Genomic DNA, 72089 nt, shown 5'->3' with positions numbered 1-72089 from the left:
AAATAATTTACAGGCTTCTGATTCGAATACGATCAGTAAACCGTTCCAAAGGGGTTAAGCTAAGATTCGGATACGATCATATAGCCCCCAGTGGCTTGGCGATGCCGACCAAATGGGTATCGACAGCTATGTTCTCTTTGGTTCGAATACGACCTATGTTTGAACAGGAAGCCCCCAAGTGACCATAAGATTTGTTTAATGACGCTGATTCGTATACGATCCACGTCAGACCCAAAGGGATGAAGCTATGATTCAAATATGATCAAGAAGCCCCCAAGTGAGTTTGGCAGTATGTCGATCAAGCGGGTATCGACATGTATGTTCTCTTTGGTTCGGATACGACCTATGTTTGAACAGGAAGCCCCCAAGTGATCATGGCTAGATCCAGATATGATCGTAAGCCGGACCAAAGGTAAAGCCGGATTCAGATATGATCCGCTCCTTGTTAGTTGTTTCCACCATCTGACAAAAGGACATATAAACTCTTGAGGGTGAAAAAAGGACAGAGGTCCTGCTTTATTACTTTATATAATATATACATTGTCAAAAAATATATACATCTCAAGAGCCGATGGCTTAAGTGTAGTAAGGCCGAAGATGGGCTATATTCCACGGCCGGCGGGTCTCCTCCTCCGACTTACATGAGTCTTTGTGCTCTCGAATATCAATGAGGTAGTATGAACCGTTGTTCAGATTCTTGCTGACCACAAAGGGTCCTTCCCAAGGAGGGGATAGCTTGTGCATGTTGGACTGATCCTGGATGAGCCGGAGCACTAAGTCGCCTTCCTGAAATGTTCTGCTTCTGACCCGGCGGTTGTGATAGCGACGAAGGTCTTGCTGCTAAATCGCTGAGCGGGCTATTGCCAAGTCTCGCTCCTCATCCAACAAGTCAAGTGCCTCCTGGCGAGCCTTTTCATTATCAGCCTCAACGTAAGCCGCCACACGGGGCGAATCATGCCGGATATCACTTGGCAGAACTGCCTCTGCTCCATAAACCATGAAAAAAGGTGTATAACCCGTGGATCTATTAGGCGTAGTGTTGATGCTCCACAACACAGAGGGTAACTCTTCCACCCGACAACACGGAGTCCGCTGTAAGGGGACCAAGAGCCGTGGTTTGATACCCCTTAAGATCTCCTGATTAGCTCTTTCGGCTTGACCATTGGATTGAGGATGAGCAACAGCCGAAACGTCAAGCCGGATATGCTCTCGTTGACAGAACTCTTCCATTGCACCCTTGGAGAGATTAGTGCCATTATCAATTATGATGCTATGTGGAAAACCAAAACGAAAGATCACCTTTTTGATGAACTGAACCGTTGTGGCTGCATCACACTGACTGACCGGCTCTGCCTCAATCCACTTTGTAAATTTATCCACTGCCACCAGGAGGTGTGTCTTTTTGTCCTTAGACCTCTTGAAGGGTCCCACCATGTCAAGCCCCCAGACTGTGAACGGCCAAGTAATTGGAATCATCCTCAATTCTTGAGCCGGCACATGAGCTCGTCGTGAAAATTTTTGACATCCGTCACATTTGCTAACAAGATCCTCCGCATCAGCATGAGCCGTCAGCCAATAAAAACCATGACGGAAGGCCTTGGCCACCAGAGATTTTGAGCTGGCATGGTGACCACAATCTCCTTCATGGATCTCTCGAAGTATCTCTTGACCCTCTGCAGGTGACACACAACGCTGGAACGCCCCTGTGACACTGAGGTGATGTAACTCGCCATTAACAATTGTCATGGATTTGGACCGCCTGACAATTTGTCTTGCCAAGATCTCATCCTCAGGCAGCTCTCCCCGGGTCATATAAGCCAAGTATGGCAATGTCCAATCTTGGATGACGTGAAGTGCAGCCACCAACTATGCCTCCGGGTCTGGCACTGCAAGCTCTTCCTCTGTAGGCACCTTGACAGAAGGATTATGCAGAACGTCAAGAAAGGTGTTAGGCGGCACCGGCTTACATTGAGAACCCAACCGGCTTAACGCATCAGCCGCCTCATTCTTCCTTCTATCAATGTGCTCCACCTGATGCCCTTTGAAGTACCCAGCTACAGCATCTACTTCATGACGATAAGCCGCCATAAGGGGATCCTTAGAATCCCACGTGCCTGAGACCTGTTGAGCCACGAGGCCTGAGTCGCCCAAGCACCTTACCCGGCTTAAATTCATCTCCTTAGCCATCCGTAGACCATGGAGCAAGGCCTCGTATTCAGCTGCATTGTTAGTACAGGGAAACATGAGCCGGAGCACAAACGAAATTTGTCACCTCGAGGGGAAGTTAAAACAACCCCAGCCCCTGATCCTTCTAACTGCCTGGACCCATCAAAGTGAATAGTCCAATACATACTGTCCGGCTTCTCCTCAGGTGCTGCAACTCTGTCCAATCATTGATAAAGTCCACCAAGGCCTGAGATTTGATGGCAGTACGAGGCATATACTTCAAATCATAAGGCCCAAGCTCAATAGCCCACTTGGCGATTCGTCCTGTGGCCTCCCTGTTCTGAATGATGTCTCCCAAAGGAGCTGAACTTACCACCGTTATAGGATGACTTTGGAAGTACTGCTTCAGCTTCCGGTTTGCCATGAACACACCATAAACAAGCTTCTGCCAATGTGTATACCTTTGTTTAGACTCAATGAGCACCTCGCTGATGTAGTAAACCGGCCGTTGAACCGGATGCTCCTTGCCTGCCTCCTTACGCTCCACCACGATGGCAACACTGACGGCTCGCGAGTTAGCAGCCACATATAACAATAGCGGCTCTCTATCAATGGGAGCCGCAAGAACCGGTGGCTCAGACAACTGTCTCTTTAAATCTTCAAAGGCAGTGTTAGCAACATCGCTCCAGACAAAAGTGTCTGTCTTCTTCATCATCTGATATAGCAGTAAGGCCTTCTCCCCTAACCGGCTTATGAACCAGCTTAAAGCAGCAACACGTCCCGCCAGGCGCTGAACATCATTGATACACGCCGGTTTAGCCAGAGAGGTAATCGCCGTGATCTTCTCCGGATTAGCTTCAATGCCTCTGTTCGACACCAGAAAACCCAAGAGCTTGCCTGCAGGTACACCAAACACACACTTGGCCGGGTTAAGCATCATCTTGTAAACCCGGAGATTGTCAAAGGTCTCTCTCAAGTCGGATATCAAGGTTTCCTTTTATATGGACTTCACCATGATGTCATCCACATAAGCATGAACATTACGCCCAATTTGATCGTGCAAACAGTTCTGCACACATCGCTGATAAGTCGCCTGGGCACTCTTGAGTCCAAACGGCATAGATACATAACAGAAGGCCCCAAACGGAGTGATGAAAGTTGTCTTCTCCTGGTCCTTAACTGCCATCTTGGTCTGATGATAACCAGAGTAAGCATCCAAGAAGCTCAAACATTCACAACCCGCCGTAGCATCAATGATTTGATCAATACGGGGGAGAGCAAAGGGATCAGCCGGACAGGCCTTGTTTAAGTCCGTGTAATCCACACACATCCGCCAAGTGCCATTCTTCTTGAGCACCAACACCGGGTTAGCCAACAACTCCAAATGAAAAACTTCAACAATAAACCCGGCCGCTAAGAGCCGGGCAACCTCTTCTCCAATAGCTTTCTGTCTCTCTTCATTGAACCATCGGAGAAACTGCCTGACCGGCTTATACTTTGGATCAATATTGAGAGTGTGCTCAGCGAGTTCCCTCGATACACCCGACATGTCAGAAGGTTTCCATGCAAAGATGTCTCGGTTCTCATGGATGAACTCGATGAGCGCGCTTTCCTATTTAGGATCCAAATTTGGCACTGATACTGAACTGCTTAGAGGCGTCTCCCGGGGTAAAGTCGACAAGCTTTGTCTCAGCGTAAGCCGCGTCACCTTCTTCACATTCCAAGGCCACCTTTTGACTCCCATGCACAGTGATGGTGCCCTTGTAACCCGGCATCTTGAGCTGTAAGTAAACGTAACATGGCCGTGCCATGAACTTAGCATAAGTCGGTCGCCCAAACAGAGCGTGATATGGACTCCTGATTTTGACCACTTCAAACGTCAACTTCTCAGCCCAGGAGTCATACTCATCTCCAAAGGCCACCTCCAATTCAATCTTACCAACTGGGTAAGCCGACTTGCCTGGAACCACCCCGTGGAAAACAGTGTTGGATGTTCTCAGATTCTTCTCAGTCAACCCCATGCGCTGGAAAGTATCGTAAGAGAGGATATTGATGCTGCTACCTCCGTCCATGAGTACCTTAGTGAATTTATATCCACCAACCTGGGGTGCTACCACCAAGGCTAACTGACCTGGATTATCGACTCGTGGGGGGTGATCCTCTCTACTCCATATGATGGGTTGCTCTGACCATCTCAAATAACGAGGAACTGCCGGCTCAACCGAATTTACAGCCCTCTTATGAACCTTCTGGTCACGTTTGCATAAGCTAGTGGTAAACACATGGTACTGCCCACCACTCAACTGTTTTGGCTGACTCTGATAACCCGACTGTTGCTGCTGTTGTCCCTCTTGACCAGATTGCTGCTGATTATTTCCACCCGGCTGTCCCTGAAAACCGGAATTTGAACCGCCGCTCGGGCCATGAAAGCCGCCAACCCCTGAACTACCGCCAGATCCATGACTACCATCAAAGGTATTGGAATTTTTAAACGCCTTCATGATCACGCAATCTTTCCATAGGTGTGTAGCGGGGTGCTCCCGGGTGCCGTGTTTCGGGCAGGGCTCATTGAGTAGTTGTTCAAGAGATGGACCTGACCCGCCGGATCGAGGCCACTTACCCTTACGTCTCTGATTATTACCCTGCGTATTAGCGTTGGCTACAAGCTCCGGGTTACCGTCCGCCTTACGCTTATTGCCGCTTTGATTCACCGGGTTGTGTTGTTGACCCTTTCCATTGCCGTTCCTTTTTCCCTTCCCTGTCTTCTCATCGTCAGACGCGGGATCCTTGGTACTATCAGAATCGGCATATTTGACTAAAGCCGCCATCAGTGTACCCATATCTCTGCAGTCACGCTTAAGGCGCCCCAGTTTCTGCCTCAGCGGCTCGAAGCTGCAATTTTACTCCAACATGAGGACTGCAGAGCCGGCATCCATCTTATCAGATGAATGAATGATCTCCTTGACCCGACGTACCCAATGGGTGGTGGATTCGCCCTCCCCCTGCTTACAATTCGTCAAGTCCACGATTGACATAGATTGCTTACAGGTGTCCTTGAAGTTCTGGATAAAACGGGCTTTTAACTCCTCCCACGAACCAATGGAATTGGGCGGTAAACTTTTTAACCAAGACCGGGATGTTCCATCTAACATCATGGTGAAATATTTAGCCATTGTCGCATCACTGACTTCCAACAGCTCCATGGCCATCTCATAACTCTCAATCCAGACTCCAGGCTGTAAGTCGGCCATGTAATTCGGCACCTTTCGAGGTCCTTTGAAGTCCTTGGGCAGGCGCATGTTGCGCAAAGCCGGTATCAAACAAGGAACACCACCGGTTCTGGTGGTTACTCCCATCTCAGTAGAAGTCATTGGATACTCTAGAATATCCTGATGTGCCGCCTGTTGAGCCGCCAGCTGAGCCGCCCGCTCGCTCTCCTGACGTACTCGGTCTTGCACCGGGTTATAGCCACCATTGTTGGTCACGGTGTTGGGCGTTGCTTGACAAAGCTTCAGGTTCCATGTGCCTGCTGTAACTCGGGCTCCGGTTCTGATGAGGCGGTGCTAACCAAGGCGGAGGAGTTGAATGGATCCTATCCCGACTATAAGAATAGGTCTCTTGCTGAGCCAGGGCCGTCTGAACAAGTTCCCTGATCCTCCAGGTCTCCACCGCTGTCGGATCATCACCGTCCACTGGAAGAGCCGCCAGTCGCGCTGATGCTGCGATTAAATTCTCCATGGGGTTGGAAAAGTGACCCTCCGGTATCGGCATATAACATGGTGGTGCCATGCTCACACGAGGAGGTGGCATCTCTCGACGCTGAGCCGGTCCTCCTGCTCCGGATGTCATAAACTGATTGGCGTCTGGCGGGTTACTTGGGCCGGCTCTGGGTGTAGCGAAAAGAACCCGAGGGTCGTAATTCGGAGGTAACCGGGATTGGGTCTTCTGGTGTCTCCTCCTCATTACCTCATTGGACGCGTTTAAGCTCATCGTGAGCTGGTAAGCCTCTGACTGCAATCGCTGTGCTCGGGCATCGAGAGCCGCCCGCTCCGTAGCTAGTCTAGTATCCTTAGCTGCCAAGGCCTCCTTGGCCTGAGCTATCTCCTCACGTACCCGTGCCACCTCCACGTCATGCTCATCTTTGTTCGCAGGGATAACCCTGGCGGTTAACAGGGCCATAAGCTTGTCCATGAGGTCTATCAGCACTTGAGCCGGCGGGCGCACAGGGCCTCCTGCCCCGGCCGCTCCTATCCCGGACGTAATTGCAGTAGCGGCTGTAGAGTTTTGACCGGGTTGAGTCCCAGCCATGAAGACTCCTACCCAATTCGGCGACTCCAGGGGTCCGGAATACTGAAGCCATCGAAACAGCCCCCGAGCACACCATCTTGAACTTGATACAAAGAATCTGTTGAACCGAAGGACGAATCACCATCAGAGTGGACAGTCGTTTCACCACCATCTTCAGGTCCTTCAGAAAGCTCTTCTCCATGGACGCAGCCCACAAAAACACGCTTCATGCCGGGTTGAGCTCGACCGGGTTTCGCACGCTGAGCCGTCTCGACGAGGTTGGTGCAGTTGTCCGGCTCAGGCCCCGGCTCACCAATCCGGCCGATGAAGACGTGGATCCCTCCGAAGGGGACCTGGTACCCATACTCAATTGAGTCGGCGTCAGGGCCCCAACCTTCGTCGTCGATGTAGATCTTGCCGCGACGACTCTTGGTCATCCGGCCCACTACGTATCCCTTGAGTCCTTCGAAGTTGCCCTTCAAGAACTCAAATCCACCGTGCGCTAGCCCCACGGTGGGGGCCAACTGTCGTGGAATTGTCACGTCAGATGTCCTCGTGAAAGGACTTAGTTGTGGAGCCAACGCAACTAGGAAGCTTGAAGGGGTTAATCGGGACAAAGGACGCGAGAGGGTTTATACTAGTTCGGCCCCTTACGGTGAAGGTAAGGCCTACGTCTAGTTGGGTTGGTATTGATGTTTCGATGACCAGGGAGCGAGACATGCTATGCCCGGTTCTCGATGAATTGTTTCTTGCCCTAAGCCGCCAGCAGGTCGTCCCCTTATATACATGGGTTGACGCCCTGCAGCTCACAAAGTCCCGGCCGGTTTATAAACAGTGTCCGGCTCGGTGACTAGTTAAGTCTACCTTATGATACAAGTTATACTACTATGGTGGTTTATTACAACGGGCCTTAAGTCGCTTGCAGGCCTTAAGCCCTCTATGAGCCGCCATCTTCACCTTTGGTCTTGGGCTTCTCTCTGGTAAGTCTTCTTTGGGTAACCCGGCCCCTCCTGGGCGGCTTACACAAATAGTTATATCCCCAACAGAAACCGAGCACATCACATAAAGTTTTCGGAATAGTGGAAACACTAGCACTGGTACGCGTCGGTGCTATACAAATGGTTCTAAACCCCTTTCCCTGACGGTATTTGGAACCATCGCCAAGTGAGTGTGGGCGATAGGGGTCCTTCCCACGCAACCTAGAAACCGTCGGGGATAGGCCCTCCTGGCACACAAGATGGCTCGTGTGTGATCGGGCGAGGCATGGAAACCCAATTGTTTCCTTTCGTATGTACATCTCACACGGTGAATCCCAGAAAAACATTTCCGTTCATACCTATATCACACACTATCAATCCAAGGAGTACGTTTCCGTTCTTATGTACAACCTAAACAATTAGGCCGCTATAGTCGTGTGAAAAAGGTGGACATCAACATTTAATCTTCCGATATGTTTGTGATAGGTACATTATCGCACACGGTTCAAGAATGTAAAATGTGTGTGGTGCCTCTACTAACGCCAACGTGTACATTTTCGTAACTGTGTGCGATTGGTATTCCTATCACACACGCATACTCGTTTGAAATGTTTGCCATATTACCATGAATCGCACAGGCATATGAGACGAAACCGTGTGTGAGTCCGAAGGGCATCACAAACGTTTCACATCAAAGAACCGTTTGTTTTCTTTTTTCATTGCACACGTTGTTTTCTTTCTAACCATGTGCACATTATTTTATTTGCTCCTGTACAATTTTTTGGCTGTAATTTATTATTCGAATTGGAATTTTTGAAATATGAAACATGCAATTCAAATTCTCAGCACAATGGTTCAGCAACGAATCCATAAATAAAATTGTCAGTACAACATGTTCGGTAATTATAGGATTAGACAGCAATTAACTATGATGAACCACAATATTACAGGCGGTAAAGGTGAAGAGACAAGTGTAAATCATTTTGACTGCCGATGTTGTTGAAGAAGCGGAATGCCCATGATGTGCCTTCCTGCATGCCATAGGGACGAACAACTTTTGTCCAACCCCTTGTGACGATCACCCGCTCATCCTTCATCGTCTTCAGGAAGACTTCTAGAGCATTATCATGGTAGCATGAATTATATACTTTAACCTTAGTTGCCTCCACTCCAATCATGTAATTTGCAAGGTAACCATCAGTAAATAGCTTGGGAAACCACTGAAAAGAGAAAAATATCAGATCATGAGGTCTAATAGAGTAACTTGTTGTGGGCAGGGGGAAAAGGCAACAGATTACTTACCATCCTAAAGTTCACTTATGTCTTGGACAAACTATAAATAAAGAGCTTAATTTCCATCACCAGTTTCTTTCGCCTAACAATCTTTCTTAGTTTCCGCACTTGACGCTTGTTCATGAATATCTCATTGCCCCATACGCAAAAGGGATCGAAGCATGGATCAGTACCGCTCATATACATACGTACAAGCAACCAGTAAATGTTAGAAGCTAAATGAGCTTGCACAAATGATGTAAAATACAACTACCTGCATTCCTAAGTACAAGTATTTTTAGAGATTTCAATATGAACTACATACGGATGTATATAGAATTATAGATACAGTTTAGATTAGAATCTAGATTCACTCATTTTGCTCCTTATGTATTCTATATTGGAATCTCTAAAAGTACTTAAATTTAGGAATATATGGTGTATAAGACATGGGATGCAGCTAACCTCGACGGCAAACAACAGCATCCCCCATTGTAGCCCTGTGTAAGTACATGGAAAGCCAATGTTAACTACAACAGGGTTAACATCCACCAAAAATAGCAAATGATAATAAAACGGCAGCATCTGTAGTGATATCTTCATTGTGAAAGAGTAGCACAGTAGCAAAGGGATGGGTTAAAAAATGGATACAACTGTTAATTGCAACAAGTTTAACAACATCCTAATTCATGTTTTGTAAGTTTATAGCCATTGAAATATAACAATTTAAAATTGGATACAACTGTTAATTGCAACAAGCTTAATGGCCATTGAAATCGGTACTGATAAAAATGCAATTGGCAGAGTTAAACATCACAAGGATGGTGCTACTAGAGCAGATAATGGCATAGTTGTCTATAAAAAGGTAGGGGAAATAGCTAAAACATGTTAGGCATGTTTACTACAAGATGCTTAAGACATCGAGCGTATAAAACATAGCCATTAATTGCAACTGGTATTGGTAAGATTGAACTGGTGAGTTCATACTTGGTAAGTCCTGAGAGGTAGTTGCTGGGGCACTTCATCTTGTCTAGAGCCCGCCCAAAGTCAGCGGCGGCGGAGGCAAGCTCTTCCTCTGGGTCGAAGCGTGGATCAGTGCCCCCGACATGTGTACCTACAAGAAGCAAGTAAATGTTAGAAGCCAAACTGCAATTGCAAATGATGTAAGATACTGTAAGATATGGGATGCAGCTAACCTCGACGGCAAACAACAACATCGCCCGTTATGGCCCTGCGTAAGTACATGGATAGGCATGTTAAGTACAACAGGGTTAGCATCCGCCAAAAATAGCAAATGGGCAGCATCTCTAATATATCTTCATTGCGGGGAGTAGCATGGTAGCAAAGTTTATTGCTGGTATTGGTGAAATTGAATTGAACAGTTAATACTTAAACATCACACAGTGTGTAGTACTAAAATAAACAAGGCACAAACATGCTCAATACATCAACCGTGCAAAACATAGCCATTGCAAGTGGTATTGGTAAGATTTAGCTGGTCAGATCATACATGTTAAGTCCTGGGGGGTAGTCATCGGGGCACTTCTTCTGGGCTAGAGCCTGCACCATGTTGGGGCGACGGAGGCGAGGTGTTCCTCCGGGTCAACACGCACAGCAGCCATCGCGCCATGGAATGCCATCAACTCCTCGACCTCCACATGATATGTGGTTGGGCTTGCGTAGCGATGCTCTGGAGGTAGAGACGGTGGGGATTTGGAGGAATGAGGATGTTTCGCAGGCGCCATTTAAGCAATGAGGCCGGGGCCGTGATAGAGATCGGTGGGTTACCTGACTGGATCCGAGCAGAACATAGATGTGGTTGAAGCTGTGGTTGCGGTGGCGGCGGTTTGAGCTACCGGTAGGGGAAGGCGCACGGGGTGGAGGGAGGGGGAGGTGGGGGGAGATACCGAGGAAATTTGATGGGTGGGGATGTGGTTGGAGGACTAAATTCTGAAATCGCATGCCTAACAAAAATTTCGCTGCAAAACTTGAAACTTGGGCGGGGGAAACACACAACACAAACGAAGCACGTAAAATACTCATGTGCGAGAAAACAAAAAATTGGCAGTTCCCGTCTCCAAAAAATGTACACATGTAGTCGTTTTTTCGGTCAATGGTACGCATGGTTTATTAGGAACCATCGCACAGGTAACAGACTTATGGATCATTAAGGCAAAAAAACACACACGGGTACGGCATAGAAACCATGTGTTTTGTGATCTTCTAATGATTAATGAAAAAAAGCGCACACGGTCACACATGCTAATCAACACTCAAAGCCCTCAAAGGATGCTCATTGTACATTAATACTACAAACTTAAAGTACTACTGGTAATTTGCTCTAATACTACAAACTTAAACTACTTCTCACATGCTGCCATCGGGGCATGCTGGCCAGATGACGGTGTTCTCCTTCCCAGCCTTGTAGGCGACAGCCAACCGTGCTTCGATCTCCGCCAAGCTCTCCTCATCACGGCGTGCGACCTCTTCTTTCTTGCGGCGGCGGGACTCTATTTTCTTGACTGCTTTCTGCCTTTTCTGATCCTCATGTGTGGCTTTGGCCGCCTCTAGATCCATCGCCCATTCGGCCATGGTAGCCTCAAAGTCCGCCCACGTAACTGTGTGGATGCCGGCGGCGATGAACTCGGCGCGGCGAGATGTCGTCGCTTCCTTACCATGTGTGCGGTCACGGGCAGTGAGGAACGCGACGCCGTGGGATACCATCGCTTCCTTACCAGTTAATGTGCGTCACAGTGCCATGAACGACGCTTGGAGAGAGCTCTGGGACGGAGGGGCCAGGCAGCCGTATAGTGCGGTGGTTTTTAAGAGCTCAACGACAAACGACAAAGGAAATTTGGCTTCCCTTACAATTTTGCTCATTCATTACTGCACATGGTTCATTTCGGTCGCTTCCGGAAACAGTGTGCGCTGAGGCTATTGTGTGTTGCGTTATGATTGGCCGGAACCCCAGTCACGCGGATCGCGCATGTGCATCGTAGGATGCGCCACGATCGAATGGCAATCCACGTCCCTCACATCACATCCGTGCAACTGTAGCTGGATTAGATTTATATGCGCCAAATGCCTAGAAAATGTACATAATCCCTTCAATATGGTAAATGAGCCCGAAAAAATGCCAAATTTGAACATGGTGATTTGCAACGTGTATGTTCTTCGTAGAAAAAAACTCCAGGGCAAAAAACAAGGAAGATTTGGATTCCCCTTCAATCTTGGTGATTTCCCTCTCGAAAGCATGGAACTTCCCCGGCGATGGTTCAATTTATGAAGGGCGTGCATGACGACATAAGCCAAACCTTCTCAATTTTTCACCAGGGCATGGTGAGGGCATACCATGGCACCATGCCAGGCGTCATGTTTTTCAATCATTTATTTCATTTTTTCTATATTTGAAAACCCAATAAAAAAACATTTGTGGTTGACTATTGCCACACATTTCATCGAAATATCTGTCTATTCCTTGTAAAAGGCATGAGAATTTACTAAATGGCACGAGCATCATTTTCCAAACTATTCTTGTGCACCCTTTTATACACCGATTGTTTGAACTTGAATTATGTGCATTAATGCCTAGAAAACGCACTTAATCCCCTAAATATGGTAAATGAACCCAGAAAAGTGACAAATTTGAACATGGTGATTTGCAGGGTGTACGTACATCTTAGAAAAAAACTCATGGACAAAGGACAAAGGAAATTTGGATCTCCCTTCATTGTTGGTGATTTCCCTCTTGAAACCATGAAACTTCCTCGGTGATGGTTCGATTTATGAAAGGCGTGCATGATGACATAAGGATAACATTCTTAAATTTTTACTAGGGCATGGTGAGGCCATACCATGGCACCACGCCAGGCATCATGTTTTTCAAGCATTTATTTCATTTTTATATAGTTGTTAGCGAGTACACGACGCGTTTATGGTTTACTATTACCACACATTTCCTCGAAATATCTGTCCATTCCTTGTAAAAGGCATGAGAATTTACTAAATGACATGACGATGGTTTTCCAGACCATTCTTGTGCACCTTTTCATGCACCGATTGTTCAAATTTGAATTATGTGCATTAATGCCTAGAGAATGCAAATAATCCCCTAAATATGGTAAATGAACACAGAAAAGTCTCAAGTTTGAACATGGTGATTTGCAGGGTGTATGTTCATCGTAGAAAAAAACTCATGGACAAAGGACAAAGGAAATTTGGATCCCCCTTCAATCTTGGTGATTTCCCCCTCATAGCCATGGAACTTCCTCGGTGATGGTTCGATTTATGAAAGGCGTGCATGACGACATAAGAAAAACATTCTCAAATTTTTACCAGGGCACGGTGAGGCCAAACCATGGCACCATGCCAGGCGTCATGTTTTCCAAGCATATATTTCATTTTTGTATACATTAATTCCGAGTTCGCTTGGCCTTTTTTATACATTATTTGAATTTCTGGGCATTTAATGTGCATAATTCAAATTTAAACTACAAGCACATGCTCCAATGCACCAAAGTTGGTTGAAAACTCACATGTCTGTCCTTGGGTGAATTTCTAGGTCCAGTGCAAGAAATGAGAATGAAATTCAAACATCTGGGCGTCGTGGCTCGGCCAGAAAGATTGAGAAACTTGGTTTTTTAATTCATGTAAATCAAAAACACGCCTGAAAATCATGAAACTTGGCATGGTGTCATGACATGGCACCAACATGCTGCAGTAATTTTTTTGGCCGAATTGGGACAAGCTTTGGTATAAGCTGCTTGCAAACCGGAGCTTCTCTCAAGAAGGCTCGTGGTTCCGAGAGCGAACGTGTCACCTTCGTGTGCGAAACGACATACGTATAGTGCCTTCTCCCACCTTAACTTGTTTACACAGGCAGATTAGACCAAATAGAAGTATCATGCTAAATTTTGGAATTATTCCGGGTTCGTTTGGCCATTTTTGTACATTAATTGAATTTTTGGGCATTTAATATGCATAACTCAAATTTGAACTACAAGCACATGCTCCAGTGCACTAAAGTTGGTTGAAAAATCACAGGTGTGTCCTTGGGTGAATTTCTAGGTCACGTGCAAGAAATGAGAATGAAATTCAAACATCTAGGCATCGTGGCTCGGCCAAAAAGATTGAGAAACTTTGTTTTTTAATTCCTGTAAATCCAAAACACGCCTGAAAATCATGAAACTTGGCATGGTGTCATGACATTGGCACCAACATGTTGTGGTAATTTTTCTGTCCAATTTGCGAAGGCGCACACATTAAAAATCAACAAAGTCATTTTGGAACAAGTGTTGTCATGTTGCAAATCGGAAGCACAACTATTATTGAAACCATGGGCATTCTACTTACCAATTACGTGCCGCCACGTGTCCCTTTTTTATTGGCTAGGATGTGTCGTGTGGGGTAGCTATTTGAGTACACGAGGCGTGCGATTAGACCCCTACGCGTGCTCATTGGGAGGAGAGCCCTTTGACCTCTATCCGCCGCTCACCTCCCTCCCAATGTCTCCATTAATGGCGCCCGAGCCCCTGTTTCATGGCCTGGCTATGTCTCACTAGACCGAGATTTAAGAGAGAAAAGTGAAAATCTGAAAAGATAGTTTTGCACGGATCTTGATGTAAGATCCGATGAACCTATATAGCATCGACTGCGACTTATAGCAAGCCTGATGAATATAAGGACAATGGCAGTGGATAATAATTGTCTTACATATCTAGGAAGATAACTAAAATAGCCACATGCGGCTATGCCCGAAATACACAAGGGCAAAAGAAGAAGGAAGACGCATACAATGATCTGGCTCGCTGATCTCTACTTTCTTGATGTGCTGCAGGTCACGGAGACTAGTTCTCGCCGCGAGTGGTGATGATCTCTTTCATCAGTTTCATGTCCTTAATACGCTACTTGGAAGCAACTGCGGATTCCTCCACCACCCTTTCGCGCTTGATGCAGAGCATGGCATTCTCGTCCATAAGTTTTTTGACGATGACGCCCGTCCTCTTCAACAAGGCAGCGGTCTCCTCCGCCTACTCCGCCCTTTCGACAATCTTCGCCCACAGCAGGTCACGGTCGGCCCAGAGTTATTCAAACGAGGCATTCAACTTGTCCTGCAGCTTCATCTAGCCGGAGATCTTATCCATCTGGCTATGGACGTTCGCATGCATGCGCCTGTAAGAGTCCTCACCTGCCCCTGAGAGATTTTCCCAGGCCACCGCGGCGCGGGAGTGAAGGAAATATGCCCTAGAGGCAATAATAAAGTTATTATTTATTTCCTTATTTCATGATAAATTTTTATTATTCATGCTAGAATTTTATCAACCGGAAACATGATACATGTGTGAATACATAGACAAACTGAGTGTCACTAGTATGCCTCTACTTGACTAGCTCATTAATCAAAGATGGTTATGTTTCCTAGCCATGGACAAAAGAGTTGTCATTCGATTAACGGGATCACATCATTAGGAGAATGATGTGATTGACTTGACCCATTCTGTTAGCTTAGCACTTGATCGTTTAGTATGTTGCTATTGCTTTCTTCATGACTTATACATGTTCCTATGACTATGAGATTATGCAACTCCCGTTTACCGGAGGAACACTTTGTGTGCTACCAAACGTCACAACGTAGTTGGGTGATTATAAAGGTGCTCTACAGGTGTCTCCGAAGGTACTTGTTGGGTCGGCGTATTTCGAGATTAGGATTTGTCACTCCGATTGTCGGAGAGGTATCTCTGGGCCCACTCGGTAATGCACATCACTATAAGCCTTGCAAGCATTGTAACTAATGAGTTAGTTGCAGGATGATGTATTACGGAACGAGTAAAGAGACTTGCCAGTAACGAGATTGAACTAGGTATTGAGATACCGACGATCTAATCTCGGGCAAGTAACATACCGATGACAAAGGGAACAACGTATGTTGTTATGCGGTTTGACCGATAAAGATCCTCGTAGAATATGTGGGAGCCAATATGAGCATCTAGGTTCCGCTATTGGTTATTGACCGGAGACGTGTTTCGGTCATGTCTACATTGTTCTCGAACCCGTAGGGTCCGCACGCTTAAGGTTTCGATGACAGTTATATTATGAGTTTATGAGTTTTGATGTACCGAAGGAGTTCGGAGTCCCGGATGAGATCGGGGACATGACGAGGAGTCTCGAAATGGTCGAGACGTAAGGATCGATATATTGGACGACTATATTCAGACTTCGGAAAGGTTCCGAGTGATTCGGGTATTTTTCGGAGTACCGAAGAGTTACGGCAATTCGTCGGGGAGTATATGGGCCTTATTGGGCCATACGGGAATAGAGGAGAGAGGCCGAAATGAAGGAGGCGCGCAGCCCCCCTCTGGTCCGAATTGGACAAGGGGTGCAGCCCCCTTTTCCTTCATCCTCTCCCCCTCTTTCCTTCTATCCTACTCCAACAAGGAAGGGGGAGTCCTACTCCCGGTGGGAGAAGGACTCCTCCTGGCGCGCCCCTCCTGGCCGGCCGACCCCCTCCCCCTGGCTCCTTTATATACGGGGGCAGGGGAGCACCTCTAGGCACAACAACAATTGATCCCTTGGATCACTTAGCCGTGTGTGGTGCCCCCTTCACCATAGTCCTCCTCGATAATATTGTAGCAGTGCTTAGGCGAAGCCCTGCGACGGTAGAACATCAAGATCATCACCACGCCGTCGTAATGACGTAACTCTCCCGCGACACTCGGCTGGATCGGAGTTCGAGGGACATCATCGAGCTGAACGTGTGCTAGAACTCGGAGGTGCCGTAGTTTCGGTGCTTGATCGGTCGGGCCGTGAAGACGTACGACTACATCAACCGCGTTGTGCTAACGCTTCCGCTTTCGGTCTACGAGGGTACGTGGACAACACTCTTCCCTCTCGTTGCTATGCATCACCATGATCTTGCGTGTGCGTAGGAAATTTTTGAAATTACTATGTTCCCCAACAGTGGCATCCGAGCCTGGTTTTGTGCGTAGATGTCATATGCACGAGTAGAACACAAGTGAGTTGTGGGCGATATAAGTCATACTGCTTACCAGCATGTCATACTTTGGTTCAGCGGTATTGTGAGATGAAGCGGCCCGGACCGACATTACGCATACGCTTACGCGAGACTGGTTTCACCGCCACGAGCACTAGTTGCTTAAAGGTGACCGGCGGGTGTCTGTCTCTCTCACTTTAGTTGAACCGAGTGTGGCTACGCCCGGTCCTTGCGAAGGTTAAAATAGCACTAACTTGACAAACTATCGTTGTGGTTTTGATGCGTAGGTAAGAACGCTTTAGTTGAACCGAGTGTGGCTACGCCCAATCCTTGCGAAGGTTAAAACAGCACCAACTTGACAAACTATCATTGTGGTTTTGATGCGTAGGTAAGAACAGTTCTTGCTAAGCCCGTAGCAGCCACGTAAAATTTGCAACAACAAAGTAGAGGACGTCTAACTTGTTTTTGCAGGGCATGTTGTGATGTGATATGGTCAAGACGTGATGCTATATTTTATTGTATGAGATGATCATGTTTTGTAACCGAAGTTATCGGCAACTGGCAGGAGCCATATGGTTGTCGCTTTATTGTATGAATTGCAAACGCCCTGTAATTGCTTTACTTTATCACTAAGCGGTAGCGATAGTCGTAGAAGCAATAGATGGCGTAACGACAACGATGCTACGATGGAGATCAAGGTGTCACACCGGTGACGATGGTGATCACGACGGTGCTATGGAGATGGAGATCACAAGCATAAGATGATGATGGCCATATCATATCACTTATATTGATTGCATGTGATGTTTATCCTTTATGCATCTTATCTTGCTTTGATTGATGGTAGCATTTTAAGATGATCTCTCACTAAATTATCAAGAAGTGTTCTCCTTGAGTATGCATCATTGCGAAAGTTCTTCGTGCTGAGACACCATGTGATGATCGAGTGTGATAGGCTCTACGTTCAAATACAACGTGTGCAAAACAGTTGCACACGCGGAATACTCAGGTTAAACTTGACGAGCCTAGCATATACAGATATGGCCTCGAAACACGGAGACCGAAAGGTCGAACGTGAATCATATAGTAGATATGATCAACATAGTGATGTTCACCATTGAAAACTACTCCATCTCACGTGATGATAGGACATGGTTTAGTTGATTTGGATCACGTGATCACTTAGATGATTCGAGGGATGTCTATCTAAGTGGGAGTTCTTAAGTAATATGATTAATTGAACTTTAATTTATCATGAACTTAGTCCTGGTAGTATTTTGCAAATTATGTTGTAGATCAATAGCTCGCGTTGTTGCTTCCCTATGTTTTTTTCTTCCCTATGTTTTTATATGTGTTCCTAGAGAAAACTAAGTTGAAAAATGTTAGTAGCAATGATGCGGACTTGGTCCGTGATCTGAGGTTTATCCTCATTGCTGCACAGAAGAATTATGTCCTTGATGCACCGCTAGGTGACAGACCTATTGCAGGAGCAGATGCAGACGTTATGAATGTTTGGGTAGCTCAATATGATGACTACTTGATAGTTTTGTGGACCATGCTTTGTGTCTTAGAACCGGGACTACAAAAAACGTTTTTGAAACATCACAGAACATATAAGATGTTTCAAGAGATGAAATTGGTATTTCAGACTCATGCCCGTGTCAAGAGGTATGAGACCTCTGACAAATACTTCTCCTAAAAGATGGAGGAGAATTGCTCAACTAGTGAGCAAGTACTTAGATTGTTTGAGTACTACAATCGCTTGAATCAAGTGGGAGTTAATCTTCCAGATAAGATAGTGATTGGCAGAGTTCTCTAGTCACCATCACCAAGTTACTGGAACTTCGTGATGAACTATAATGCAAGGGATGACGAAAACGATTCCCGAGCTCTTCGTGATGCTGAAATCAACGAAGGTAGAAATCAAGAAAAGAGCATCAAGTGTTGATGATTGACAAGACCACTAGTTTCAAGAAAAGGGCAAAGGAAAATAAAGGGAACTTCAAGTAGAATGGAAAGCAAGTTGTCACTCCCGCGAAGAAGCCCAAAGCTGGACCAAAGCCTGAAATTGAGTTCTTACACTGCAAAGGAAATGGTCACTAGAAGCGAAAATGCCCTGGATATTTGGTGGATAATAAGGATGGCAAAGTGAACAAGGGTATATTTGATATACAGGTTATTGATGTGTACCTTACTAGTGTTTATAGTAGCCCCTGAGTATTTGATACTTGTTCGGTTGCTAAAAATTAGTAACTCGAAACAGGAGTTACAGAATAAACAGAGACTAGTTAAGGGTGAAGTGATGATGTATGTTGGAAGTGGTTCCAAGATTGATATGATCATCATCACACACTCGCTATACTTTCGGGATTAGTGTTAAACCTAAATAAATGTTATTTGGCGTTTGCGTTGAGCATGAATATGATTTGATCATGTTTATTGCAATACGGTTATTCATTTAAAGTCAGAGAATAATTGTTGTTCTGTTTACATGAATAAAACCTTCGATGGTCATACACCCAATGAAAATAGTTTATTGGATCTCAATCATAGTGATACATATATTCATAATATTGATGCCAAAAAGATGCAAAGTTTATAATGATAGTGCAACAATTTGTGGAACTGCCATTTGGGTCATATCGGTGTAAAGCGCATGAAGAAAGTCCATAAATATGGATTTTTTTGAATCATTTGATTATGAATCATTTGATGCTTTCGAACCGTGCCTTATGGGCAAGATGACTAAAACTCCGTTCTCCGGAACAATGGAACGAGCTACTGCCTTGTTGGAAATAATACATACCGATGTATGCGGTCCAATGAGTGTTGATGCTCATGGCGGGTATCGTTATTTTCTGACCTTCACAAGATGATTTAAGCAGATATGAGTATATCTACTTAATAAAACACATGTGTGAAACATTTGAAATGTTCAAAGAAATTCAGAGTGAAGTGAAGAATCATCATAACAAGAAAATAAAGTTTCTACGATCTGATCGTGGAGAAGAATATTTGAGTTACGAGTTTGGCCTTCATATAAAACAATGTGAAATAGTTTCACAGCTCATGCCACATGGAACACCACAGCATTATGGTGTGTCCGAACGTCGTAACCGCACTTTATTGGATATGGTGTGATCTATGATGTCTCTTATCGATTTACCACTATCATTATGGGGTTATGCATTAGAGACAGCTGCATTCACTTTAAATAGGGCACCATCAAAAAATCCGTTGAGACGACGCCTTATTAACTGTGGTTTGGCAAGAAACCAAAGTTGTCGTTTCTTAAATTTTGGGGTTGCGATGCTTATGTGAAAAAGTTTTAACCTGATAAGCTCGAACCCAAACCGGAGAAGTGCGTCTTCATAGAATACCCAAAGGTAACTATTGGGTACACCTTCTATCACAGATCCGAAGGCAAGTTATTCGTTGCTAAGATGGATCCTTTCTAGAGAAGAAGTTTCTCTCGAAAGAAGTGAGTGGGAGGAAAGTAGAACTTGATGAGGTAATTGTACCTTCTCCCTTATTGGAAAGTAGTTCATCACAGAAATCAGTTCCAGTGATTCCTACACCAATTAGTGAGGAAGTTAATGATGATGATCATGAAACTTCAGATCAAGTTGCTACCAAACCTCGTAGGTCTTCCAGAGTAAGATCCGCACCAGAGTGGTACGGTAATCATGTTCTGGAAGTCATGTTACTAGACCATGATGAACCTACGAACTATGAGGAAGCGATGATGAGCCCAGATTCCGCGAAATGGCTTGAGGCCATAAAATCTGAGATATGATCCATGTATGAGAACAAAGTATGGACTTTTATTGACTTGCTCGATGATCAGCAAGCCATGTTAAATAAATGGATCTTCAAGAGGAAGACGGACACTGATAGTAGTGTTACTATCTACTAAGCTCGACTTGTTGCGAAAGGTTTTCGACAAGTTCAAGGTGTTGAATACGATGAGATTTTCTCACTTGTATCGATGCTTAAGTCTGTCTGAATCATGTTAGCAATTGCCACATTTTTTGAAATCTGGCAAATGGATGTCAAAACTGCATTCCTTAATGGATTTTTTAAAGAAGAGTTGTATATGATGCAACCAGAAGGTTTTGTTAATCCTAAAGGTGCTAACAAAATGTGCAAGCTCTAGCGATCCATCAATGGACTGGTGCAAGCATCTCGGAGTTGGAATATATGCTTTGATGAGTTGATCAAAGCATATGGTTTTATACAGACTTTTGGAAAGGCCTGTATTTACAAGAAAGTGAGTGGGAGCACTACAGCCTTTTTGATAAGTATATGTGAATGGCATATTATTAATTGTAAATGATGTAGATTTTTTTGGAAAGCATAAAGGAGTGTTTGAAAGGAGTTTTTCAAAGCAAGACCTCGATGAAGCTGCTTACACATTGAGCATCAAGATCTATATAGATAGATCAAGACACTTGATTAAGATTTTTCAATGAGTACATACCTTAATAAGATTTTGAAGTAGTTCAAAATGGAACGGTCAAAGAAGGAGTTCTTGCTTGTGTTGCAAGGTGTGAAGTTGAGTAAGACTCAAAAACCCGACCATGGCAGAAAATAGAAAGAGAATGAAAAGTCATTCCCTATGCCTCAGTCATAGGTTCTATAAAGTATGATATGATGTGTACCAGACCTATTGTATACCTTGCTCTGAGTTTGGCAAAGGAATACAATTTTGATGTAATAGTAGATCACTGGACAGCGGTCAAGAATATCCTTAGTGAGGACTAAGGAGATGTTTCTCGATTATGGAGGTGATAAAAGAGTTCCTCGTAAAAGTTACATCGGTGCAAACTTTTACACTGATCCAGATGACTCTAAGTCTCAATCTGGATACATATTGAAAGTGGGAGCAATTAGCTAGAGTAGCTCCATGTAGAGCATTGAAGACATAGAATATTTGCAAAATACATACGGCTCTGTATGTGACAGACCAGTTGACTAAACTTCTCTCGCGAGCAAAACATGATCATACCTTAGTACTATTTGGGTGTTAATCACATAGCGATGTGAACTAGATTATTGACTCTAGTAAACCCTTCGGGTGTTGGTCACATGACAATGTGAGTTGTGGGTGTTAATCACATACAGATGTGAATATTTGTGTTAAATCACATGGTGATGTGAACTAGATTATTGACTCTAGTGCAAGTGGGAGACTGAAGTAAATATGCCCTAGAGGCAATAATAAAGTTATTATTTATTTCCTTATTTCATGATAAATGTTTATTATTCATGCTAGAATTTTATCAACCGGAAACATGATACATGTGTGAATACATAGACAAACTGAGTGTCACTAGTATGCCTCTACTTGACTATCTCATTAATCAAAGATGGTTATGTTTCCTAGCCATGGACAAAAGAGTTGTCATTTGATTAACGGGATCACATCATTAGGAGAATGATGTGATTGACTTGACCCATTCTGTTAGCTTAGCACTTGATCATTTAGTATGTTGCTATTGCTTTCTTCATGACTTATACATGTTACTATGACTATGAGATTATGCAACTCCCGTTTACCGGAGGAATACTTTGTGTGCTACCAAACATCACAACGTAACTGGGTGATTATAAATGTGCTCTACAGGTGTCTCCGAAGGTACTTGTTGGGTTGGCGTATTTCGAGATTAGGATTTGTCACTCCGATTGTCGGAGAGGTATCTCTGGGCCCACTCGGTAATGCACATCACTATAAGCCTTGCAAGCATTGTAACTAATGAGTTAGTTGCAGGATGATGTATTAGGGAACGAGTAAAGAGACTTGCCAGTAACGAGATTGAACTAGGTATTGAGATACCGACGATCGAATCTCGGGCAAGTAACATACCGATGACAAAGGGAACAATGTATGTTGTTATGCGGTTTGACCGATAAAGATCTTCGTAGAATATGTGGGAGCCAATATGAGCATCCAGGTTCCGCTATTGGTTATTGACCGGAAACATGTTTCGGTCATGTCTACATTGTTCTCGAACCCGTAGGGTCCGCACGCTTAAGGTTTCGATGACAGTTATATTATGAGTTTATGAGTTTTGATGTACCGAAGGAGTTCGAAGTCCCGGATGATATCGTGGACATGACGAGGAGTCTCCAAAAGGTCGAGACATAAAGATCGATATATTGGACGATTATATTCGGACTTCAGAAAGGTTCCGAGTGATTCGGGTATTTTTCGGAGTACCGGAGAGTTACGGGAATTCGCCGGGGAGTATATGGGCCTTATTGGGCCATACGGGAATAGAGGAGAGAGGCCGAAAGGAAGGAGGCGCGCAGCCCCCCTCTGGTCCGAATTGGACAAGGGGTGCAGCCCCCTTTTCCTTCCTCCTCTCCCCCTCTTTCCTTCTCTCCTACTCCAACAAGGAAGGGGGGAAGTCCTACTCTCGGTGGGAGGAGGACTCCTCCTAGCGCGCCCCTCCTGGCCGGCCGACCCCCTCCCCCTGGCTCCTTTATATACGGGGTAGGGGGGCACCTCTAGGCACAACAACAATTGATCCCTTGGATCTCTTAGCCGTGTGCGGTGCCCCCTCCACCATAGTCCTCCTCGATAATATTGTAGGAGTGCTTAGGCGAAGCCCTGCGACGGTAGAACATCAAGATCGTCACCACGCCGTCGTGCTGACGTAACTCTCCCTCGACACTCAGCTGGATCGGAGTTCGAGGGACGTCATCGAGCTGAACGTATGCTAGAACTCGGAGGTGCCGTAATTTCGGTGCTTGATCGATCGGGCCATGAAGACGTACGACTACATCAACCACGTTGTGCTAACGCTTCCGCTTTCGGTCTACGAGGGTACGTGGACAACACTCTCCTTTCTCATTGCTATGCATCACCATGATCTTGCGTGTGCGTAGGAAAATTTTGAAATTACTACGTTCCCCAACAGGGAGGACATCTCTGCTACATTCACGGCATGACAGAACATCTCTGTTGCTTCCGCGGCGTGACCGGACCAGTCTGCTGCATCGACGGCGCGACGAAACCTCCATGCTATTTCGGCGGTGTGGCGAGACCTCCGTGCTGCTTCGGCGGCGCGGTGGGACATGTCGGCTGCTTTCGCGGCTAATCGGGACATCTCTCGTGCTTCTGCTTCCATGCTCGCCTCTCCGTGGTGGTAATCTCTTGACCGAGAACTCAATCTGGCCATGGCAGACGCAAGAGAACGATGCTAAATGACTTGTTTGCTTTTGTGGATGAGGAGGTGAGGAAGGAATGTGCAGTCATCTTGGCATAGATAGTATTTATAATCGAGTACTAATACGCTCCTAAGTGGGAAACCGTTTAGGTTTTGATCAGTGTGAACAGGTTTGCAATTTGGAAGGTGACGGGACGCAGGCTCAAAATTTATTGACGGTTCTATAATTTCTAAGTGCGGCACTATTCCCAAACGACGTAACGTGGGCACACTTTCTCGGCCGCGTATGTGGCGTTTGGTGCACCGCAATTGGCAATGTCAGCACACGTCTTGTTCCAAGAACCGTGCGCGCTCATTATTACCATCGCACATGCTTCTTTTAATTAGAATGTTTGCCCGTCTAGCACACACACGTTGATCTGCCTAAATGTTTCTATTTGTTTGGCTAATCGCAAACAGTTCATCCGTGTGAAGTGTATGCCATCAATCGCACACCTTTGATCTGGCTTACCATTTTTGTTTTATTGCCTAATCGCAAACAGTTAATCCTTCTGAAGCATATGCCCTTAATCGCACACACCTTTATCTAGTTGTTCGTTTCTGTTGTTCCGCCTCATCACAAACAGTTAATCCGAGTGAACTGTATGATGTGTATCGCACACACCTTCATTTGGCTGCCCGTTTTTTGTTCCTCATCGCAGATAGTTCATTGAACTGAATCGTATGTCGTGCATTGCACACGCAACTCAAATCTGAACCGTGTTTGATGCACCCGTCATCGCAAACGTTTTGGACATTTTTGACGGTTCTCTGACACCACCGTTTGCGATTATTGCATCGCACATAGTTTCTCGAAGAGTCTCTGATCATAGTGTCGCATTAGCAGCATCCTGCAGTAGTGTAGCACCCACTCATCATAAAGATTTCTAGGGATAGAAACTTTCAACTCACGTTTTTCTTCAAACGATTTCATCATAGCATCAATGATATGTTTAGTAAAAGCTTTATTTTGATTATAAGCATGAGGTGAATTCAACATGGATTGCAACAAGGAAATACAATCTATCAAAGAAAAATTGTCATAATTAAAGTCGTTGAAATCCAAAAGAGTGGGTTTATCGCTAATTCAAGTTTTTGACCTCTCCAATCCCACTTTTATCATTTTTTCCATTAGGTTCTTTAAACCCCAAATCATTGGGACGCCTTCTAGCTAAAGTTGACTCCTCTCTAGTCCCATCTTTATCGAGATTTATATTAGAAAATAAAGATTCAATAGGAGTCACACCAATCACTTTAAGATCTTCATCATTGTTATTGCAAAAACTAGAAGAACACGCTTTTACATTCATGACAAGATTCAACAAAGCGGCATTAATTTCATAAGATTCCACACTAGTGTCGGGAGCAATCGGAGTACTAATAAAATCATTATTATTAGTGTTGGAAAAGTCACACAACTTGGTGTTTTCTTGAGACATCGCAATGATACGTCTCCAACATATCTATAATTTTTTATTGTTCCATGCTATTATATTATCCGTTTTGTATGTTTTGTATGCATTAATATGCTATTTTATATTATTTTTGGGACTAAACTATTAACCTAGAGCCCAGTGCCAGTTCCTGTTTTTTTCCTTATTTTTTAGTTTCGCAAAAAAGGAATACCAAACAGAGTGAAACCTTCACGATGATTTTCCTTGGACCAGAAGACAACCAGGAGACTTAGAGATGAAGTCGGAGGAGCCACGAGGCGGCCACAAGGACGGAGCCCCCTCCCCACCCTTGTGGCCCTCCCGTGACCCTCCTGACCTAATTATTTCCCCTATATATTCCCATATATCCCCTATCCACCAGAGGCATCCACGAAAACACTTTTTCGGCGCCCCAACCTTCTGACTCATGAGATCCCATATGGGTGCCTTTTTTGGCACCCTGCTGGAGGGGGATTCAATCATGGAGGGCTTCTACATCAACTCTATTGCCCTTCCGATGAAGCGTGAGTAGTTTACCATAGACCTACAGGTCCATAGCTAGTAGCTATATGGCTTATTCACTCTCTTTGATTCTCAACACCATGTTCTACTCGATGTTCTTGGATATCTATTCGATGTAATACTTTTTTGCGGTGTGTTTTCCGAGATCCGATGAATTGTGGATTTATGATCAGCTTATCTATGAATATTATTTGAATCTTCTTTGAATTCTTATATGCATGATTTGATATCTTTGTAATTATCTTTGAACTATCCGGTTGGTTTGGCCAACTAGATTTGTTTTTCTTGCAATGGGAAAAGTGCTTAGCTTTGGGTTCAATCTTGAGGTGTCCTTTCCCAGTGACAGCCGGGGCAGCAAGGCACATATTGTATTGTTGCCATCGAGGATACAAAGATTGGGGTTTTCATCATATTGCTTGAGTTAATTCCTCTACATCATGTCATCTTACTTAATGCGTTACTCCGTTCTTTATGAACTTAATACTCTATATGCATGCTGGATAGCGGTCGATGTGTGGAGTAATAGTGGTAGATGCACAATCATTTCGGTCTACTTGACACGGACGTGATGCCTATATTCATGATAGAAAGTCTCCTATTTTTTCACTTTCATATACTAGTGGGAATTTTTCATTATAGAACTTGGCTTGTATATTCCAACGATGGGCTTCCTCAAATCGCCCTAGGTCTTCATGAGCAAGCAAGTTGGATGCACACCCACTTAGTTTTTCTTTTTTAGCTTTCACAAACTTATAGCTATAGTGCATCCGTTGCATGGCAATCCCTACTCACTCACATTGATATCTATTGATGGGCATCTCCATAGCCCATTGATACGCCTAGTTGATGTGAGACTATCTCCCTCCTTTTGTCTTCTCCACAACCACCATATTCTATTCCACCTATAGTGCTATGTCCATGGCTCACACTCATGTATTGCGTGAAAGTTAAAAAGGTTTGAGAACATCAAAAGTATGAAACAATTGTATGGCTTGTCATCGGGGTTGTGCATGATTTAAATATTTTGTGTGATGAAGAAGGAGCATAGCCAAACTACATGATTTTGTAGGGATAAGCTTTCTTTGGCCATGTTATTTTGAGAAGACATAATTACCAGTGACAGTCAGGGCAGCAAGGCACGTATTGTATTGTTGCCATCGAGGATAAAAAATGGGGTTTTCATCATATTGCTTGAGTTAATTCCTCTACATCATGTCATCTTACTTAATGCGTTACTCCATTCTTTATGAACTTAATATTCTAGATGCATGTTGGATAGTGGTCGATGTGTGGAGTAAAAGTAGTAGATGCAGAATTGTTTCAATCTACTTGACACGGACGTGATGCCTATGTTCATGATCACTGCCTTAGATATCGTTATAACTTTGCGCTTTTCTATCAATTGCTCGGCAGTAATTTGTTCACCCACCGTATTATTTGCTATCTTGAGAGAAGCCTCTAGTGAAACCTATGCCCCCGGGGTCTATTTTCCATCATATAAGTTTCTGATATACTATTTTGCAATCTTTTACTTTCCGATCTATAAACCAAAAATATTTATTTTATCGTTTATCTATCTCTATCAGATCTCACCTTTGCAAATAATCATGAAGGGATTGATAACCCCTTTATTGCATTGGGTGCAAGTTGTTTGATTATTTGTGCATGTATTCAGTGATTTGTGTGATGTCTCCTACTGGATTGATACCTTGGTTCTCAAACTGAGGGAAATACTTATCTCTACTTTGCTGCATCACCCTTCCCTCTTCAAGGGAAAAACCAACGCAAGCTCAAGAAGTAGCACGTAACGAAGCAAGCAATCTAGCACACAAGTAAACTGAAAGCAAATGAAAAAGACGAACGAAAGAATGGCGAATAAAAAGGCAAATTTTTTTGTGTTTTTCTGAAAACGTTTTAGAAGTGGGGGAGAGGAAAACAAGAGGCAAATGACAAATAATGTAAGTGCAAGATATCAGAGTTCATGATGGGTACTTGGTAGGCTTGATGTAGAACCTCCCCGGCAACGGCGCCAGAAATTCTTCCTGCTACTTCTTGATCTTGCGTTGGTTTCCCCTTGAAAAGGAAAGGGTGATGAAGCAAAGTAGAGATAAGTATTCCCTCAATTAAGAACCAATGTATCAATCCAGTAGGAGGCACAAGCAAGTCTCCAATCTATGCACGTGCACAAACTAACAAACACTTGCACAGAATGCGAAAAAAGGGTTGTCAATCCCTTCACGGTCACAAACAAGAGTGAGATCTAATAGAGATAGGTATAAAATATAAATAAAAGAGCAAACTAAAGTAAATATAAATAAATTACAACAAGGTAGTTTTGGGTTTTTTATTTATAGTTCTGAAAATATATAATGGAAAATAGACCCCGGGGCCATAGGTTTCACTAGAGGCTTCTCTCTTGAAAGAAAACATATGGTGGGTAAACAAATTACTGTTGAGCAATTGGTAGAAAAGCGCATAATTATGACGGTATCTAAGGCAATGATCATGAATATAGGCATCATGTCCGTGACAAGTAGACCGACTCCTGCCTACATCTACTATTATTACTCCACACACCGACCGCTATCCAACATGCATCTAGAGTACTAAGTTCATAAGAATGTAGTAACGCCTTAAGCAAGATGACATGATGTAGAGGGATGAAATCAAGCAGTATGATAAAACCCCATCTTTTTATCCTTGATGGCAATAATACAATACGTGCCTGGCTACCCCTACTATGTCACTGGGTGAGGACACTGCAAGATTGAACCCAAAACTAAGCACCTCTCCCATTGCAAGAAAAACCAATCTAGTTGGCCAAACCAAAACGATATTTTGAAGAGAAATACAAAGATATTTAATCATGCATCAAAAAGTTCAGAGAAGACTCAAATAATATTAATAGATAATCTGATCATAAATCCAAAATTCATCGGATCTCGACAAACACACCGCAAAGGAATATTACATCGGATAGAACTCCAAGAACATCGAGGAGAACATGGTATCGAAGATCAAAGAGAGAGAAGAAGCCATCTAGCTACTAGCTATGGACCCATAGGTCTGTGGTAAACTACTCACGCTTCATCGGAAGGGCAGCAAGGTTGACGTAGATGCCCTCCATGATCCAATTCCACTCCGACGAAGTGCCAAAAAAGGCCCAAGATGGGATCTCATGGGAACAGAGGCTTGCGGCGGCGGAAAAGTATTTTAGTGGACGCTTCTGGTGGTTTGAGAATATCTGGGAATTTATAGTGCAAAGGTTAGGGTTAGAGGACCTCCGAGGGGCCCATAAGCCAGAGAGGCGCGCCCCCCTAGGGTGCGCCTTGAGGGATTGTGGCCTCCCCGAGAATCTTGATGTCTTCTGGTCCAAGAAAAAACATCACGAAAGTTTATTCCGTTTGGACTCCGTTTAGTATTTTGTTCCGTAAAACTCAAAAACAAGGAAAGAAACAGAAACTGGCACTAGGCTCTAGGTTAATAGGTTAGCGTTTCGGTGTCACTAGAAGGGTTTTGGTGAATATCGGGTAATGCCAGGTATTACCGATAAATATATATAGGTGGAAAATGTTTCCGGGGATGTTAAATCATATATAAAATGGTCTAAAAGTATTTATAACTATTTTATATTTAACTAGAAATCAACGGGCCTTAAAAGACCAAGAGGTGGAAGGCAACTTGGGCCATAAAGGCCAAGTGGGGAGGCGCCTTCCTTCCCTAAGGAAGGAGGCCGAATTGGAGTGGGGGAGGAGTCCAATTCCTCCTCCCTTGGCCGGCCAAAGGGGAGGGTCTTTCCCTCCCCTTGTGGTGTCCCTCCTCTTCCCTCCAACCTATATATACTAGAGGATTTCCACCCTTTTGAGACACAAGTTTTGGAGCCTCCTCTAGTTCTTTTACTTTTAGTTCTAGTTGGTCCCAGTTGACTAATTAGAGCTAGACTAATCCTCTAATCCCCATAATTAGAAGCCCTGTGTGGTTCTAATCTCCTCCCTCTAATTCTCCGGCGACAACTAGATCTGGACGGCGAAGTGCTGCCGGATCATGAAGGTTGCACGCTTGCAACCAAGTATAGAGGTCGTGCTTCCGGTCTTTCGTTCGAGGGACTGTTCGTGGGCGGTTTGCGGGATCGTTCATCAAAGGTTTGAGGGACTCCAAGTACGATCTACACAGACACATTCTTCTTCTGCTGCAACTCAGTGATGGTAACGATCGCGATCCCAACCCGTTATGCATCTTCATATTGATCTTGGGTGCGTAGGTCGATTATTTTTGTTTTCTACTACGTTTTCCAACAACCGCTGCCTCCTTCTCCGGGGGCCGCCGGTTGGATGGAGCTGCGGACGCCACATGGATGGAGTTGTGGGCGTTGTCGACTGTATGGAGCTGCGGACGCCGGCTAGATGCGAGCGCCAGCTGGATGCGAGCGCGAGCTGGATGGAGCTGCGGGTGCCGCCGGCTGGATGGAGATGTGCGCGCCGGTTGGATGGAGCTGCGAGCGTCAGCATGAGCCCGCCCGCGTCAACCTCGAGTCCATGTTCATGTAGCCGGCGTTGTGCATTCTGTCTGAATGTTTTATGCCGTGTTCATGCAGCCGACTGTGTGTTGGATTACATGCCTTGTACTTCAGTTGCAGCTGCAATCATGGCATCTAATGTTTTTTTGTTTTCCTTATTCAAATTTATTTAGGTTCTTTCAACCATTGAATACTTGGCATTGCCAATGTTGTTGAATTGGTTTGTGAAAGGGGTAAGAGATTAATGATTTAAGTGATATCTAGTACTTAAATTCCTCTAGCCAAACACATATACATAATCATTCCATTCCATCTCATTAGCTCTACTAAACACGAAGACGGAACCATTCCATTCTTCTGGAATGGAACCATTACATTCCATTCCACTTGGTTCCACAACCAAACACACCCTTAGGTAAAGTGGTCGTCATTTCTTCACACGAACTCGGATTTAAAAGTTCCTAGACTCGTTGGATTCGTATGAGTGACGCGGATTTTGAGCACTTTGCAATAATGTCATCTTTGACACTTCCAAATGCCTAAGTCTTGGTGTGTGTAAGGCCTCCTTGTTGATCCCAACCTTGCATTTTTCATCGTGTTTGGTCCTTAATTGCTACAAAACAAATAAAGAAGACTAGTAAGAACTAAATAAAACCCATAACTATGCAATGCTCACAATGCAAAAAGTGAAACTGGAAATCATACATAATAGACATGTAATTGGCTCGATGGGACATGATATATGAGGATAATATGCAACAAATAAGCTATAAAAATGCGTAAAAAGTGAAGCCATGAGTAGCCATAGCTAGGTGGTCCATTGACCTGTTTTTTATTAATTCTGTTGTTTTTGTACTGGCATGACAAATTATGAATATATTGATATTTTTTGAAAAAGGAAAGAGGAAAAAGTTACAAATTAATTTTTTTGGTAAAAAGAAAGAAAATACTCTACATCAGGGAGTATATTACACCTTTATCATCATTTTCTCACCGTATCCGTACGTGCGCAAGAATAGTTCTGAACTCGTCATCACCAATCAAAATATATACCCATGCAAAAAAAATCAAATCAAAATATAGTACTACTGTACACAACAATGAGGAAAGAAAGTGTATCATTCTCTTTTCTTACAGTATATAAAATAAAAAGTGCTCAATTTTAACCGAACGCGGAATAAATCCCTATCGCGCTGGGGCGCGCATACTCTTTGCTTCTGCCCTTCCCTCCTCCTCCGCCTCCGACAAGTTCCCCACCTTCATCGCCGTCGACCCGCTCTAATGGAGGCGGAGCAGCAGAAGCCGCAGCGCCCGCGGCGCAAGGCGCAGAAGCGCAGGATTGACGACGAGGCCGCCGCCTCGGCCGCCGCAGCCGCAGCCGCCGCCGCCGCCGCCGCCGCCGTCTCGTCGCCGCTCGGCAGCGCCGATGCCGACGACGACAACGAGGACGACGAGGGCTCCGTCGGCCCCGAGATCTGCTGCCGCCAGTCCCAGGCGGCGGTCGCCCGCGAGGTCCGCACGCAGGTCGACGCCCTCCACCACTGCTTCTCGTGGCGCCACGCCGACCGCGCCACCGCCAAGCGCGCCACTAGCGTCCTCGCCGAGCTCGCGAAAAACGGTAATCCCCCAACCCTACGCCCACCGTGCCGATCCGTACTCTTCCCCACCCGTCCAGGCGCCGTTACTGAGGCGGATCTGCTTGCTGCTTTTGCCGCAGAGGAGATGGTGAACGTAATCGTAGAGGGCGGCGCCGTGCCGGCGTTGGTGTGCCACCTGAAGGTGCCCCCTATGGCGGCGGCGGTGGAGGAGGAGCAGCAGCCGCGGCCGTTCGAGCACGAGGTGGAGAAGGGGGCTGCCTTTGCTCTCGGGCTCCTAGCCGTAAAGGTTAATTCGATTAGTTTTCCTCTTTGCACTTTAGCTGAGATTTTGCTTACATTCCATTGCAATTGCTTGAATTGTTCTTATAATCCCAATTTTCTGGGCCGTCGCCGGCTCATACATGAAACATCCCATTTCGTAGCAAAATGCAAGAGGAAAATAAATACCACTCTCTTCCCTTCCCCTAATCTCTTGTCTGTCTGTAAATGTAACCTCATACGCCTTCATAAGAATCTAGGTATACTTGGGTTCAAGCAGAATAGGTTTCAACCTTGCCTAGTTCTCTTTAGGCAATCCATAAATATTATTGTTAACTTTTCTTCAACGCGACTACTTCATTGTTATGATTTTAGCTATGTTACTCTCAGAATTTAGTCATTTATTACTTTTTGTGTTGGTTTACCAGCCTGAACATCAACAACTTATAGTTGATGCTGGTGCCCTACCCCTGCTGGTGACTCTCCTAAGAAGGCATAAAAATGCTACAAATTCGAGGGCAGTTAACAGCCTTATCAGAAGAGCAGCTGATGCAATTACCAACCTTGCTCATGAGAATAGCAACATCAAAACTTGTATCAGGTTTTATTCTATCTACCACTCACTAGTCAATGCTGCGTTTCCATGAAAGTTTTCTGTGCTTGCTGATGGTTTTGTTGTACTGCAGAATTGAAGGCGGAATCCCACCTCTCGTTGAATTGCTAGAATCACAGGATATTAAGGTGCAGAGGGCAGCTGCAGGGGCCTTGAGGACTTTGGCGTTTAAAAATGATGAAAACAAAACCCTGGTAAGAATACAAGAAAGTTTAAGTTAATGAAACCAACATTAATGTTACTCCCTCTGTTCACTTTTATAAGACCTTGAAGACATTTCAGACAATGTGCAAAACAGCTTATTTTGAGTTGTCTGAAACGACTTACAAAAGTGAACAGAGGGAGTAGATATTAACACCAGACTTTCATCATTCACCCATGTATATTGTTTCCTTACTTCTAGATGGTAAATCTTCCCTTTAACTCCTTAATGCAGATCGTTGATTGCAATGCACTGCCAACGTTAATCTTAATGCTGCGGTCAGAGGATGCTGCAATTCACTATGAAGCAGTAAGATACTGAATATTCATATATTTTCATCAAATATACTTCTTTGGTTGAACCCCTCTTCATTTTTAGTGCGGCACTTGTCATGTATCTATTACAGGAAAACATTGTTCTGGTTTTGAACCTTGCTATTTCTCTTATTTTCTACAATCTTGAATAACAGTTATCCTAAGGCCTCAAAATGTATTGTCTTGATTGGCTTAATGGTGAACCTTAGTACTATATATTGCTTGGGAAACTTCCAGGTCAAAATTTCTGTTCAAGTTGCAATATAACTTAGGTTAGTCGGCACAGCGGCACTTACCTTAACTTACTTATCATTATACTCCATTTACATTATGAGCAATGCAGTTATGGTGCACTGTATCGATATTGATGTGCATCAGAACCCAATTCCTTCAGTGTATTGAATTGTTGTCTCTTATTATTATTAAATATTAAATAAAGGATAGAGTAATTCCTTTGTCTAGAGATTCTAGAGCTGCAATAAGGGCTCATATTGTCATTATGTTAATGAAAAGTGGTTCAGTGGCATGTTAACGAATCTGTCGATTACGAAAACTAGACTTTCAGTCTCTTGGACTTCTTATTCTTTTGCTTAGGTTCAGCCGAGGTAGTGGACAAACAGCGGAGAAGAAATATGGCGGGGGAGAAATTTCTTGTGATTGTGAGCAAGTAGAATTGCTTGACTTCAACAAACAAATTGAAGTTCTATCTATCAATATCTATGGTCTTGACCGTCATGATTAACCTCCTTTCATAATACTCCCTACCCCCAGGGAAGTTGAATCCCCGCTGCCTCCTTGAAAGAGAGATGTCCTGAACCACTAGACAATGGCAGTGAAAAATTGAGTGTACGCCTAGGCGCGCTTAAGTGATGAGCGGAGGCCTACCGCTTTGTTTTTGTGGTAAGCGTTGAAACAAAGCGCTCGGATGCCTAGGGTTAGACAAAGGAGAGCGGGGTGAGAGAAACAGAGGAGAGCAAGGCGACCTTGTGCCGCCAGATGTGGGGCTTTCTTCCCGGGCCTCACCACCCATCTTCTTCCCCGACCTAGCGCTGCTGGACCTCGAGCTCCCCGTCCCCGACCTCGCCGCCAGTCCTCTCCCCTCTTCCCCAATCTCGAGCTCCTCCTTGTCTAGGCTGGAGCCTGGTGATTTCTCTCCAGCCTCACCGCTGCCAGCTTGCTTCCCCTTCCCTGAGCTCGAGCTCCTCCTTGTCTCTTCTTCCCCAACATGCTTGCGATTTTAGGCTTTATACATGACTTACATGTTTTGAAAATTGATTTTTGGTTGCCCTTGTTCCTGTCCATATGACGTCCGTACAGAAAGCTTCAGCACCTAGGCACCGCTTAAGCCGCCGCTGAAGCTGTCATTGCACTAAGCAGAGGCACAACTCTCGCTCAGTGCCTAGCGCTTAAAAAATACCTTGGACAATAGGCAACAAAAGAGTTGGTGCTTTGATACATCATTTCTGATGTCCGGAACTGCAGCTATCCGAAGAAAAGATGCTGCCTGATGGAGTGAACGAACTAGTTCTTACTTCTGTTTGGTGCGAGATCCCATGGCGGTAGAGGAGAGCTTTCTTTGGAATAGTCTGACCCAGGGAGAATAGAGTTATTACAAGTGAGCTAATTAGATCAAATCTCATCAACATACATTACTTTAGGAGAAACTGAGAGGAACACAGATATGAGAAATCTTACCCCCCAAATCAATGAGAAACAGGATCTAAAAATATTGTCTATTCATGATGATTCGGTTTCAATCGATAAGGTAGCTGGACCAATGTGATCTACTTTGAGTGTACCTCAAGGCAGTGTGCCTTTAGGGGTCGTAGTATCTGGTAACCAGTCTACTCAAAGAATGAGTGGGATCATCACATCATTGCTAGAAGACTGGTGTCATTTCACTCATAAAAATGTGCAGGATAGCTCAGTTGGTAGAAAAATGAGTCTCATATAAAAATAAAGCAAAAAAAGGATAACGCTTTGTTTGGATGTCCGTATTGGAACACTCCGTATTGAATTGGACTAGAATTCCAATTCGGTGAGGAAACTGAAATGGCACGAATACGAATTCGACTGTTTGGCTGTTCACTGAATTGACCCTTGAAATGCCTCTGAGGTTTCAATACCAAATCTTGTTTGGATGACAAACTTTGGAATTGCATAGCTACATTAGCATGAAGATTATATCTTGGTGTACATGACTGAAAAATTAAATCTGCTCACATGTGACTATAATTGAATGAATATATAGCAGTAAAAAATAGTAAATATTCTAGAAATGAATCACAACAAGACAAATGGTCACACAACAAGAAGAGAAAGTACAGGTTTCACGGTAGCCATATGACCCATACTCAAAATCAACGAGACAGAATTTCTCTGTAAAAAAGGAAGAAAATAACGACATGGTGGAGAAGGAGGTGCTGAATAGGACTGATTGAATCAGTGGTAAGGGGAGAGGGATGCAACACATGGGGATGGGGACGGGATGGGATGATGGTCGCCGCGGCCACCAGATGGGATGGTGGTCGCCGTCAGGTCGGGATGGGGATGGAGACTGGTCTCCATGGTGGTCGCCACGGGAGATGGAGACCCGGAGCGGAGGGATGCGGGAGGGGGCAGAGCAACGGGGACCGGGATTGGGGAGGGAAGGGACGGAAGGGGGAGGACAGAGCTGCGCCGCCGCTGAGCGCCATGGTTGGTCGCCGCCGCCCTAGTAGGCCGCCGTCTCTGCGAGATCCCCTTTCTTCTCTTTTCCTGATTGCTGGGGTCGAAGGGGTAAGTTGCGGGAGATGGACGATTCAGAGGAAAACAGAGCGGGAGCCCTCCGAATCATGGGAGTGAGCTTTACGTTGGAGGCAATACGGCTTGGAAATGGTCTGGCGTTTCCAATACGAATTCAGTGCGCAACCAAACATCCGTATTGATGTCAGATGATTAGCAATTTGATTTCCTGGGCTTCAATGGGGACATCCAAACGCAGTGTAATAGAACTTGGTGAGAGCTATACTTGATTGCACAAATGAACCTAGTGCATGATGGCAGCAAGTATATAAGTATGCCACAGTGGAATTCCTAGAAAATCGTCTGATGAACTCGTTCTAAGTCATAGTGACTCGTATTGCAGCAAGTGCAGAATAAGAAATAAAGCTACACAAAACATGCTGATTATCAGAAAAATGAATTGCATTAGAGGTTGTCAGGCTTCCTGGCTGTGTATCTAGGTGTTTGGGCTTTGAACTAAACATTAGCCTATCGGAGCTTGCTTAATTGAGCTAGTTAGATCCATTCGTTGGCTAAATGATGGAAAATTAATTTGACATGGAAGATGCTTAATTGGTATGACAAGCTTGAGGTTCATAATTAGTAGAGGCAAAGCATCCTTATAATCCGTACTGTGCTCTGCCACACCAGTTTCTGTCGCATTACTAAAGATAGGCCTAGTTAGTGCAATTGAGCAAGCTGAGGCCTTGAGGGAGCCTGCAATTCTGAAATTGAAGTTAAGGACCTTAATGTCACAAATGGGCTTGTTTGAGGAACTCATTTTTCTGTCACATTATTGAAGATGGGCCTAAGTAGTACAATTAAGCAAGCTGAGACCTTGATGAAGTCTGCCAGGCTAAAATTGACGTTAAGAACCTTAATATCACAACCTAACTAGGCAAGTTTGAGCACCTGTCCTGTAGCTTTATATATTTGATGCGATGCACGCAACTTACTTTTTGGAGTGTTACAAAAGAAGAGCTATTCCACATCAGCCAATTGGAAATTTGGAACATTAACACCTTTAACTTAGCAATGGAGTTACTGATCCTGTGAAATTTATACAAAGAAAATGATCCGACTATTTGCTTCTATCAATTACATATAGATTTCTATATAGATTTATACTTTTGCCAAATGCAAAGGCTGTCCTCATAAAGTTCTCTGTATACAACATATTGTGACAATTTTGCATGAAATCACCCTAGTCGTGGAACTAGCCATATGTATGATATTGTTTTTGCTGTGCATGCTAGTAAGTACTAAATACACTCTGTTGGCGTGGCAGGTTGGTGTCATTGGAAATTTGGTCCATTCATCCCCAAATATCAAGAAAGAGGTTCTTAATGCGGGGGCCTTGCAACCTGTAATTGGGCTATTAAGGTATGATGATCGTCATATGCAGCTTATGATGATAGTTTTAATTGTACTCCCTCCGTAAACTAATATAAGAGCGTTTAGATAACTATTTTAGTGATCTAAACGCTCTTATATTAGTTTACAGAGGGAGTATCTGTTAATAATGAAATGCATATTTACTGTATTTATTTGTTGAGTTCTGCTAGAGTACTGCTGGAAATTCAAATTCTATATACTTTACTTTTAGCTGTACATGAGCAATACACACTCGATTACTGATTACACCATTGTGCATGTGTTCCTGGATGCGGATTAATTTTGTTGCTTTAAGGTCAAAACAATATGTGATTATAATGATATAATCTTATGAGATTTTCAAGTGTAAGCTTGCGTGTAGCAAATTATCTTCTAACCCAGATTCCATATCATATCCATATTGTAACACGAGAAACTGTTTTATTGTAGTCCCAATCTTAGTATATGAAGGCATGGTTACCCTGAGTCTGCTCTCCAGCTTAAAGAACCTGTGCTTCATCTTTTCTTTTGCAGTTCCTGCTGTACGGAAAGCCAAAGAGAAGCTGCTTTGTTGCTAGGGCAGTTTGCTTCGGCCGACTCTGAGTGCAAGGTGCTTACGGATGCTTCATTTGTTGTTAGCTCCATTTTTTTTATGACGAGTGATGAAGTGGAAGAGTAAAAAATAAAATGAAGTACTTTTTCCTATATAATACTCTTGTGCTACATATCATTGATTGATTATGTCTACCTACTTACTAAATATGTTGTTTCGTACGATAAAGAGTTAGCCATGGTGAATCAAAAGAGTACAGAATTATTTTTTGAGCTATCCTCTCTAAATATGCATGTATGGGGTTTGGCAGGTCCATATTGTGCAACGGGGGGCAGTCCGACCACTAATTGACATGCTACAGTCAGCTGACTTCCAACTCAGGGAGATGTCAGCTTTTGCCCTTGGGAGGCTTGCACAGGTTATATTTCTCATTCTATACTCCCCTTGCACACAACAATATCAATCTGATTGCTTATGTTTGTCAGCGGGTTTTACTGCAAGTATTTTGGGGACGCATTGTAGCAGTGAAAGAGAAACAACAATGACAATCCTTACTTCCCTTCATAAATCACCTGACATAGTGACAGAGCACTTTCTCAACTTTGCTGCTTCCCTTTTTCTCTATGTTGATTTTACATTGGGATGCAGTGTCCCCTCTTAGAAGGATTGACATGAGAGTGACCACAGGTTATGTTTAATGTACCATCAGTAATTGAAGCCATGCAGCTCATTCTCTTTGTGTGTGTTAAATATCCAGACTAACTGTTGAGCATCTGCCTCTCAAATGGTTTCTGTTCAGATTTGTACCTTTTATTTGTATATATGCTTCTTCGCTGTATCCATTGTCCCGCGACAAGTAATCGTAACCCAGCATAGTTCAGCATATCTCTTGAACATGCGCATTTCTGAATAGTCCTGAAGGAAAATACACCATTTTCTCCCTGGCAGATTCTTCGCAGTGAAATGCCTGTTTGACATGCATGATGAAGTCACCCTGTTCAAATACAATCACTATTAGAATTGACAAAATTGTACAAGAGATAACTTCTCTGCCAGATTATTTGATTAATTTTACTTTTACGTGAGAGATAAACCCTGTTCAAATACAATCAGATCAATTTAAACTGCAGCATTGCACACATACAGATTGATATACAGTTTTACAGATTCTTGTACATAAATTGAAATACAGTTTTACAAATTAAACTAACATCTTTGATCTACATAAGCCAAAGGCTGAAACATAAGCCCCAATGGTCATTGTCATATGGCATATCATGTTGGATATTTTTTTTTGCCTACCAGGTGTCATCTGGACTCCATGCAGTACATTGCCACATTCTGTATTTGTTATTCCCTCCGTTCCTAAATATAAGTCTTTGTAGAGATTTCACTATGGACCACATGCGGATGTATGTAGATGCATTTTAGAGTAGATTCACTCATTTTGCTCCGTATGTAGTCCATAGTGGAATCTCTACAAAGACTTATACTCCCTCCGTTCCTAAATATAAGTCTTTCTAGAGATTTCAATATGGACTACATACGGAACAAAATGTATGAATCTACATTCTAAACTACGTCTATATACATCTGTATGTAGTCCATAGTGAAATATCTAGAAAGACCTATATTTAGGAACGGAGGGATTAGTAAGCAAGAGTTTAGATATTTTAGTGTCAGGCACATGCCAAGTTATTCCCTTTTCATTGTCTTTCTAAGCTGTAAACATTCCAATCATGGGATTGGAAAATGAAACAGTATTCTATTAGTTTTAGTGTGTTATCTCTTTGTTTGGAGTGGGCATATTTTATTTACTTATTTATCTTGATTAACCTGTATGGCTAATTTGAAAGAAAATCTTTTCTTTCACAGGACACACATAACCAAGCAGGTATTGCATACAATGGTGGCTTGTTGCCTTTACTAAAGCTTCTTGACTCAAAAAATGGTTCTCTGCAACATAATGCTGCGTTTGCTCTTTATGGAGTTGCGGACAATGAGGTAATTTTTTATTGTTCAAAATATTGGTTTCTATTTATTATTTCATATTTGTTCTTCAAAGGGAACGAACTCATGTAGTCATGTTCCATTTCTGTTTTATGTAAGCTTCTTACTTTCATGTATCAATAATAACTTTCTTCTTGTAGGATTATGTCTCTGACTTCGTTAAAGTAGGAGGTGTCCAAAAGTTGCAGGATGGCGAATTTATCGTCCAGGTATGTCAACCATCATAGCATAGGTTGGTACTTTCTTAGTAAATTTATACCTGAGTCGGGTTAAGCACTTTTTTTCAGGCTACAAAGGACTGTGTAGCTAAGACATTGAAGAGGCTAGAGGAGAAGATAAATGGACGAGTAAGTTTTGCTCACTGTTTCTTTTTTCTTTTATTTGCCAAGCTGTGGCATCTACTCCAGCTGACTCACGCGCGATCTTTAACAGGTGTTAAAACACTTGGTTTATCTCATGAGAGTAGGAGAAAAGTCTGTGCAGAGGCGTGTTGCTCTGGCTCTCGCACACCTCTGTGCCCCTGAAGATCAGCGAACAATTTTTATTGATAATAATGGTATGAACAATTTGACATCTTAAGTGTTCCTTGTCTCATTTGTGTTTTGTTCTCCATGGATTAAATTCTGGCTTAATTCAGGTCTCGACTTGCTTCTTGATCTTCTGGTTTCGGTCAGCTCGAAACATCAACAGGATGGTTCGGTAGCACTATACAAATTAGCCAACAAAGCTGCAGCACTCTCTCCGATGGATGCTGCACCTCCATCTCCAACGCCACAGGTTAGTAGAAACTAAAAAAAAGGTGATTTGTCTTGACTATGTAGTTATGCTATTGAAGTGAATAAGGTCTTCACAGTGCTTGGAAGAGAGATTTGTCTAACAAAATTGTCGTAAAAAATATAGTTCTAGGGATATATGCTAGTACTACTTTGGAGCTATTAGCAAGATCTGAATTAAATCAAGATCATATGTGCACAAACTAACTTAAAATGTTATTTCCTACAAATCGTGACATCTGCAACCTGTTCTGTCATGTAATTTGTTGTAGTCGCAGGAGCCCACCTCTCTCGTTAGCCTTTTCTGTGTGTGTGGCGGCTCAGCTTGGGAACGGGAGGACTGATGCCTCCTTCTAGGTCAGCACCTCCTCATGGGCTTGGGCCCTAAGTGACAAAGCTAGATGGGCTTGGCCCATACCGGTTCAACACTCCCCCTCAAGATGGGTGGTAGATATCTATCATCCCCATCTTGTCACATGCCAAGTTACAGTCCTTCGTTCCCAGTCCCTTTGTCAAGCAATCTGCAAACTGTTGCCCAGAGCTGACATGAGTAAGACTGATGATCCCAGCATCAAGTTTCTCCTTAATGAAGAAGCGATCAATTTCCACATGTTTTGTCCTATCATGCTGAACTGGGTTATTAGCAATGGCAATAGCTGACTGATTGTCACACCACACCTTCAAGGGTCCCTTCCTCAGAAGTTTCAACTCGCTCAGTAGGTACTTCACCCAGAGCATCTCACATAACCCTTGAGATAATGCTCTATACTCGGCTTCTGCTGTTGATCTAGACACAACAGCCTGTTTCTTGCTTCTCCATGACACCAAGTTTCCTCCCACAAACACACAGTAGCCAGAAGTTGATCTTCTATCATCTTGACAACTGGCCCAATCAGAGTCACTATAGCCATCCACCTCAAGATGTCCACTCTTCGCAAACCACAACCCTTTACCCGGAGTCCCCTTCAAGTATCTCAGAATTCTGTGCACAATATCAAGATGCCCACTCCTTGGTTCATGCATGTATCTGCTCACCACACCCACGGCATACGTAATGTCAGGCCTGGTATGACACAAGTACAATAACCTCCCAACCAGTTTCTGATAATCTTCCTTATTCACCAGCTCGCCTGACTGAGCTGTCACTTGATGATTTTGTTCAATCGGCGTAGGGGCTGCACGACATCCCATCATGCCCATGTCACTCAAGAGATCCAAGGTGTATTTCCTTTGGCACAAAGATATTCCCTTCTCTGTCCGGGCCACTTCAATCCCAAGGAAGTATTTTAAGTTGCCCAAATCCTTCACCTCAAACTCATAGCTCAGACACCCCTTCAATCTCTTTATTTCCTCCTCATCATCTCCGGTGATGATAATGTCATCCACATAAACTGCAAGAATGGTGATCTTTCGATTAGAGAGTGAGTGTCTGTAGAACACCGTGTGGTCACCATTACATTGACCATACCCCATAGCACGGACAACACGTCTGAACCTATCGAACCAAGCCCTCGGCGATTGCTTCAGTCCATACAAGGATTTCTTCAGCCTACATACCTTCCCCGTGGTCTGTGAAGTACCAAAACCTGGTGGTATCTCCATGTACACTTCTTCCTGCAACTCACCATGCAAGAAGGCATTCTTGACATCTAATTGATGCAATTTCCACCCAAAGTTTGCAGCACAGGAAACCAATATCCTTACTGTGTTCATCTTTGCCACTGGAGCAAACGTCTCGTCATAGTCAATTCCATAAGTTTGACTATATCCTCTGGCGACCAATCTGGCCTTATACCGTTCCACCTTCCCCTCAGGATTCTGCTTCACTGTATAGATCCACTTACAACTCATTGCTTTCTTTCCTGCCGGCAATGTAGTTAGCACCCACGTCTTGTTTTTCCTCAGTGCTTCCAACTCTTCTATCATCGCTTCACGCCACTTCGGATCTTGCTTTGCAGCCTTCCAATCCTTTGGGATTGACACAGTTTGAAGAGAGGCAACAAACACTCTATAGGAAGGAGACAAAGCCTGATAAGACACAACATTTCCGATATCATGATCATCAAAAACCTCCGGTGGTAAAGCCTTCTGTGCCGCTTCACGTGTCCCCTTTCGCAACGCAATAGGCAGTTCCACTGTGTCAGATGAGCTTGCACCACTGCCTTGTTGCTCCCCCTGCACTGACTGCTCCCCCTGCACTTGTTGCTCCCCCTCCTGCACAAGTGGCTGCCGCCGAGAATATACCAGACGAGTGTCAGATGAGTCATGCACCTGTGGCACTTGTGGCTCTCGTCGAGAGTACACTAGGGGGGTCTTCTGCCACCGATCTCGAACAGGGAGCTGGAGATTACCAATCTGAATGGAACCCACTGTTGGCTGGACCTGAACCTGCACATCACCATCAGTGAGAGTACCAACCGGAATTGTACCCACAATTGGCTGGACTTGAACCTGCACATCATTAGTGCCCACAGAATCCTCCTGAGTGTGAGATACAGCCTTCTTCCCCTCTTGACCATCCTGCACAGAGTGTAAATGATCAAGCCCTTGAAACAACACACTTAGATCTGTTGGCTCACCATAGAATGGCTCAGACTCCCTGAAGGTTACATCCATACTGACAAACCTGCGTTTCTCTGAGGGACACCAACATTTATACCCCTGCTGACTAGAAGAATAGCCCAGAAAAATACACTTCACCGCTCGCGGATCAAGTTTTCCAACAGAAGGACGGTGATCTTGAACAAAACAAGTACTGCCAAACAACTTTGGGGGAACAACAAACTTAGTTTCTCCATATACTAGCTCACACGGAGATTTCATGCTTAGTATTCTTGATGGTGTCCGGTTGATCAAGTATGTGGCTGTCATAACTGCTTCACTCCACAAGAATTTGGGCACATTCATCGTAAACATCAATGACCGAGCAACCTCAAGAATATGCCGATTTTTCCTTTCTGCCACTCCATTATGAGGAGGGGTGTCTGGGCATGTAGTTTGATGAAGAATACCTTGATCAGACAAATAGGCCCCAAATGTGTTGTTCACATACTCTGTCCCATCAGTCCTGATCACCTGCACCTGCACCTGAAACTGATTCTTCACCAAGGCATGGAAATTCTGAAAACAGCTAAACACCTCATCTTTGTGACGCATCATATAAATCCAAGTCATACGAGAATAGCAATCGATGAATGTAACAAAGTATTTCATTCCATTCATTGATACAACTGGGCTCTTCCATACATCCGAATGAATAAGCATAAAAGGAGAGATGCTCCTAAGCCCCTTGCCCACATATGAGGCTCGTGTGTGTTTGGCATATTCGCAAGCATCACATGTCAACTTGCCCTTGCCTATCCCACACATAACATCTGGAAAGATTCTACTCATCTTATCAAAAGATACATGTCCCATCCTACAGTGATGGATCATCGCCTCCTTCTCCTTGTCCTCCATGGTCGCAGCACACACCAAGTCCGGCTGCACCTCCTGGTCCATGTACCAGAGCCCCCTACGCCTGGTGCCAGTCCCAACCGTCTGGCTCGTCTGGCGCTCCTGAATCACGCAACCGAATTTGTCAAGGATCACACGACAGTCAATTTGATCAATTAGAGCACTGAAAGAGACCAAATTGACAGGAAAAGCTGGCACATGTAACACTGAGGATAGGGAGATGGTCGGAGTGCACTTGACTGTGCCAACCCCTATGACAGGCTGGTTTGTGCCATCAGCAGTTTGCATTGTGCCCGTGTGAGACGGAGGGTGCTTATGGTAAGACTCAAACATGCAGGAATTACTAGCAACATGCTTAGATGCTCCAGAGTCAAGAACCCACTCTGGAGCACTCTCATTAGAAGCAAGACATGCCTCATCCGGATTACCTTCATCAGTGGAGGCCCAGAGAGCAAAGTCTCCATAGTCAGCATCAGCTGCATCTTTGCCTTGTGACGTCCCAATGTCTCCTGCCACTGTCATGTGAGCCCTCTGATCCCCTAAGTGTCCTGAGTAGCCACCTCTACCCATAGAAGCCTGGCCCCTTGAGGTCCCTGAGTATCCACCTCTGCCTCTACCACGCCTGCCTCTGCCAGTTCCCCCTCTGTCGTATCCCCTGCCTCTGCCACGAGTTGGACACGCCCACTTCCAGTGACCTACCTCCCCACAGATATGACATTTGTTGGGATCGCTCCACTCCATGCGCTCAGTGACTGCAAATGTCGAAGCCGGCACAACCTTCATGTCTGCATGCTCAAGAGATAGCCGCACCTCCTCTTGAGACATTGCAGCAATAGTCTCCTCAATAGAGGGCAGGAGAGGTTGGTGCAACAGGGATGCCCTCCTGCCATGAAAGCAACCTCTAAGCCCCTCCAACAGTTTCAGCACACGCCTGCGTGCAATCCACTTGCGCCCTGACTCGATGCAAGCCACATCATAGAGTTCCAGAGGGTCGCAGTTATCCTGCTCTGCCCACAAAGCCTGCAGCTCTGCCACATATGTCATCACTGACATGTCATCACCTTGATGCAGCCGACTGATCTTCCCCTCAATCTGAGCAATGAGCATGACATTGCCCTTACCTGAGTACAAGGTGGACAGAGTCGTCCATATCGCAGCGGATGTGGATAGCCCCTCCACAGAGCGTCCAATGGGGGGCACCACCGAGTTCAACAACCAGCCAATGAGCACAGAGTTTATGACCTTCCATCTCTTTCCCTCCACAGTAGTCTTGTCTCCTGGTTCAGCAACAGCACCCAACAAGTGCCCATCAAGCTCCTTCTGTTCCACAGCCAGCAACGCCCTTCGGGACCAGCTCAGATAATTGGTAGCCCCCTCTAACTTCATGTCCATGGGCGACAGTTCGATCTTCTGAGCCACTTCCTGTCGAGGAACGATGGCCCCAGATTTCGACTCCTCAAGGATCTTAGCTAGCTTCTCGAAAGCCTCAGCAAGGCCTGTTGGCTCACTCATCTTCGGATACAGCCTACACAGCCAACAATAGCAGCAAGCACAGCCGCACACAGTCCTCTGCAGAATCAGCAGTCTCCAGTTCCCTTTCAATCAGCAGCACAACACTGCCCCACTTCTCCTTCCTCAGCAGCAGGACAGCAACCAACAGCAACCTCAGCTTCAGGCAGCTGCAGCACACTTCTCTCCTCTGACTTAGCCGCTGCACACAGCAGCAGTTCCAGCAGCACACCTCCTGTCAGTCCCCTCTACAGCCCCTCCACATGCGCACCTCCTCAGCTCGCGCCGCCCCCTTGTCTTCCTCACTCGCACGCAGCTACTGGCGTAGCTCCCCTGCAGCTGCGAGAGGCCAGCCAGCGCACAACCGCGAGAGGGAACAAGAAGGGAATGAGGGGAAGAGGGAGGAGCCCGCGCCGAGGTGAGCCCACTCCGCCTCCTAGGTCCGCCGTCGCCGCCCTACTCCCGTCAGGCCCCGTCGTTGCCGCCTAGGTCTGATACCATGTTGTAGTCGCAGGAGCCCACCTCTCTCGTTAGCCTTTTCTGTGTGTGTGTGGCGGCTCAGCTTGGGAACGGGAGGACTGATGCCTCCTTCTAGGTCAGCACCTCCTCATGGGCTTGGGCCCTAAGTGACAAAGCTAGATGGGCTTGGCCCATACCGGTTCAACATAATTTTATACTGCTTAGCAGTCTGTTCTTAGTAGTTGGCAAGGCTTTACCTTGCCCTATCCTGGATATTCTTAATGAGCCATAAATCAACTCCTAATACCGATGGATTGGTCCATCCATAATTCTGGCTATTGCTATTACTAAATGTACTTCTGGCTGCAGGTTTATCTTGGAGAGCAATATGTGAACAGTTCGACACTTTCAGATGTCACCTTCTTGGTGGAAGGTTCGTGACGTTTCTGCACCCTGCCTTCACAGAAACTACTTTAGATAATTGCTGTTTTTTCATTAGGACCATAATAATCACCTCCCTTGTGATCCGCAGGAAAACGCTTTTATGCACACAGAATTGCTTTGCTTGCTTCTTCAGATGCATTCCGTGCAATGTTTGATGGTGGATACAGGGTTAGTCTCGACATAACATGATATTCCTTTTTTGGTTGGAAGCTGTGGATCTTGTTTGCTAGTTGAACAATTTCTGTTTACAAGAAACTCACCATTTTCTCAACCAGGAAAAGGATGCAAGAGACATAGAAATTCCAAATATCAGGTGGGACGTGTTTGAACTCATGATGAGGTTAGTAAATCATTGACCATTCTTGTTCCTTGGCCATTGCCCATGGGTAAATCTGCATGTTAGTTCCTTTCTCTTACGGGACAAGGCCTGCTGCCTGCAATTGAAGTTTGGGAACATCTTCTTTGTTTTGTGCAGATTTATCTATACAGGGTCAGTCGAAGTAACCAACGAGCTTGCTCAAGATCTTCTGAGAGCTGCAGATCAGTATCTGTTAGAAGGCCTCAAACGCCTATGTGAATATACAATTGCGCAGGTGATCTCAGGAACATTACCCCCAAAGTTCTATGTTTGAACCGCTGTCGACTGGGTCTAATTGATTGTATTGAATATCTTGCAGGATGTTAATTTAGACAACGTCTCTGATATGTATGACTTATCCGAAGCCTTTCATGCCATGTCACTGAGACATACATGCGTCTTGTTTATTTTGGAGCAGTTTGATAAGATCTGCACCAGACCCGGGTGGGTATCTTAACTTAGGGCCACCACATTGGTACATAATAATGTAACGCTCTTCAAGCAACAAAAATCCTAATCCTTCTAACTGGCCATCTTGCAAATGCAGTTTCTCTCAGCTAATCCAGCGCGTCATCCCTGAGCTCCGCAACTTCTTCGCTAAGGCGCTAAGGCCAAGCCACCGGAGTGCGCAACCATGAGCCCTGCCAACATTCGTTGATAACACCGCCACCACCTGACAGATGCTGCTGGAAATCTTGTACAGCTGAAGTTTCTGGTTCTGGGCATTGGGTACTCGCTCGGTGGTAAGGTTAACTATTCAATCTATTATGGTTCCATGATGGCCAGGTCCTCAATTGACACCAAGCAAGAATGTAACATCCTCCTGTTCGATTGAACAATGGCGATCATGCTAAGGGAAGTGTATCGTTATAGAGACATGTGGTTTGCCTAGATGCAGTCAGACCGGCCTAGTCTGTGATAGGTTTAGTTGGTTGGCCTTGACCGGATTTGTCGGGTCTCGCCGTAGTTACTGAGTTACGTAGGGTCACTTCTGGTTCGCAGTTCCGATTATGTCCGTGTATCTTGTTTGGAGATGTTAAGCTTGAGCGGTGTAATGCTGTAACATCAGTCTGTGTTCTCCATGTTAACAACCGTGCTGATGTTCAAGACTAGTGTTCAGAATTCGTGGGCTGTTTCATATCAAATTCCCATGTGAGGTTATATTATAGCCTTGCTCAGGTTGTTCGTTTCCGCGTCTTCAATAACTTAACATGGAGGTATATATATCTTCCAATTACAAAAGGAAAGAAAGACATGGAGGCCTCTAGCAAAGCACACATTTAGACTACAAATCCTTTGTTCTACGTGGAAACTTGTTTGGCATTATGTTTTTGATAGAAAAATTACAACGCACCTTAGAGCAACTCTATCAGAGTCGTATCGGGTGGAATTCCATAATAACTATTTTTATGGTGAATGGGCTGCAAAATGAATTGCGGACCCGGACTTTGTCACTCTTGCCTACATATTTGGAGGAGATAATTTGGAGCGCACTCCATCCTGAAAATGACCTAGCGTGACAGGCATTTCCGCTCGCATTCCTTCTTCGCGCTCGCGACATCGTTGCCCCTGTCTTGTCATAGCGATGCCTTTGGCTGTCCCTACCGCTGACGTTGTGTTCCATTGGTGCCTCGCAGAACCTACGCCTCTTGGGTTGCATGCATTACCCTGCCACCGCCAAGGCCATCACCTCGTGGGCTCGATCGCCGACGAGTCGGGCACACTAGTGAATGACCCTTCATTTCCATTGTCGACGTCGACTTTGTCTTTCCCGTCTCGCAGCTGCTGCAACGCAATGTTGGTGGAGGCTGGGCGCCTAGCACGAAGGGCAGTCCGAAGCGCAAGAATGTGCCAGGCTCCATCGCATCTCACACGGCTCTCCTTCCTCCCTTCGTTTGGCGAAATTCAATGAACGAGATTGAGGGAACCTATGAATGGCGAAGTGTTTGATGAAATGCCTAGTTGATAAAACATCGTTTTCCCTTGGTCTTTCAACTTGTTCGCTTCAATTGTGAAAAGTGGCAATACTTTTCGCACATTTTTTGTGTGCAGTGGTGTCAAGATTGGTGAGTGATCAACGCAAAGGAGTTGACGGCTCAAGTGATGCAAAGGAAAATGGATTTGGCAGAGAGGAGGTAACAAGAGAAGTTGGAGCGGTGGGAATAGATTAACGAAAAGAAAAAAAAATGTGCAAGGAAGAGATGGAGACACATAGACTTCAACTTGAGAAGAATTGATTGATGCATGAAAAGGTGGCCAAGGAGAACCGATTCATGATGTTGTATCCAAATGTCATTGGTGAAAGGACAATAACATTTTCGGAGATAGGTGGTCGGGGATCATGGCTTCTAGGATGCTATGAAGCGACCAACACACATGTGGAGGGAGCGGTGCAAACTTGGAAGAAGATGGTGGTGCTGACTAACATGTGATTTTCCTTTGGTTGAATGTGTGCATGGTGATTGCTTTTAGTTGTACTTTGTTCTTGTATGATGCTTCATCTTTTGTTCATGCATTTGAAGTCTATGTCATATATAAATTTGAATTTTAAAATGAAAACTATGGTTTGATTTACAATGTTGTTGAAGTGTGTGGTAACAAAAAGTTAAAATCCGAAGCACAAGCATGCGCCGGGCTCCGCCACTTCCCAGACGGCTCCTGATCCTCCCTTCATCTAGGGAAATTCAATGGACAAGGTTGGGGGAACCTATGAGAGATTAACACACGGGATGAGGGACTGGTGCAAATTTGGGAGGAGATAGTGGCGTAGGCAACAAGTGATTTTTCATGTGGTTGAATTTGCGCATGGTAAATGCTTTTGGTTGAACTTTGGTCTTGTATGATGCTTTGTCTTTTGTTCATGCATTTAAAGTATATGTCCTACTTAAATTTGAATTTAAAAGATAACAAATATGGTTTGATTTGTAATGTTGTTGACGTGTGTGGTGACGAAAAGTTCTAACCTATATCTATGCGAAAACGAGGATCAATTAGAGTGTATATGCACAAATATATGAGACCCAACACTATGAGTGCGCGATTTTAGAATGGGCCAAGAGTTCCAGACATATTTCTGGGGTGGCGGGGAGGGTGGTGCCAGGTGGGCTATGTCGGTGTCAAAACCGGCGGATCTCGGGTAGAGGGTCCCGAACTGTAGATCTTGGATCGATGGGGAACAAGGAATGCATAGACAATATTTATCCAGTTTCGGGCCCTCTCAAAGAGGTAAAACCCTACGTCATGTTTTGATTGTATTGATGTGTGTGTATGATGGTTACAGAGTTGATCTACCACGAGATCGGATGAAGTAAACCCTAGATGAGTAGGATGATGGTTCTAGCCTCTACGGACTAAACCCTTTGATTTATATAGATACTAGGGATACCTAGGGTTACACATGGTCGGTTACCTTCAGGGGATAAACATGCCAACTCCCTTATCTTGACTTGGAGGACACACCAAGGCTTCAGAGGTTTCCTTCCCGAACACGGAATCACTTATAACTCGGCCTTCCAATGATGGATCAAGAGTGGCCCAACTGTCCGCACAGCCCGAGGACCCCTTAGTCTGGGACATCCTTAGTAGCCCCCAAACTAGTCTTCAAAGCCGAGGTATGTGCGGGAGTCATCGGCTTTGTGGACCAGTTCCTTCCTTCCATGATGCTTGCGCCAGGTCTGCTATCACCCCTTGTCCGGATTATGTCATGATTTCTAAATTGTATGCATTACTTAGCCTCGAAGACCAGTTTCCCAAGTGTGAATAGTGTCCTTAACTGACAAATTTCACTGAAAGGTCACGACCGATAATAACCACTAGCCAGTTATGAAAACTTGATTCGCGGTTCGAGGCGGTTTCTCCATTGGCATGTCCCATCAATATGGAGATCGTGTCCTGTTTTCAACGGATGTGATCAATGATCTGGGTTATCCCACATGCGCACAATGACACGATTATATCGAGAAGACGCAAGGTCTATGGTGCATTAAAAGGGCTTTTGGTATTACAGCAGCCCATAAAAGGGGAGCCACCACCATTTTCACCGCACGCTCTCACCCCCCTTTCCATTGCCTTCCCAGTCTCTTGAGCTCCAGCACCCAAATCTGTCCATCCACCCAAAGACTCCTCTGGACATCTCTTCGATTAGCCATGGCCGCCTCGGGCTCCAAGGGCAAGTGGGAGGCCTTCGGTATCACCGAGGAACCATAATGGAGCTGAAAAGCGCGGGCTACCAACCAGCCAACATTACTCACGCCATCCTAGAGGAGGGCTAGGTCGTCCCCACGCCGAAGCCAGGCGAGAGGGTAGTGTTCCTCCCTCACTTCATCCGGGGACTAGGTTTTCCTATCCATCCCTTTGTTAGGGGGCTGATGTTTTCTATGGGTTGGATTTCCACGATCTCGCCCTGAACTCCTTCTTGCATATCTCGGCCTTCATCGTCATCTGCAAGGCCCTTCTTCGGGTCCGGCCACACTTCGGCTTGTGGCTAAAGGTCTTCAACATCAAGCCCAAAATTGTTGACGACCAACAGACAGACTGGGGTGGGGGGGGGCAATGGTCAGGAAACTCCCCCGGGTTGAGTGGCCGGAAGACACTTTCATAGAGACCGTCAAGATCTGGCAGAAGGAGTGGTTCTACATCACGGAACCACGAGGTGCGGCTTGGGCAGAGATCCCTGCCTTCTGATCTGGACCCCCACCAGGCTGGTCTCATGGACCAAGAAAGGCCTAGACTGGGGTCCACCACAGAGGTGGAGTCACTTCAGAGCTGGATATCCAAGATGATGAAGAAGGTCGAGTTACCCAACGTAATTCAGATCATGCTTCGCCGGCGATTCCTACCATGTCAATACCGGGTCGTCCCCATGTGGTCCTACAAGCCCGAAGACCCAATCACCGTGCTCTGCTTCTACCGCACCTCCCAGGACAAATTGTGGAAGGTGTTGTTCAAGCCTCAAAAAGACTGGCCAGCCACGGAGGAGGCCATCGGCCTCAATGCCGCGATGCCCCCTCGGGTGGTATGACAAATTTCACCATTATGTTCGGATATTCCTTTTTGACAAAGTACTTTCTTCCTTCTTCTTCCCTACACAGAGCTTGCTGAAAATGTTGTGTAGATCGATAGCCTGGACCCGCTGCCCGAGGGCCCTAGGATGTCCTTGCTGGCAGAAATGTTGGCCGTGGCACCATACAAGGCGCCGAAGAAGAAGGAGAAGAATAAAGGTGAGAAGAGGTAGGCCCGAGAAGGCCTCCGCCCTAGAGGACCCCTGGATACTAAGTCCGGGGAAACCCAAGCCCCCTCCGCTCATGATGGAGAGAAGGAGAGGATGGGGAGGAGAGCAACTCCTCCCGAACAAGGAAGAGGGCGGCGTCAGATGACACCGAGGAGGATCGGCCTCCTCCTGTTCCGAAGAGGCAATGCAGGGCCAAGGTGGCCTTGTCTGACAATAGCTCGGACTCCGCCGAGGAGTCTGAGGCTTCTGAAGAGGTTCCCTAATACGTCTCCAATGTATCTATAATTTTTATTGTTCCATGCTATTATATTATCCATCTTGGATGCTTTATATGCATTATTATGCTATTTTTATATCATTTTTGGGACTAACCTGTTAACCTAGTGCCAAGTACCAGTTGCTGTGTTTTCCTTGTTTTCGTCTTTTACAGAAAATTCATACCAAATAGAACAAAACTTTTTGAGGATTTTCTTGGACCAGAAGACACCCAGGAACCTTAGGGAGGAGGTCAGTGGGGCCACGTGTTGGCGACAAGCTCGGAGGGCGCTCCCTAGGGGTGGCGCCCCCAGGCTTGTGGGCCCCTTGATGCTCCTTGAGGGAGTCCTGGATTAGGGGGTGTCCGGATGGCCGGACTATGACCTTTGGCCGGACTCCCGGACTATGAAGATACAAGATTGAAGACTTCGTCCCGTGTCCGGATAGGACTTTCCTTGGCGTGGAAGGCAAGCTTGGCGATATGATATGAAGATCTCCTCCCATTGTAACCGACTCTATGTAACCCTAGCCCTCTCCGGTGTCTATATAAACCGGAGAGTTTTAGTCCGAAGGACGAACAACAATCATACCATAGGCTAGCTTCTAGGGTTTAGCCTCTCTGATCTCGTGGTAGATAAACTCTTGTACTACCCATATCATCAATATTAATCAAGCAGGAGTAGGGTTTTACCTCCATCGAGAGGGCCCGAACCTGGGTAAAAACATCGTGTCCCTTGTCTCCTGTTACCATCCGCCTAGACGCATAGTTCGGGACCCCCTACCCAAGATCCACTGGTTTTGACACCGACATTGGTGCTTTCATTGAGAGTTCCTCTGTGTCGTCACCTTTAGGCCCGATGGCTTCTTCGATCATCAACCACGATGCGGTCCAGGGTGAGACTTTTCTCCCCGGACAGATCTTCGTATTCGGCGGCTTCACACTGCGGGCCAATTCGCTTGGCCATCTGGAGCAGATCGAAAGCTACGCCCCTGGCCATCAGGTCAAGTTTGGAAGCTTAAACTACACAGCCGACATCCGTGGGGACTTGATCTTCGACGGATTCAAGCCACGGCCGAGCGCGCCGCACTATCACGATGGGCATGATCTAGCTCTGCCACCGGACAGCGGCCGGAGCGCCGCTCAGGTGCCCGCTCCGACCATTAGCTCGGAGCTGACTGCGCCAGTCGGGGACGGACGGTTGGACGCCGCCCCAGGAGCCGCAATCTCTACGGCGATAGAGCCGAATACCAGCCTAGTCCATTGCGAGGCCTGTGACTCCAAGGTACCGGACTCCTGTCCGGACTCCGAATCTTCCGCACCCCTTCCGATCGAGCCCGATTGGGCTCCAATCATGGAGTTCACAGCCGCAGACGTCTTTCAGCACTCGCCCTTTGGCGATATCCTGAATTCACTAAAGTCTCTCTCTTTGTCGGGAGAGCCCTGGCCGGACTATGGTCAGCAAGGTTGGGATGCGGACGACAAAGAAATTCGGAACCCACCCACCACCCACTTCGTAGCCACTGTCGACGACCTACCTGACATGCTCGACTTCGACTCCGAAGACATCGACGGTATGGACGCCGATGAAGGAGATGACCAAGAACCAGCGCCTATAGAGCACCACACAATCACCTCATCACACAATGTATACATGGTGGACACACCTAAAAGAAGCAACGACGAGGATCAAAAGGGCGCAACCAGGGATCGTTCCCTCGAAAAACAATCAAAGCGGAGGTGTAAGCGCCGCGCCAAGCCCCACCTCGACAGAGACCCAGCCATAGAGCAGGGCGAATCAACGAAAGACGGACATGCCATCGAGCAACCGTCCAAACAGGGTGGACAAACCAAACAATCTGTCCCCAGCAAAGATAATAGTCCGGACGACCTCACGCCGGACAAGTCGCTGGAGCACCAGAACCTCCACCAAAGGCTCGTCGCCACTGCGCGTAGCCTGAAAAAGCAGAAGCGGAAGCTCAAAACAGCGGAAGATGCAATCAGAATAAGATGGAGCAAAGTACTCAATACCGCACACAAGTACGGCAATAATCATCACACAAAGAGCTATCCGAAGCGGAAATTACTATTGGAATTTGATGAAGAGGCCCTAGAGCCCCCACAATCAAAAAACAAGGAAGTCACCAGGTCAGATAGACGACCCCACGATCGACCTCAAGCGACAAAGGGCGCCGCATTCAATGCGGCACGCGATCCGCCCAAGGATTCGCATCAAAAAACCGGTCCAACCAGATCCATCTATAGGCCAAGAAAGCAAGCTCCATTGAGCAATGCAACGCAAAAAATATCCGAACATCGCGGCACACCTACATACAGGGGCGCCGCACATCCCCTATGTTTTACCGATGAGGTACTGGATCATGAATTTCCAGCGGGATTCAAGCCCGTCAGCATAGAAGCATACGACGGAACAACAGACCCTGGAGTTTGGATCGAGGATTATATCCTCCATATACACATGGCCAGAGGAGATGACCTTCACGCCATAAAATACTTACCCCTTAAGCTCAAAGGTCCAGCCCGGCATTGGCTTAAAAGCCTCCCCGAAAACACCATGGGAAGTTGGGAAGAGCTCGAGGATGCTTTCCGGGCAAATTTTCAAGGGACCTATGTCCGACCTCCGGATGCAGATGATCTGAGTCATATAACTCAACAACCCGGAGAGTCAGCCCGGAAACTCTGGAACAAATTTCTTACTAAAAAGAATCAGATAGTCGACTGTCCAGACGCCGAAGCCCTAGCAGCTTTCAAACATAGCGTCCGAGACGAATGGCTCGCCAGACACCTTGGCCAAGAAAAGCCAAGAACAATGGCCACATTAACAAGCCTCATGACCCGCTTTTGCGCAGGAGAAGATAGCTGGTTGGCAAGAAGCAGCACCAACGACCCGAATACATCCGAACTCAGGGATGGAAACGGGAAACCGCGCCGTAACAAAGAACAGCGCCGGATCAAGGATAACAGCCCGATGAGCACGACAGTCAACGCCGAATTCAAAAGCTCTCGGCAAAATCAGAAAAAGCTGCCCCCCCCCCCCAAAGATGACAGGGATGAGCTATCTAATCTCAACGAAATCTTGGACAAAATATGTCAAATCCACAGTACTCCTGGGAGACCTGCAGACCACACCCACAGAGATTGTTGGGTCTTCAAGCAGTCCGGCAAACTCAACACCGAACACAAGGGGCTCGACACACCAAGCGAGGATGACGATGCACCCCACAAGCAGAACACCGGAGAACAAAAGAAGTTCCCATAGGAAGTCAAAACAGTAAATTCACTTCAGGTGACAAATGGGAAAAACAGAACGGCGCCTACAAAGATACGCACCATACGGCCTGCCCCAGAGGAGCACCGCCACTGGTTATTACAACCAATCACCTTCGATCATCAGGATTACTCCAGAGGTATCCGGAACGCAGGCTGGACTGCCTTAGTCTTGGATCCGATTATTGACGGACTCCAATTTACACAAGTCCTAATGGACGGCGGCAGTGACCTAAACCTGTTATATCAGGACACAATCCACAAACTGGGGGTAAACCCAGCAATAATTCGCCATGGCAACACTTCCTTTCAAGGAATCACGCCGGGCCCAGATACCCAGAGTATGGGTTCCCTTTCGTTAGAAGTCATGTTCGGCTCACCCGACAACTTCCGAAGCGAAAAGCTAACCTTCCACATCGCCCCATTCATAAGTCGCTATCAAGCGCTACTGGGACGTGAAGCTTTCGCCCGCTTTAACGCAATACCGCATTATGCATCCCTTACACTCAAAATGCCCGGTCCATGAGGCATCATCTCATTAAAGGGAAATATCAATTGGTCCCCGAAGTACGAATAATGGTGCGGCCGCCTTGACAGCCGCACACTAATCCAGCTTCACTACCCCGGACACGGTTCGACGAGTCCGGCGTAAACATACAAAGGCTTAATAGCCGCATAACCCTGTACAAGGGGCTCCGCGTGTCTACACCAGGAGACAATACGGCCCAACTTTACTCATGCCTCTGTATTATATTTTGTTTATTTTAATATAGATTTCTCACATGATTATTTTTCACTAAGTCCCTCTCTTTCGCAGACAAACACCATGCTACGCCCGTCGAGGATACGGCACAACGGAGACACAGGCGCAGACGTGCAGTAGGGACCCGTTCTAAGGATTCTCTTCAGATTAAGACCCTGCGTAAACCTTTTTTACCGTCTCTTGTTGATAACATCCCCCGGTTTTCACTATAACCGAGGAGGAGGCTGGCGTCTTGGCATGTGGCCATGCCAGAATTTTGCGCGTACCTGGACACCAAGGGCTTTTTTTAACAAGGGCTCTTGTTCGGCCCGTCTTCATAAAGACCGAATACCTTAGGGAGTGTTCGGCGTCGCGAGTTTGGCCTTATATGCATCAGCTCCGAATCATGTCTTTTGTCAAATGTTGGGTTTGCCAGGCTCCTGTGTTTTGCTGCCTTACGTTCCGCTCTATCAGCTAAGGCGGCACCAGGAGAACTACTGCGATTGTGCCCCGGTTCGGCCAGGCAAGCACCTCGGTAGAGAAGGCCGAAAACTGACTGTCATGATATAGCGAGAGACTGGTCAACCACTCGATGACTTTCGGAATCTTTAGGATTCCTCCGCATTAACGAAGGGCCGCTTCCCGGTCAGGCACACACGCGCCCCGAATTCGGGCGAGCGCGGTGCCCCTAGGGGCTATTCAGTAGCCCCACTGTCAAACTCCTATGGCTAAGTGAAAGTGATAAAGCATTATAGTCCGGTTGCCTAGTTCGCTGCGCTATCACCTCCTTTATAGGACCAAGACGTTGGATTAAGTGTGAAAAGATGCCTTTTTGAGAACACCCCCGCATTATATGCATGGGGGCTGAAGCCAACGACTGCCATCTTTCAGGTTATGTACACATATACATTAACGGCCGCACATGAGGCATTATAATTCTTGCAAGCACAAGTATAAAAAGCTTTTATATTCTATCAAAATATTCGTTTTACAATAGCACATGCTATTCGAACACAACATCCTTCGAGCACTGCACCTCTATTAAATGAGCGCCATGAAGAACTTCCTCAAAGTAGTTCTTGGCAGGTACTAAGCTTTCGTCCGAATCCCGGGATGCAACAACACTGGCCTTCATATCCGCCCAGTATGTTTTGACATGGGCAAGAGCCATCTGTGCACCCTCTATGCATGCCGACCTCTTCATCACATCAACATGTGGCACCGAACTAAGGAACTGTTGCACCAAGCTAAAATAACTCTTCGGCTCTGGCTCTTCCGGCCACAGACGACTCGCAACATACCTCATGGCGAGTCCGAATAACCTATTCAGCTCCGCCCAGGCGGCCAAACGGTCGGATACCGAAAGTGGGCGTTCTGGATTGTGGAACTGCGACCAAAAAAGTTCTTCCAATTCATGGTCACCTCGACCCCGGAAGTGTTCGGTCGCGTCTGCCGCACTAGCTGCCAAATCCAGATAAGTGTGTTCCGCACTCCACTGCCGGTCTAACGGAGCATACCTAGGGTCCCCGAACTTCATCCGCAGCATATAGGGCTTCCCAGCCGTGATATCTCCGGCCTGACGTAGCTCTTCCTTCATAGCTCTCATTGCAGAGCGAGTATCCTTGGCTTCGGCAGTAATCTTTTCAAGATCCTTCTGAGCCGCCCTATCTTTTTGTTCAAGAAATTTACAACGGTCGGCAGCATCCTTCAATTTTATAGCCATTTCGGCTATTACTTTCTTGCTCTGGCAGTGAGTAGCCTGTTCGGCTTTTAGCTCTTCAGCCGCCTTAACGGCAGCCGCATCACTTTCCCTTGCTTGCTCCTTGGCTCGGGCAAGTTCCGCCTGAAGGTTCTCCACGGCAGCAGCACCATCTACATTAAGCACATATCTTATAAGGCACGAGCACCAAACTCCTCTTATCAGATGGATTTGGAACATACCTTGTGCCTCATCTAGCCACTTATTTACAAGCGTGATGTCGGCATCCGCTACGTCAAGCTGCCACTTTAGCTCGGCAGATTCATTAGTCCGGCTAGCCACCGAACGCCTCGCCACCTTCATAAAATAGGTGACATATTATACCTGGGGTTATGATCCTCTGTGCGCCGTCACTTTTGACGACACACAGAGTCTCAGGGGCTACTATTTATACAGGGCGCATTTTATATATGCGGCTTTACCAAAAGGTACACCTTTTCACGTACCTCAAAGCCTGTCAGTAAACTCCTGGCGGCCTCGTACAGTCCACTTTCCGCGGATGAAATCCTTCCAATCACCGTGTTCATCAACATACAGTGTTCTTCTGAGATGGACGCTCGCCCGAGCAGATCCTTCAGCCCCTCCGACCGTGCACCAGAAGGTGTCGGACTAGCCTGACGACCTTTTTCAGGGTCCGGACTTGGAAAAACCCTCCGAGACGACACCTCGGGGTCGCCTGCCTCGTAAGACGGTGCATCAAGGGGAGGCATTTCACTCTCCATCACCTCCGAACGAAGATCCCCTGAAGATGAGCTCTGCTGAGAAGGGTTGAGATCCGAACTGCAAGGTAATATTTCGGTTATCTTCCTCAGAAATAAAACAGGGATGTCACTCATTTTGGGACCCCTCTCTTTACTTACGGCTCGGGGGAGAGCTGATCCCCTTGAGGGCGCAATGTGGCCGGGGCATTCTCCGGCGCCGGACCCTCTAGCGAAGATTTCTTCCCCTGTTTTGAGGCCATCCCCTCCGGGTCTTCAGAGGCAGTCCTTTTCTTTCCCTGGTCGGGGGAATTATCGATTCCTCCCTTCCTAACAGCCTCCTTCACGGAGGCGGTAGCTCCTTGGTTCCCCTCTTCCCCTTCTGCCAAAAGCACAATCTCCAGCATCCTGGTTAACACGGGATCCGGCGCGGTCTCAGGCAGGGGGGCTGGACACCTGATAAGCTTTGCCTTCGCTATCCACTCCTGTTCAAAGGATAGCTCTGTTAAGGGTAATTTTATGATGAAAATACGGATGGCGTGTCCAAATACGGGGCTACTTACTTGAGCATCCGGGCAATTGCAGCTCAGCCCCGCGTCCTCGGACAAGTCCGGACACCTTGCTTGTGATCCGAAGAACAATTTGTACATATCCACGGGCGTCGTGCCCATAAAGTGTTGGAGGACTCGCGGTCCCTCCGGATTAAATTCCCACAGGCGGAGAGGGCGACGTTTGCAGGGCAGCATGCGGCGAATCAGCATAACTTGCGCCACTACGGTCAAGTTGATATCTCTTTCTAGGATATCTCAAATGCGGTCTTGCAGCAAGGCCACGTCTTTGGATGGCCCCCAGATAAGCCCTTCATTGACCCATGATGCTAGCCATGGTGGGGGACCCGAGCGAAAAGCAGGTGGCGCCACCCATGTGGTGCCCCTGGGGGCTGTGATGTAAAACCAGTCCCGTTACCATAAGCTGAACTCCTCTTGGAAAGAGCCCTCGGGCCATGGAGCGTCGGCCATCTTGCTTATTATAGCTCCTCCGCACTCAGCGTGCTGCCCCTCGATCATCTTTGGTTCCACCTTGAAGGTTCTAAGCCACAATCTGAAGTGAGGAGTAATATGGAGGAAGGCCTCACACACGACAATGAACGATGAGATTTGGAGGATGGACCAGGAGCTAGGTCGTGAAATTCCAGCCCGTAATAAAACATAAGCCCCCTCACGAAGGGATCAATCAGGAAGCCTAGCCCCCGAAGGAAGTGAGATGTGAACACCATGCTCTCACCGGGCTGGGTAGTGGGATTGACCTTCCCTTGAGCAGGAAGCCTATGCGAGATTTCGCCAGTCAGATACCTGGCATCTCTTAGCTTTCGCACGTCTTCTTCCGTAACGGAGGAAGGCATCCACCGGCCTTGAAGGTCGGAGCCGAACATCATCGAAGGTCCGAAGCGCCTAAAGCTGGAGCTCTGGATGTTGGAACTCCGGGCGAGGGAGATTCGATTGAGTTAAAAGGAGTCGAGCCTTGGTCTCTTTATAAAGAGGTTGAACACCAAGAGCCCTCCCCGTAACCGTTTGGGACTCGCTTTCAATTAGGGAGTCATACCAAAGGCACGGTTGGGTTACCCACGCTCGTATTGATGAGAATCCCAGAATAAGGGGACACGATCTCTGCTTTGACAAGACGTGCCAAGGAAACCGCCTCGCTAAACGCGCTGAGGTGGAACAGTAAAACGATTCGAATAAAGGCTTGGCCGTGGCGTGATGTCACGCTGCGGAATACGTCAGCATATTAGATTTGTGCAGATATTATTCTCTCTACGGTGGCATGTGGAACTTATTTTGTAGAGCCGGACACTATCCTTGTGTTCAATATCTTCTATGAAGTAGTCGGAGGAGGAACCCGCCTTGCAATGCCGAAGACAATTTGCGCGCCGGACTCGTCGTCATTGAAGCCTGGTTCAGGGGCTACTGAGGGAGTCCTAGATTAGGGGTGTCCGGATGGCCGGACTATGACCTTGGGCCGGACTCCCGGACTATGAAGATACAAGATTGAAGACTTCGTCCCGTGTCCGGATAGGACTTTCCTTGGCGTGGAAGGCAAGCTTGGCGATATGATATTAAGATCTCCTCCCATTGTAACCAACTCTATGTAACCCTAGCCCTCTCCGGTGTCTATATAAACCAGAGAGTTCTAGTCCGAAGGACGAACAACAATCATACCATAGGCTAGCTTCTAGGGTTTAGCCTCTCGGATCTCGTGGTAGATCAACTCTTGTACTACCCATATCATCAATATTAATCAAGCAGGAGTAGGGTTTTACCTCCATCAAGAGGGCCCGAACCTGGGTAAAAACATCGTGTCCCTTGTCTCCTGTTACCATCCGCCTAGACGCACAGTTCGGGACCCCCTACCCGAGATCCGCCGGTTTTGACACCGACACTCCTCTAACCCTAATCTTTGCTCTATAAATTCCCAAATATTCCCCGTATACTAGAGGGCACACCAAAAATACTTTTCTGCCGCCGCAAGTTTCTGTCTTCGCGAGATCCCATCTGGAGACCTGGTTCGGCACTCCATCGGAGGGGGATTCGATCATGGAGGGACTCTACATCAACCTTGCCGCCCTTCTGATGATGTAATCTCTTCTACATCATGTCATCTTCCTTAAGTCGTTACTCCGTTCTTGTTGACTTAATACACTAGATGCATGCTGGATAGCGATCAATGTGTGGAGTAATAGTAGTAGATGCAGGCAGGAGTCGGTCTACTTGTCACAGACGTGATGTCTATATTCATGATCACTGCCTTAGATATCATATAACTTTGCGCTTTTCTATCAATTGCTCAATAATAATTTGTTTACCCACCGTATGTGTTCTTTCAAGACGGAAGCCTCTAGTGAAAACTATGCCCCCCGGGTCTATCTGTTACCATATTATTTTCAGTTCTATAAAACCAAAAATCCAAAAATACCTTGCTACAATTTATTGACCTTTACTTTATTTTGCACTTTTATTTATCTTTTATACTTATCTCAATCAGATCTCATCCTTGCAAGTAACCGTGAAGGGATTGACAACCCCTTTATCATGTTGGGTGCAAGTATTTGTTTGTTTGTGTAGGTGTAACCACTGGTGACTTGTGTGTTCCTCCTACTGGATTGATACCTTGGTTCTCAAACTGAGGGAAATACTTATCTCAACTTTCCTGCATCACCCTTTCCTCAAGGGAAAAACCAACGCAACCTCAAGAAGTAGCATTCCCCGAAGGAACCCAAGGGTCAAGCCCCCCGCCCAGAGGTATGTACCAGAAGACTCTCTGGTGTGTCCAAACTAAGTTCATCATAAACCATATGCTTGCTTTTAATATCGCTGCCCGCCGTGCGACCTCCCCACCGATCGAGTCTTAGGCCCCGTTCGGAAGTGCTCCAGCTTCCCGACGGGGCCAGCTTCTCGACGGAGGAGTGCAAGCCAGCTTTCCAATGAAGCCAGCAGCATTCGGTAGGCATAGGAGAGGAGTTGCGCTAGTCGTTGTGGTCAGGCCTACCAGGCAGGGCTGCAAACAAAGAGGAAAACGGTTCGGCAGGCACTTCGCGGTGGCAGCGGGATGTAATTTGAATGAACTCCTACTTCTGTATTTCGCGAAGCTGGACTTCCCTCGCTCCACGGATTTGCACGTCGCGAGGCCACCGCTTCTGAAGCTGGCTCCATGGAGCCTACGCGTTCGGCCAGCTCCTCGCCAGCTTCCGTAGAAGCGCGGAGCCGGATCACTTCCGAACGAGGCCTTAGAGGGGGATTCTTTGACAACCGAGCTAGCGGAGAGCGGGACTGCATCGCGCACCACGCCTCCTCTGGTCGTCGAGGAGATTGGGGAGCTGCTGTCCCGGAAGACCCCTCCCATGTCGAACACCAGGGGGGGTGTGATGACTGTTGGGAAACATTGCATATGGAAAACAAAAACTTTCTATGCACACTCAAGATCTATCAAGGAGATGCATAGAAACAAGAGAGGGAGAGTGTAAGTGCATCTAGTGCCACCCCTAGTTGGTTTTGGAGTATTGACTACAAACTTGGTTGAGGGACTAATGTATTTGTGAGAATTGCAGGATAACACAGGTAGTAGTCCCATATTGATTTGGTTTACCTACCAGAGATGACCCCTAAAATGTGTGAAGACATTGAAGACAATGGTGGTCTATGAAGACATTCATGTTGAAGACTATGACATGAGAAGACATCTCGTGAAGACTATGGAGTGTGAAGACATAGTTGTTTCGCAGTTTCCTTTTTTTCCTTGTTGAGTCATAGGAACCACCATACTGTTAAGTGGGGTCCAAGTGAACAAAATCAGAGTGACTAATGTGATGCTCAACCAAATCCTATGTCTTCGAGCAAAGACAATGAGAGCAAATCTTATCCAGAGCTAGATGAGTCAGCTTTACTTGTAGCCCAAGTCAAGCTGCCGCGTGTGTTTGAAATCTGACCGTTGGAACACGTGTCAGTTCGTTAGTGACCCAGGGTCATTTTGGACAAATCAGGCCAGGTTGCCTTCTGGCTATAAATATCCCACCCCCTACACCATAAATTGGTGGCTTCTCAGAGTCAGTGCATGATTTTTGTCGTTTGAGAGCAACCCACCTCCGAAGCTTTGAGAGAGAGAATCCTTGCAAGGACAAAGCCCAAAACACCCAGAGCTAAAGAGTGTTAGGCATCACTAAAGTCTTTATGTCCGCGTGATCTGAAGACTTATTACACTTGAGGACTGTGAATCCTCCAGCCGGTTAGGCGTTGCGTTCTGAGCATCCAAGAGTCATTGTGGATTGCCGGTGAACGAAGTCTGTGAAGGTTTCGAAGTCTCCCTTGAAGACTTACCAGAGTGAATGGGTGAGGACTAAGTGTTCTTAGCTCAAGGGGAATAAGGTGAAGACGCAGTCTTCTGAGTTAAATCTCAGCCTCCCTAACCAGACGTACATTTGTTACAACAACTGGAACTGGTCGAACAAATCCCTTGTCCTCTCCGTGCAACTGGTTCTATCCTACCTCTCTTGCTTTACTTACAGTTTGTCTTCGTGAAGTCTTTGCCTACTTGCCTTATCTCTTTGACTTCACTGAGTGAAAACAATTGTCTGTTTGGCTTCATACTATCTTCCATCCTGATCCATATTACCTAGCTGCTCATAGTCTTCGTGCTTTCATTACATTTCTTACTTGACTATGGCTTGTCTAGTGTAGTCTACCTTCCGCTGCATATCAATAGGTTCATTTCTATCATTTGTCTTTGAAACATCCCTGTTTTGAAGACTTTCATAAAAATCGCCTATTCACCCCCTCTAGTCGAATACTAGCCCTTTCAATTGGTATCAGAGCAAGGTGCTCCCTTGTTCTGTGTGATTCGGTTTAACCACTCGGAGTTTAGCTATGTCGACTGCAGGGATAATCAAAGTCTCCGCTGCGTGCCCTGTCTTCGATGGCACTGATTACCCCTACTGGAAGAATAAGATGCGCATGCATCTTGAAGCCATTGATGTTGATCTCTGGTATGTCGTCAAGAACGGCGTTCCCAAGACTAGTGAAGGTGTCACTCCTGCTGATGTCAAGAAGTTCGTGCAACTGGATTCAACTGCCAAGAACATTATCTGTGGTCATCTGACTAAGGGGCAGTATGGTCATGTGAGTGCTCTGGAAACGTCAAAGCTGGTTTGAGATTGGCTCTCCAAGGTCAATGAAGGCGTCTCAACACAGAGAGATTCAAGGATCAATGTTCTTTGCAATCTCTTCAACCGCTTCAAGAGAAATGACAATGAGAATGTCCAGCTCACATTTGATCGCCTCACTAACATCACCAATGAGCTTCATGCACTTGGTGCCACTGAGATCACCAAGCATGAAATCGTCAAGACACTACTACGATCTCACGATAGCTCATTTGACACCCTGGCCCTGATGATTCAAGAGTGCCCTGACTTCAAGACTCTCGATCCGTCTGACATACTTGAGAGGCTCAACACACATGAGTTCCAGCTATCCGAGAAAAGAGATATCTATGGTCCCAACTATGGCCATACTCGTGCTTTGAAGGCAAAGGTCGTCTCCTCGTCTGAAGAAGAATCTGACTGCAGTTCTGGCGATCCTGAGGACATTGGAAAAGAACTTGCTATGCTTGTGAAGAAGTTCCAGAAGTTTACCAAGAAGAAAGACTTCAGAAAGTCTTCAAGATCCAGCTCAAGGAATGATGAAGCTTCCTCATGATCAAAAGAAGAGAACCTGTCACAAGTGCAAGAAACCTGGTCACTACATCTCTGAGTGTCTGCAGTGGGACAATGAGACAAAGAAGAAGAAGAAGAAGAAGAAGAAGAGCAAGGACTATGATTCTAATGACAACAAGAAGAAGAAATCCTCAAAGTCTTCTTCCAAGTCTTCATCAAAGTCTTCTTCACACAAGAAGAGTTCATCTGGCAAGGCTCGTGCTTTTGTTGGCAAGGAGATGGATTCAGAGGAGGAGTCTGCATCTGAGGAGGCAGAGGTGGAGATCGAGGAGGAATCTGATTCTGGAGTGGCAAGCCTGGCTATAGCTTCTGCATATGTCGCCAAGTCCATCTTCAACACTGAAGACAATGGCCTCGTCACCAACGCTGATGCCAAGGATGAGGATGACTCTGCCCCCACCTACTGCTTCATGGCACGTGGTGCCAAGGTAAACTCATGTGATACTTACTTTCAAATATCAAGTGAAGATGACTCTGAATGTGAATCTAAACCTAGCTACAAAACACTTGCTAAAATTGCAACTGAACAGCAAAATGCCATGGAACATATTCAAAAACTGTTAGACAAAAGCGATGACTTATTGGACGCGGAAATGACCCGATCCCAGTCCTTAATTGAAGACATTAAAAATATTCATGTTAAGTACCAGGAACTTGAAGGTCGACATGAATCGCTCTCAACTTCTCATGAAAAGCTTTCCTATGATTATCTTCAAAGGAAGCAGGAACTTGAGAAATTGAGATCGGCTCATGAAGATCTTCAAAAGGAAAACGAGTCACTACGCGCTCAGCAGATCAGTTCCGCTCAAGAATATTTTGAACCACCATGTCTAAAATGTATTGAGCAAGATAATGCTATCTCTATTGCTGAATGTTCAACTTCTACTACTGTTGCAATATCTTCAACTGCTGATGTGGTAACTAACCCCTCATCTGAGGGTACCACTACTATTGCTGATGAGAATGCCAGGTTGAAGTCATAACTTGAGACAGGATTGTACAAAAGTCTCAAAGGGCATCAGACACTATGTGATGTCCTTAAAAAGCAGATTCTGAACCGAAACCCTAGGAAAGAGGGTGTTGGGTTCGAGAGGAAAATGAATGTTGATGGTTCTTACTGGATGCCTAAGCAGTACCCCAAAGCCACATGGGTTGCTGCTAAGGGACCTTTAGTGGATCCATCTACCTTGTCTGGTTTCACTAGTTCTAACCCAATTATCATTGATGAATCCTTTCATGCAAACTATAAACTGTTCAGGAATCAGAATGGTGAGGTGTTTGCCAAGTATATTGGTACTAACTGCAGGAATGGATCACCTCTCAAGAAGATCTGGGTGCCCAAAAGGTGTCTTGAGAGTCCTCCCGTGAATGTCATTATGACACCACCTGGGAAGAAGACAAACCCCAAACCAAAAGCTTCATATGGTCCAAAGGCTTCATACAAACAGAGGACTCACCTGAGTCACCCTAACGCCAATATCTTGCAGGGAAATCATACTCAAACCTTTGAATACGAGTGTGTTTCATCAAACCGCTATGTTCACAAATCTAAGAACTTTTCTGCATATTCTTATGGGTATTATTCTCCTCCTGCTAGGCTATTTGCTAGGGCTTCAAAGCTGAAGTTCTCAGATGCTGCACTTAGACTCATTGCTTCTAAGCCACCCTTGAAAATGTGGGTGGTTAAGAAAACTTAACTCTCTTTTGCAGGGAAAGGTCTCCAGCCGGAAATCAAAGGCGTCTGATGCTTATGCTGGGGACCTTAAACATCTTGTGGGGCGCAAGATAAAATGCCCAAATGGTCTTACTATGTATTTCATCCCGGGATTCCTTGACACTCATCCTATCTATCCTAACCAAGATCTGAACTTCTATGTTCCGCTTGTTCGTCAAATGTTTCTGCTTCACAACTCTCTTGGTGAAGCCTATCCCCCAAACTGCACTATAGGCTATGACACCTCAAGCTTCAGAATCGATTATGGATAGTGGTTGTACCAACCACATGACTGGTGATCGAAGTCTTCTGATGGATTCAACTCTTCGACCGTTTGATAAGAGTCATATCACATTTGCTGACACTGATAAAAGTAAGGTATTGGGTCTTGGTAGAGTTGCAATCTCAAAGGATCAACACATGGATAAAGTGATGCTTGTTGAATCCCTTGGTTTCAACTTAATGTCTGTATCAATGCTATGTGATTTGAATATGATTGTGATATTTGGAAAATATCGTTGCCTTGTCCTTATGGAATCTGACAAATCTCTAGTCTTTGAAGGGTATCAAAAAGATGATCTGTATATGGTAGATTTCTCACCAGGACCACAGCTTGCCACATGTCTTCTAGCAAAAGCTTCAGAATGCTGGCTTTGGCATCAGAGGCTAGGACATGCAGGCATGAGGAACTTGTACACTCTCTCTCGAAGAAGCACGTTGTGGGCATCGAAGGCGTCAAGTTCAAGAAAGACCATCTGTGTGGTGCCTGTGAAGCTGGGAAGATGACTAGGGCCAAGCATCCCTCGAAGACAATCATGACAACATCTCAACCCTTCGAGCTGCTTCATATGGACTTATTCATCCCTACTCATTACTCTACTCTTACTACCACTGCTTGTCTCTATGGTTTCGTTATTGTTGATGATTACTCAAGATATACCTGGGTGCATATAATTCTCTATAAGACTGAAGTGCAGGATGTCTTCAGGCGCTTCGCCAATCGTGCCATGACGAACTACGGTGTCAAGATCAAGCACATCAGAAGTGATAACGACACATAATTCAAGAACACCGGCCTCGACACTTACCTTGATACACTTGGCATCACTCATGAGTTTTCTGCTCCCTACACACCTCAGCAAAATGTCATCGTGGAGCGAAAAAACAGAACCCTCATCAAGATGGCTCGGACGATGCTATATGAGTACAAGACTCCAAGAAAATTCTGGCCTGAAGCCATTGACACTACATGCCATATCATCAACCGAGTTTATCTTCACAAGCTTCTGAACAAAACATCATATGAGCTGCTAACTGGTAAGAAGCCAAACGCCAGTTACTTTAGAGTATTTGGTGCTAGGTGCTGGATCAAGGATCCACATCACACTTCAAAATTTGCATCGAAAGCACATGAAGGTTTTATGCTTGGTTACAGAAAGGACTCACACTCCTACAGAGTCTTCAACCTCTTTCACTATAAAGTGGTTGAAACTGTGGATATGCGGTTCGATGAGACTAACGGCTCGCAAAGAGAGCACATGCCAAATGTGCTAGATGAAGTTCCTCCTAGTGAATCTATCAAGCTCATGGGTACTGGAGAGATCATACCGACCGAACCTCAGGCTAATGATGAACTCATCATTGCACCAAGTCAACCAGAAGACAATGCTCAACCTGAAGTCAATGCTGAAGCTGAAGACAATGCTCTGCAAGGGCAAAATCTTCGTCCAGTACATCACCGTGTTTCTAATGAAGTACAGATTGAGAAGATAATTGACAGCATCAATGCACCTGGTCCACTCACTCGTTCAAGAGCAACACAACTAGCAAATTTCTATGGGCACTTTGCATTTGTCTCTATATCTGAACCCAAGAAAGTTGATGAAGCCTTCATGGAACCTGAATGGATTGAAGCCATGCAAGAAGAGCTTCATCAGTTCGAGCTGAATAACGTCTGGGAACTTGTCAAGCCTCCTGATCCTCGCAAGCATAACATCATTGGCACCAAATGGATCTACCGCAACAAACAAGATGAACATGGTCAAGTTGTCAGAAACAAGGCTTGTCTGGTTGCTCAAGGCTACACTCAAATAGAAGGAATTGACTTCGATGAAACATTTGCTCCTGTGGCAAGACTTGGAGCCATTCGCATACTGCTGGCATATGCCAATCATCACAACATCCTTCTGTACCAAATGGATGTAAAGAGTGCCTTTCTCAATGGCAAAATTGAAGAAGAAGTGTATGTTGCACAACCACCAGGCTTTGAAGATCCAAACCATCCTGATATGGTGTACAAGCTCAACAAGGCACTGTATGGCCTCAAACAAGCTCCTCGCGCCTGGTATGACACGCTCAAAGACTTCCTGAAGAGCAAAGGCTTCAAACCTGGCTCTCTAGATCCTACACTCTTCATGAAGTCATACGATGGAGAACTATTTGTGTGCCAAATCTATGTGGATGACATTATCTTTGGCTGCACCGACAAGAGATACAACGATGAGGTTGGGGACATGATGCAAGAGCAATATAAGATGTCCATGATGGGTGAGCTGAAGTTCTTCCTTGGTGTTCAAATCCGTCAGCAAAGGAATGGCATCTTCATATCGCAAGAAAAATACCTCAAAGAGTGCCTGAAGAAGTTTGGAATGCAAGAATGCAAAGGATACACGACGCCAATGCCATCCAAAACTCATTTGAGTCCTGACGTCAATGGTAAAGTGTTCGATCAAAAGGTATCCCGCTCCATGATTGGTTCCTTACTTTACTTATGTGCATCTAGGCCAGATATAATGCTTAGTGTTTGCATGTGTGCCCAATTCCAAGCGGCACCAAAGGAATCGCATCACCTAGCAGTGAAGCGAATTCTTCAATATTTGGCTTACACCCCAACGATAGGATCATGGTATCCAAAGGGCTCAACATTTGATCTGATGGGCTATTCTGATGCTGATTATGCTGGTGACAAGGTTGATCGCAAGTCCACTTCAGGAACATGTCACTTTCTCGGTCGATCACTTGTCTGTTGGTCTTCAAAGAAGCAGAACTGTGTGTCTCTCTCCACTGCTGAATCTGAATACATTGCTGCTGGATCGTGTTGTGTACAACTTCTATGGATGAAGCAAACTCTCAAGGACTATGTCATCAACACGAAGAATGTGCCACTCTTTTGTGACAATGAAAGCGCCATCAAGCTCTCCAAGAATCCAGTTCAGCACTCGAAGACAAATCACATTGAGATACGTCATCACTTTCTCAGAGATCATGTCAACAAGGAAGACATTGATATCATTCACGTCAACACTGAAGAGCAATTGGCTGATATCTTCACTAAGCCCTTGGATGAGAAAATATTTTGCAAGTTGCGGTGTGAGCTAAATATCCTAGAATCCTCGAATGTCGTGTGAATGGACATACATCCTAACGCTTATGCATGTTGAGGACTTAGATGTGCAACACACGAAGTAACGTATATATTCAATTAATGAAGACTTACCTTCTGAGTGTGAATACATTAATGTGGAATTTGACTTCGGAGCGCCACGATAATTGTGCGCCGTGTCTGGGTCTAATACTTCCTATACGATGGGTAACACCACCACCAAAATTCTTATTGAAGTGTTTCTCTTGGCGTTAAATTGCAAAGTCTTCGGATTTGGATGGTCTTCAACATTAAACTATCTTCATGATTTATTTTCACAATGTTGATTTGGTTCATATACATATACATATATATTAGTGTTCTGTCCTCTACAACATTCACTTATAGCTATGTCTTCACTCTTGAATCTTTTTGATCTAAGTGAATGTGATCGAACCCTAATCTGTCTATGCTTATACCTCAACTCTATCTGTCCAAATCATATGCATTCTATTGAAACCAGTCGATTGTCTTCACTGAGACCTTGTCAGTTGAAGTCAATCTGACAAACTTTAATCTATTTTTAATGCTACTTCCCTATTGCCTGAAAATCGGAGAAGCAAGAACGACCATCCGACAATCCAGGCGTGCGTGGGAACATGGAACAACTTCCAATGCATTGCATGTTTGCCACGTGTACAACAGATGTGAAACACCAAGGGCACCTGAGTAATTGTGCTATGCTGTCCCTTTCCTTATAAATACACATCACATCACGGTCAAAATCGTTCTTCCACCTCTGCACCTCGCTCAAAACCCTAGCGCCACCGCTAGCTCCTCTGTTCGGCCTCCAACTCTGTTCTGTCTAGCAGTTCTTAGTGCGGTAATTAAAACTTACTTTTTACTGTCTTTTTGATCTGATAGATTCATCCTTCTCTACCAAAAGTGGTTTCTATGCTTCCAAAGTTGAATCTACCCTGTTCTGCATCTCATATTTTGCCTAGTCTATTCACTTATGCTTCAATACAAGTTTGATTCCTCACTTGTACCTATTCTTGGATTCGTACAAATCTGGAACCAACTCACAACAAATAAGTGAATGTGTTTGCGTTATGAGGTCAATGTCTTCAAACTGATTTATCTTCAAAATCTTTTGAGAATGCATATGACCTCTTCCCCTTCCCTCGCACCTCTAATGCTGTCACAGGTACATGTCCGTGGGAGAATCCCTTGGTTCTCATAGTCTGCATTCATTTGCAGAGTTCTTACAGAGTCACATAAATTCTCCTGAAGCCAGTTCTTGTCTGACCAGCCGTCGGAAGCCTATGCATGTTCTGAAGCCAGTCAGTTTAAGCTTCATGACAACTAAAAAGTCAGCTAGAAAGGGCGGTAGATAGCACCGTGGGAATACATCCAAGGATTTGCCACCAGATCTGCATGAACTGTACAAGACAGACCCTGAAGAAACTTATGGTGAACACAAAACTCGAATCCAATGGATTCGAAGATATTGGGATGAAGAGTGGTACAAGTACAGATTTGTCAGGGCTGCGTATGTTGAGAAGAATGCCATCAAGCCACCCTGGGGAGATATATTGTACAAAAATCTTCAACCCCAGTCCCCGTATGAAGCTGTTGATCAAGGTTTCTATCCGTGCATGGTTCGCGGACCACAGCCAGAGAATGCTGACCCATCTTCTCTGCTATGGTGTCGTGAAGAC

The 72089-nt window shown here is 45.6% G+C and overlaps 1 protein-coding gene across 1 annotated transcript; it reads left to right on the top strand.

Annotated features, from left to right (window-relative positions):
- The first annotated feature begins 31577 nt into the window (after positions 1 to 31577).
- Positions 31578 to 48222, top strand: LOC119342372 (ARM REPEAT PROTEIN INTERACTING WITH ABF2-like). Its single transcript, XM_037614093.1, has 19 exons — positions 31578 to 31992; positions 32092 to 32258; positions 32659 to 32831; positions 32917 to 33037; positions 33280 to 33354; positions 37411 to 37505; positions 38031 to 38106; positions 38360 to 38467; positions 39925 to 40053; positions 40200 to 40268; positions 40347 to 40406; positions 40492 to 40615; positions 40697 to 40836; positions 46626 to 46689; positions 46789 to 46868; positions 46976 to 47040; positions 47176 to 47293; positions 47378 to 47502; positions 47606 to 48222. Exons 1-19 carry the CDS (start codon positions 31656 to 31658, stop codon positions 47694 to 47696), a joined length of 2217 nt encoding a protein of 738 aa, XP_037469990.1. The 5' UTR covers positions 31578 to 31655; the 3' UTR covers positions 47697 to 48222.
- The last annotated feature ends 23867 nt before the right edge of the window (positions 48223 to 72089 follow it).

This window comes from Triticum dicoccoides, chromosome 1B, assembly GCF_002162155.2.
Source record: "Triticum dicoccoides isolate Atlit2015 ecotype Zavitan chromosome 1B, WEW_v2.0, whole genome shotgun sequence".
Classification (NCBI taxonomy): domain Eukaryota; kingdom Viridiplantae; phylum Streptophyta; class Magnoliopsida; order Poales; family Poaceae; genus Triticum; species Triticum dicoccoides.
Note: the sequence above shows the minus strand (reverse complement) of the source record. Positions and strands in the feature narration are given on the sequence as shown.

Bases quoted from the DNA above. Each gene is read 5' to 3' on its own strand.
- LOC119342372 (XM_037614093.1), top strand. From the start codon at position 31,656: ATGGAGGCGGAGCAGCAGAAGCCGCAGCGCCCGCGGCGCAAGGCGCAG. The intron at 46,690-46,788 runs GTTCGTGACGTT...TGTGATCCGCAG, and splicing joins TGTCACCTTCTTGGTGGAAG to GAAAACGCTTTTATGCACAC. The intron at 47,041-47,175 runs GTTAGTAAATCA...TGTTTTGTGCAG, and splicing joins GTGTTTGAACTCATGATGAG to ATTTATCTATACAGGGTCAG.